This window comes from Chenopodium quinoa, unplaced genomic scaffold, assembly GCF_001683475.1.
Source record: "Chenopodium quinoa cultivar QQ74 unplaced genomic scaffold, ASM168347v1, whole genome shotgun sequence".
Classification (NCBI taxonomy): domain Eukaryota; kingdom Viridiplantae; phylum Streptophyta; class Magnoliopsida; order Caryophyllales; family Amaranthaceae; genus Chenopodium; species Chenopodium quinoa.
The window spans coordinates 130,594-200,272 of record NW_018744828.1 but is presented as its reverse complement, the minus strand read 5'-3'; the positions used below and the strand labels follow the sequence as shown (position 1 = coordinate 200,272).

Below are 69,679 nucleotides of genomic sequence, written 5' to 3'. Positions count from 1 at the left end.
TTAAACTAACCACCGTTTGTGTTGACTTGTGTTTGTAAATAAGTCTTAATGAACTAACCAATGACTAAAGGAATTTTCTTAATTATTTAAATAATTAATTAATTAGGATTAATAAAGTCTAAATTACACTCGACCTAGCAAGACTATAGGCTTACCTTTGCGAAAGGAATATCGAAAACAAGTTAAAATTGCGTTCTAATTTCAACGCGGGAGGTTTAACTTGTGACACAAAGCACTAGCTTCCATCACCACGCGCGATAGATATATTGCTTAGCGACGGGATTGATGCAACGCCGATATTCCCATCGCTGCGCGATGGTTTGGTTTCCTTTTCGAGTCTTCACGTCGAGTCTAATTCACTTAATTAACTAACGAAAATTTCACCAAATGCCCTGAGTTATTTTTTTATTCACCAAATACCCATGCAAATTTTCAAATTCACCGTATACACTTGAGTTTCACAAAAATGTCACCAAATGCCCTTAATGACTAAGGGTGGTTTATTCATTAGTCATTAAGGTTAATTAGGCCATGTGGCATGCTGCAATTGGTTCTCTTTTAATTAATTAATCAATTAATATAATTAATTACTTAATTAATATTAAAAAAAATAAAAATTAAACCCACCCCCAGCCAAAGCACTGCCAGCGGCCCACCACCGGCCACCACTGCCACCACGGCCAGATCCCACCCCTCCCCCAGCGCCGGTGGTCCATAATCGCAGGCGAGGCCAGCCCCCTCACCCTCCGACACCCCTTCCCCTACCCCCAGCCCCTTCTCCCTCCGTTTCCCCTCCCCTTAAACCCCCCCCCCCACCTCGAAAAACCCCCCCTCCTTCACGGATGGCGTCCAAACCCAACGCTGGCGAACCTTTTTCGCCCCACTCCCTACCATCCTGTAGGGAATAATTTCAAGCCTTTAAATCCCACTAGCTTGAACCCCACTGTGATCATACACTAAAGTACGGTGGCGTCCAAAAGGGAAGAAGATAGAGCAAAAGAGTCGTCAACAAGTTTTTAAGGAACTTGTAAACCGTTCACGAGGTGAAGGTTACACCCCTTAACGATCCAAGAGATCGTCAACTCCATAAGGTCATGAACCAAATAAGGGTCCGGGGATGAAGGTACAAATCCAACCTAAAAGAGATTGAACCTGCCCTAATAATAGGCCTCTACTTTATTCTGCTCGTATTCATGTGCGCTTTCTGACTAACATACAATCAATAGGATTAACCTTAAACCTGTTTAATCTATGTTGGTTGAATTTAATGCACAAACAAATCTATTATTGGCGATCACTTGAATTATAATCACAATTAACCCTAACAAGATTATTAATTATCTTATTAAGCGTGATTGCAAGTACAAATTTCCTTTAAACATGCAATAAAAGGTGATCAAGCAATAAAGAATAAATGACCAACATCATTAGTAATAATAATAATCAATCATAACCATAATCATGTTAAAGCATAGCAAGATCCTAGGCATGATACTAACAAGAATAAATATTAGGAAGAATATAAGAAGCATCGTACTTTTAATCATACTTAATATTAAAGTTACCCTAGACATGATACTAGGAATCAAAATAACAATCTAAGCATGATTTCTACATCATAATATTAATTAAACCATTAAAGTACTTACTTCGATGCCTCGTACCTCTTTCTAATAACAAAATACACACGTTAGTAACTTCAAGGAAAATAATAATAATCAAAACAATTAAATTAAATAATTGAAAGAGAGATTTGGGACCAAACCCTCAGAAATTAAAACCTTTCACGTCTAGGGCGAAGGCAACTTCGAATATGGCTAGGTGTTTCTAGATCTTGCGAATGCGGAATTTTGTATTAAAGAGCAAAGTTTAGAAAGAATTATTGAAGAATTATTGAAAATTGATGAATGAATAAAGAGAATTAATTAAAAGCCTTGATGAATGATGAGAATTGATGTAGATGATGAAGGAAGTTGGTGAATAAAGAGAGTTGATGAAAAATCAGGAAAATTGGTGAATGATGATTGTAGATGATGAAAACGGAGTTTTTAATACGATATTTATAGAGAAAATCAGCCAAAAAAGATAATTTAACAAAACAGAGTCTGAAGATCGCAAAACAACCTTGGCGCCAGACCTGGCTAATTGGCGTCAGGACAAGTGGCTAGCGCCTGGCGCTAATCCTGGTTCCAGGCGCCAAGGCCTGGGGTTGGACGCCAAAGTGGTTTTCAACGCGTTTTCGAAAATCTGATAAATTTCCTGTACTGGAAGATAAAACAATATAATTTCATCGAAAATGCTATTTGATCTTGATTAAAACTCTGAAGAGTCCTAATTGAATTAGGAATGAAAAGAATCTTCTAGAATGTTCTAGAAGACTAAAACCATTCCTAATTGCATTAGGAATGATAAATTATATTAGGCCCTCCCCTAGATCATTGGGCCGTACTTAAAGCTCAAACCGGGCCCAGTTTAGTAAATTGGCCATAATTTCCTCAATATTCATCGGAATTGGGCTTATAATATATCGTTGGAAAGGTCTTTGCAAGCCCCATCCAACTACACCACTATTGGACCCATATCATGGACCAACCAAACTGGATTGGCTGTTTTCTTAAAATAAAGTTTTCCAAAACAGGGAGAAGAGAAAAGAAATAAAACTTTCCGCAATACTAGACCTTTCCACACTTCGTTTCATTCGATTATGATTCGACGTGAAAGGCACTCATCACCGGGTTTGGTTTTGGGGAGACACAAATGGGTGTCTACACATCCCCACCCCCCTTTCCCCTCTAAACCACCACCCAAAAAAACCGAAAAACCCCCAAATCGAAAAAACCCCAAATCGAAATCTAGGGTTTCGATTTGAGGGTTTTTCGGTTTTTTTTTGTGGTGGTTTAGGGGAAAGGGGGTGGGGCAAAAAAGGTTCGCCGGCGCGCTGGGGAGGGGGTTTGGACGCCGGTCGTGAAGGAGGGGGGCTTTTCGAGGTGGGGTAGGGGTTTAAGGGGAGGGTAAACAGAGGGAGAAGGGGCTGGGGGTAGGGGGAGGGGGAGTCGGATGGTGGGGGGCTGGCCTTGCCGGCGATTATGGACCACCGGCATAGGGGGAGGGGTGGGATCTGGCGTGGTGGGCCATTGGGGAGGGGTGGGTCTTGGGTGGTGGGGTTTTTTTTATTTTTTTTTATTTTTTAAAGTTTTTTTTAATAATTAATTATATTAACTAACATTACAACAACCAATTAGAGGCTGCCACATGGCATATTAGTCATTAATGACTAACAGTTTTAACCGCCGATAGTCATTAAGGGCATTTGGTGACATGTTTCTTAAACTCATGAGTGTTTGGTGAATTTAAAAGTTTTGATGGGTATTTGGTTAATAAAAGTATAACTCAGGGGCATTTGGTGAAATTTCCGATTAATTAATAATTGAGGTTTTAATTTGGTCTTTGTTTAAGTCAAGTTACAACTAGAGTTCTTGAGCTTATTACAAGGATCCTAGTACAGTGTACTATATACACCCTTCTAATAACAACAATTATAAGTTCATCAATAAAGTGTTTGATGGTGAGAACTACAGTTCCTGGAAGAGATCAATGATTATAGGTTTATCTACCAAAAAATAAAATGAGTTTTGTGGATGGAAGTCTGCCTAAACCCCTATCTACTAATGCTACCTACAAGGCTTGGGTTAGGTGCAATGATCTTGTGATTGGATGGATTTTGGGGGTGTTAGGTCCAGTTATAAAGAAATTTGTATTTCTCTACAAGACTGCTAGCTAGAGATATGTGGAGTGATCTTGAAGAACGTTATGGACATGTTTCTTCTGCTCAACTTTATGCCTTGCAAGAAGAGATTACTGAAGTTAAGCAACATTTAGATGAGATTGCTGAATACTTTGCTAGATTGAAGGTCTTATAGGATGAATTGGATGACATAAGTCCTTTTACAATTTGTGAGTACAACAATTGTAGGTGCAATCTTACAACTAAGTTTCTTAAGATTCAAATGATCAGATATTGTTGCGTTTTCTATAAGAACAGAAACATAAACAAATTAGTGATCCGAGTTGTTCCACTCATGATGCTATGGCTTTTGAAGCTGATAGGAGAAGGTTGTCTGACAATAGAGGCAAGTTTAACTCATGGTTTAATGGAGGTTACAACCAGAATAATGGAGGATATGCACAGACTTATGGAGGATATGGTTAGAATAATAGAGGTTATGGTCAGAACAACAATTTTTCAAGCCAAAATAGGAGTAATTTTGTCAATAACCAGCTCAATGGAAGGCTGAACACTGGTGTGAAGAGGAAATTGAATATGTTCTCTATACTCATTTCAAGATGAATGGTCACACTATTGACAGATGCTGTCAACTATATGGTTTCCCTTCTAGTTTCAAAGGGGGAGCTTAGAGTGGTTTACCTCATAAACGTTTTGCTGATATGGCTCAACGTTTTGATGACATCTCTAAGCAGGATACTATATATTATAGCTACTTTCACCAGGGATCAATATTATGGAATCATGATTATGATGGGTGATGATAGATAAATTGAAGATGTTAAAGCATCCACACGGTCTTAACCACATGCTCGGCAAGATGAGAAAGGAAACAGTGCCTATTTTGCAGGTAATTTAAGCTTTGCTTATTCTCTTATTCCAATGTTGGTTGGATTATTGATAGTGATGCCACACATCACAGTTTTCATGATTTGAAGATGTTTGAGTCATATAATTTGCTGCACAGTGATGAAAATATTATCACAATAGTTGATGGTAGCCAAGTAAAAATCACTCACATGTGCACAGTTAAGCTAAGTACAAGAGTATAACCCTTCAAGATGTGCTTTATGTGCCTGATTTTCAGTTTAACTTAGTATCTATGCATAAGTTAGCTGAGGATATGAAATGCAATGTGGTTTTCACTACTGATACATGCATGATATAGGATCCTTCTTTGAAAAGGGAGATTGTTCTTAGTAAGTTGAAGTCTGAATTTTATTGTGTTGTGGATAACAACAATGTCCCATCTTCTTTTCATCTTGATGATCATCTAGCTAATGCTGCTTGTAGTAATGCCTCTTCTTTAGCTTGTATTGTAGAGATAATGTCAATCTTTGGCATCTTACGCTAGGCCATATGCCTTGTAGCCAAATAAAACATGTTATGCCTTCTGTAAGCCAAAAGGGCACACCAGACAATATTTTTCAAAATTGTCCAAAGGCAAAACAGTGTAGGTTACCTTTTCCTAATAGTGAAATAAAGACTTTGATACCTTTTCAAATGATTCATGCAGATATTTGGGGTCCATACAAGCATAAATCACATAATGGTTTTACTATGTTTCTTACAATAGTAGATGACTTCAGTATACTCACTTGGGTGTATTTGATCAAGCGTAAGACTGATGTTGTAGAATTTTGGAAGATTTTGTGAAATTTGTTGAAACATAGTTTGATTATTCAGTAAAATGCATTAGTACTGATAATGCACAAGAATTGTGTGAGGGTAAAATAATTGATTTGTATATCAATAAGCTAAGGGCATTGATTATCAAACTAGTTGCAGTGGGACTCCATAACAAAATGGAGTTGTGGAAAGAAAACACATACACCTCCTAGAGACTGTCAAATCTCTTTATTTTCAGTCTAGATTACTTGAAAGATATTGGGGAATGTGTGTTATGTGCTACTTATTTGATTAACATGATGCCTCTTCCTGTTCTTCACAATATTTCACCCATATTCTTTACAATAAGCCTCCTTCACTTGAGCATCTCAGAGCTTTTGGATGTTTATTTTTCACTTCTACATCCAAAGTTCATAGATCAAAATTTGATCCTATAGCAGATCCTTGCATTTTTATTGGTTAAAGCCCTACACAAAAAGCATATAAAGTCCTGCATTTATGTGACTACTCAATCATTGTCAATAAAGATGTTGTTTTTCATGAACAACAATTTCCTCTCCATGTTATTGCTGCAAGCTCAGGACAACCCTTTTAATTTTTTGTTCCATCCCAAAATAATTCTCACATCTTCATAGATCCTTTCATTGAAGATTATCCATCCATTTCTTACAACATTCCTCAAAATTTTCCTCAAAATACAACCAACTCACATTCTGATAATTCTCTTTCTGCTCCTTCCTCTTCTTCCTCTAATTCTTTTTCTTTTAATGTTGATTATCTTTCTACTTATGTTCATACATCTCACAGTTCTTCTCCTTCCACTTCTACTAGCTCTTAGGCAGTAGAGTTCAGGATTTATCTGTTATCCTCCCCTCTACTGACATACCTTTACTACCTAAACCTAGAAAGCCACCCTCATGGATGATAGACTATATGTGTAACACTGCTATTATTGATATTGCTAAGCCTAGTACTACTCATTGGTGTAATTAGGTTTGTTTTTCCAAGACATCTAAAGTCCACAAAGCTTTTGTACCTTCTTGTTCTTCCTTTATTGAACCAAGAAGCTATACTGAAGCAAAATTTGATCCAAATTGGATCTTAGCCATGAACAAGGAGTTATGTGCCCTAATTTATAATCATACTTGGGATATTGTTTATCTTCCTGCTGGTAAAAAGCCTATTGGGTTTAAATGGGTTTATAAGATCAAGCTAAGGGGAGAAGGTACTATTGAAAGGTTTAAGGCTATGTTAGTTGCTAAAGGTTACACTCAGAAATATGGGGTGGATTATGAGGAGACCTTTTCTCCTATGGTGAAGATGCCAACTGTGAGAGTTGTGATTGCTTTGGCTACCTACAGAGGTTGGGATTTGTTCTGGCCAACTAGATGTTAACAATGCTTTTCTTCATGGAGATCTCCATGAAGAAGTTTATATAAACATCACTGAGGAGCTGAATTTTGTTCTTGGAAATGTCTGCAAACTAACTAAGTCCCTATATGGCCTGAAGCAAGCATCTAAGCAATGGTTTGCCAAATTGTATATTGAGCTTAAGAACCAAGGTTTTATCCAAAGTAAAAATGATGCATCTCTCTTCTTCAAGAAATCTTAGTTTTCTCTCTGTAAAACTTCTACTTCTCCATTAATGCATTTAAGTTTTAGGCCCTGAGCTGAACTTCTACGGATGCAACAATAATGGCGGAAAATATAGGTGTCCTGTTCTTCGTGTTTGCTTGATTCTTCTTTGCTTATGTTCCTTAGGTTTTCTTCACTACACACTTTAACAACACTAGTGAAACAAACTAGGATGGCTAGAGGTCTCGCCTTGCCCTCGCCTTTTTGGCTCAATGGTGGATTCTAGCCACCACATCCCTACAAACGTGATCACAATAAATTAAACTTAGTTTAAGATAAGACAAAGAGAAATTGAATCTTTAACTAAGCTTTTAACCTCCTTGTCTACGATCCTTAGTTTGTGGAAGATATCAACCACGATTGTCTTGCAATTGGCTTAGATGCCCCACCAAATTACTTGTTACTTTTCGTGCAATTCTAACCTTAATGTGATGACTTTGTCCCTTCTTCTATAACGAATACATATCACACACCATTGATCCATTCTATTGCAGCTCTGTCCAAACCCACAATTAAACACTTTCCCCATTCACTGTTCTTGAACTCCATAACATATACTTCCCACTTCCATTATATTTTGTGATTCAATTCACACAAGGCTTGAATCTCTTGTTTGATACATTTGGTACATTTATTTGTTTTGGTATAGCATTGTGATCAATGCATTAGTTTTATGTTAAGGGATTCAAATCAAAGTAGCGATTTGTTAAATATTCCTTGAATTTGGTTGATTGGGCGAGCAAAATAAATCTACTTAGTCATATGTTGTGATGGGTCATATGATACTCATTGGCATGCATGCTCAAGCTGGTGAGTTCACTGGGTCTAACCAAGTGACCAAAAGTGCGTGCAACTAATTTGATGAATCGATTGCGATTATGCTTTCCTTTAGGGTTATTCCTATCTAGATGTATATCAGTTATATATATATTAAGTTCTTAGCTATCTGAGATCTTAGAAATTAAAGAACATTTTATACTGATATTCTAAAATTTGAGATAATTTAAGGTTACTATAACGATCATTCTAAATTTAATTATCATTTAAATCTAATTCTTTAATTTGAATTCCTTAAGCTAGAGCAATTAAACTTTTCCTCTCTCTTACCCCTATGGACGTAGCCAACGCAAAGTTTAATTTGGTGAAACCACACAAATTTTATGTGTGTTCTTTACTGATTTCCATTTCTTTTCCGCATATTTAATTTGTTATATCAATTAAAATTTATATAAATTCAATTAACTTATGTTATTACTTATTTCTTTTATTTTCATTTAGTTTTGAGAGAAATTAATTACCAAATTTCGGTGTATCAAACACTTATTACTTAAAACTAGCCTTTTGGCGGCCCGTGCAATGCACGACTTGCTTATAGAAAATTGCATGAGATGAGTGAGGAAATACCAATAAATAATTATGAGTGTAATATGTAACTGAAAACATAATTAAAGAAATAAAAATTTTGGGACTTTAATTTGAAATGAGACTTAATAGAAAGAAGATGGAGGGACTAAAATCAAAGAGAGAAAATAAAAGGTTGAAATAAAGAGGGGAGATGAAGATGAATTATTTAACAAAAGAGTTAAGAAAAATTGTATAATAAAAAATAAAAAAGGTAAAACAACATGTGGCACATTGGATTGAAGAATAAGATAGGAAAGTGTAATAGAATGATGATATATATCGTTTTTGGTTTGCTTTCTTAAATACTAAGTATAGATTGTCCGTGAATAAAAAATTTGAGCATTTTTATAAGAATTTCTAACTATATTCCAAATAAGTATTATCAATATTAATTAACGAATATGTTTATTATACTCTATCAGAGTTTGTGTGTGTGTATATATATATATATATATATATATATATATATATATATATATATATATATATATATATATATATATATATATATATATTTTTTTTTTTTTTTTTTTTTTTTTTTTTTTTTTTTTGGGGAACAAACAAGATGAAACGGAGCACGAAACACCGTTGGTACATAATAAATAATTAACTATATTTTCATCATCTTTCGTCATTCATTGAGTCATGTGCACAATTCCAATCTTTAATTTCTAAACCTTAAACTAAACGATATATAACACAAGCATCATCAACTCACTAAAATACAAAGTCTCACCGAGACATTTGTTGCCAAACAACTCCTCGGATCGATAGTCAAACTAAGTTAACATTTCTTAATTACACCTTAATTATTTATTAACCTTTAAATTGCCACTTCTTCAAAGGAATCAAATTAATTAATTCAATTATAGACACTTGCATGTACATTTTCTTCAATAGTGCAAAACTATTTAAACAAACGTGTTAAGATGATTAATAGTTATAACTAAACAACAAAGATGATTACATTTATAGTTTAATTGTATTACTATTTGCAACGTCATTAATAATAGTTTATTATTGAGTTTAATTGCTTAAAGTTAGTTATCACTGTGTTTAACGTGGCGCTTTTTGTTAGAAAAGACTAAAGAGCAAGTATACTTCCTACCCACCCCTACTTTTGAACACATTTAGACCGTGCGTGCTCTAGTTTATCAAATTTTTGGAGGGACAATTTTACATAAGATGAATTTAATAAGTTTTCAATGTTTTGATAATTTGATACAAGAAAAAACACCTTTAATATTTTAATTTTATATATAAAAGTATATGTTTTTGGCCATATTCCATCATTTATTTTCCACAATTTATTATGTTATTATGACTTTTTTCGTTAGATATAGGAGAAAATTAGGACGTGTTCGGCACTAGATTTTAAGTAATGTTTAGTGGTTTGATTTATTCAAATTATTACTTAATAAAAATTATGAGTGTTTGGTAATGTAGTGATGGAAGTAGTATTTAATGGTTGGAGTAGCTTTTGTGAAAAATTAATATTATTTGCTTTTGTTAAAGCAATTGTTGGAATTTTTCTTCCATATTTGTTTAATTTTACCGTCAACAGTTAGTTTTCCAAATACTCATACTTAATTGTTTATTTTCGCGGCTAATAGATACACATACAGATAACTACTATCACAGATGTTACCAAACACACTCTTAATCATTCTTTAACAAGATTAACTAAAAAGGTTGAAATAACTATAGTACACAAAGTACGAACATATCAAATCTTCCTTTTAATATAAAAATCAAGCCTTGAAATGAAAAAATCAAAATAAAACAATCAAAAACAAAAAAAATTAAAAAAAACTTGCTTTAGACCATTATTCTCTTTACAAAAAACTATATACTAGTAGTTATGACTGAAAAATCAAATTTAGAACTTTTTTTCCTTTTTTCTTATCTTTGTTCCTTTTTATCTGTTTCATATTGTTGAAAAATTCAATAAATACATGAAACATGCTGAATGCATCTAATTAATAATTCTAATTTTCTAACTAGTCCTATAGCTTTTAGAAAGTTGGAATAGAGCCCACTCCCCCATCAACCTTCGTTTGCTTGCAGGGGAATTCAACTTAATCCTTTATTTGTTTCTTTGATTTCCATTTAAAAAAAAAAAAAAAAAAAAACCAATCCATTGAATCATAAACTTATTACTTAAGCTTACACACGTTATACTATTACAATATAAATTTAAAAGCTTCCCCTCAATATATATATATATATATATATATATATATATATATATAATTAATTAATTAATTAATCAATTAATATAATTAATTACTTAATTAATATTAAAAAAATAAAAATTAAACCCACCCCCAGCCAAAACACTGCCAGCGGCCCACCACCGGCCACCACTGCCACCACGGCCAGATCCCACCCCTCCCCCAGCGCCGGTGGTCCATAATCGCAGGCGAGGCCAGCCCCCTCACCCTCCGACACCCCTTCCCCTACCCCCAGCCCCTTCTCCCTCCGTTTCCCCTCCCCTTAAACCCCCCCCCCACCTCGAAAAACCCCCCTCCTTCACGGATGGCGTCCAAACCCAACGCTGGCGAACCTTTTTCGCCCCACTCCCTACCATCCTGTAGGGAATAATTTCAAGCCTTTACATCCCACTAGCTTGAACCCCACTGTGATCATACACTAAAGTACGGTGGCGTCCAAAAGGGAAGAAGATAGAGCAAAAGAGTCGTCAACAAGTTTTTAAGGAACTTGTAAACCGTTCACGAGGTGAAGGTTACACCCCTTAACGATCCAAGAGATCGTCAACTCCATAAGGTCATGAACCAAATTAGGGTCCGGGGATGAAGGTACAAATCCAACCTAAAAGAGATTGAACCTGCCCTAATAATAGGCCTCTACTTTATTCTGCTCGTATTCATGTGCGCTTTCTGACTAACATACAATCAATAGGATTAACCTTAAACCTGTTTAATCTATGTTGGTTGAATTTAATGCACAAACAAATCTATTATTGGCGATCACTTGAATTATAATCACAATTAACCCTAACAAGATTATTAATTATCTTATTAAGCGTGATTGCAAGTACAAATTCCCTTTAAACATGCAATAAAAGGTGATCAAGCAATAAAGAATAAATGACCAACATCATTAGTAATAATAATAATCAATCATAACCATAATCATGTTAAAGCATAGCAAGATCCTAGGCATGATACTAACAAGAATAAATATTAGGAAGAATATAGGAAGCATCGTAATTTTAATCATACTTAATATTAAAGTTACCCTAGACATGATACTAGGAATCAAAATAACAATCTAAGCATGATTTCTACATCATAATATTAATTAAACCATTAAAGTACTTACTTCGATGCCTCGTACCTCTTTCTAATAACAAAATACACACGTTAGTAACTTCAAGGAAAATAATAATAATCAAAACAATTAAATTAAATAATTGAAAGAGAGATTTGGGACCAAACCCTCAGAAATTAAAACCTTTCACGTCTAGGGCGAAGGCAACTTCGAATATGGCTAGGTGTTTCTAGATCTTGCGAATGCGGAATTTTGTATTAAAGAGCAAAGTTTAGAAAGAATTATTGAAGAATTATTGAAAATTGATGAATGAATAAAGAGAATTAATTAAAAGCCTTGATGAATGATGAGAATTGATGTAGATGATGAAGGAAGTTGGTGAATAAAGAGAGTTGATGAAAAATCAGGAAAATTGGTGAATGATGATTGTAGATGATGAAAACGGAGTTTTTAATACGATATTTATAGAGAAAATCAGCCAAAAAAGATAATTTAACAAAACAGAGTCTGAAGATCGCAAAACAACCTTGGCGCCAGACCTGGCTAATTGGCGTCAGGACAAGTGGCTAGCGCCTGGCGCTAATCCTGGTTCCAGGCGCCAAGGCCTGGGGTTGGACGCCAAAGTGGTTTTCAACGCGTTTTCGAAAATCTGATAAATTTCCTGTACTGGAAGATAAAACAATATAATTTCATCGAAAATGCTATTTGATCTTGATTAAAACTCTGAAGAGTCCTAATTGAATTAGGAATGAAAAGAATCTTCTAGAATGTTCTAGAAGACTAAAACCATTCCTAATTGCATTAGGAATGATAAATTATATTAGGCCCTCCCCTAGATCATTGGGCCGTACTTAAAGCTCAAACCGGGCCCAGTTTAGTAAATTGGCCATAATTTCCTCAATATTCATCGGAATTGGGCTTATAATATATCGTTGGAAAGGTCTTTGCAAGCCCCATCCAACTACACCACTATTGGACCCATATCATGGACCAACCAAACTGGATTGGCTGTTTTCTTAAAATAAAGTTTTCCAAAACAGGGAGAAGAGAAAAGAAATAAAACTTTCCGCAATACTAGACCTTTCCACACTTCGTTTCATTCGATTATGATTCGACGTGAAAGGCACTCATCACCGGGTTTGGTTTTGGGGAGACACAAATGGGTGTCTACACATCCCCACCCCCCTTTCCCCTCTAAACCACCACCCAAAAAAACCGAAAAACCCCCAAATCGAAAAAACCCCAAATCGAAATCTAGGGTTTCGATTTGAGGGTTTTTCGGTTTTTTTTTTGTGGTGGTTTAGGGGAAAAGGGGGTGGGGCAAAAAAGGTTCGCCGGCGCGCTGGGGAGGGGGTTTGGACGCCGGTCGTGAAGGAGGGGGGCTTTTCGAGGTGGGGTAGGGGTTTAAGGGGAGGGTAAACAGAGGGAGAAGGGGCTGGGGGTAGGGGGAGGGGGAGTCGGATGGTGGGGGCTGGCCTTGCCGGCGATTATGGACCACCGGCATAGGGGGAGGGGTGGGATCTGGCGTGGTGGGCCATTGGGGAGGGTGGGTCTTGGGTGGTGGGGTTTTTTTTATTTTTTTTTATTTTTTAAAGTTTTTTTTAATAATTAATTATATTAACTAACATTACAACAACCAATTAGAGGCTGCCACATGGCATATTAGTCATTAATGACTAACAGTTTTAACCGCCGATAGTCATTAAGGGCATTTGGTGACATGTTTCTTAAACTCATGAGTGTTTGGTGAATTTAAAAGTTTTGATGGGTATTTGGTTAATAAAAGTATAACTCAGGGGCATTTGGTGAAATTTCCGATTAATTAATAATTGAGGTTTTAATTTGGTCTTTGTTTAAGTCAAGTTACAACTAGAGTTCTTGAGCTTATTACAAGGATCCTAGTACAGTGTACTATATACACCCTTCTAATAACAACAATTATAAGTTCATCAATAAAGTGTTTGATGGTGAGAACTACAGTTCCTGGAAGAGATCAATGATTATAGGTTTATCTACCAAAAAATAAAATGAGTTTTGTGGATGGAAGTCTGCCTAAACCCCTATCTACTAATGCTACCTACAAGGCTTGGGTTAGGTGCAATGATCTTGTGATTGGATGGATTTTGGGGGTGTTAGGTCCAGTTATAAAGAAATTTGTATTTCTCTACAAGACTGCTAGCTAGAGATATGTGGAGTGATCTTGAAGAACGTTATGGACATGTTTCTTCTGCTCAACTTTATGCCTTGCAAGAAGAGATTACTGAAGTTAAGTAACATTTAGATGAGATTGCTGAATACTTTGCTAGATTGAAGGTCTTATAGGATGAATTGGATGACATAAGTCCTTTTACAATTTGTGAGTACAACAATTGTAGGTTCAATCTTACAACTAAGTTTCTTAAGATTCAAATGATCAGATATTGTTGCGTTTTCTATAAGAACAGAAACATAAACAAATTAGTGATCCGAGTTGTTCCACTCATGATGCTATGGCTTTTGAAGCTGATAGGAGAAGGTTGTCTGACAATAGAGGCAAGTTTAACTCATGGTTTAATGGAGGTTACAACCAGAATAATGGAGGATATGCACAGACTTATGGAGGATATGGTTAGAATAATAGAGGTTATGGTCAGAACAACAATTTTTCAAGCCAAAATAGGAGTAATTTTGTCAATAACCAGCTCAATGGAAGGCTGAACACTGGTGTGAAGAGGAAATTGAATATGTTCTCTATACTCATTTCAAGATGAATGGTCACACTATTGACAGATGCTGTCAACTATATGGTTTCCCTTCTAGTTTCAAAGGGGGAGCTTAGAGTGGTTTACCTCATAAACGTTTTGCTGATATGGCTCAACGTTTTGATGACATCTCTAAGCAGGATACTATATATTATAGCTACTTTCACCAGGGATCAATATTATGGAATCATGATTATGATGGGTGATGATAGATAAATTGAAGATGTTAAAGCATCCACACGGTCTTAACCACATGCTCGGCAAGATGAGAAAGGAAACAGTGCCTATTTTGCAGGTAATTTAAGCTTTGCTTATTCTCTTATTCCAATGTTGGTTGGATTATTGATAGTGATGCCACACATCACAGTTTTCATGATTTGAAGATGTTTGAGTCATATAATTTGCTGCACAGTGATGAAAATATTATCACAATAGTTGATGGTAGCCAAGTAAAAATCACTCACATGTGCACAGTTAAGCTAAGTACAAGAGTATAACCCTTCAAGATGTGCTTTATGTGCCTGATTTTCAGTTTAACTTAGTATCTATGCATAAGTTAGCTGAGGATATGAAATGCAATGTGGTTTTCACTACTGATACATGCATGATATAGGATCCTTCTTTGAAAAGGGAGATTGTTCTTAGTAAGTTGAAGTCTGAATTTTATTGTGTTGTGGATAACAACAATGTCCCATCTTCTTTTCATCTTGATGATCATCTAGCTAATGCTGCTTGTAGTAATGCCTCTTCTTTAGCTTGTATTGTAGAGATAATGTCAATCTTTGGCATCTTACGCTAGGCCATATGCCTTGTAGCCAAATAAAACATGTTATGCCTTCTGTAAGCCAAAAGGGCACACCAGACAATATTTTTCAAAATTGTCCAAAGGCAAAACAGTGTAGGTTACCTTTTCCTAATAGTGAAATAAAGACTTTGATACCTTTTCAAATGATTCATGCAGATATTTGGGGTCCATACAAGCATAAATCACATAATGGTTTTACTATGTTTCTTACAATAGTAGATGACTTCAGTATACTCACTTGGGTGTATTTGATCAAGCGTAAGACTGATGTTGTAGAATTTTGGAAGATTTTGTGAAATTTGTTGAAACATAGTTTGATTATTCAGTAAAATGCATTAGTACTGATAATGCACAAGAATTGTGTGAGGGTAAAATAATTGATTTGTATATCAATAAGCTAAGGGCATTGATTATCAAACTAGTTGCAGTGGGACTCCATAACAAAATGGAGTTGTGGAAAGAAAACACATACACCTCCTAGAGACTGTCAAATCTCTTTATTTTCAGTCTAGATTACTTGAAAGATATTGGGGAATGTGTGTTATGTGCTACTTATTTGATTAACATGATGCCTCTTCCTGTTCTTCACAATATTTCACCCATATTCTTTACAATAAGCCTCCTTCACTTGAGCATCTCAGAGCTTTTGGATGTTTATTTTTCACTTCTACATCCAAAGTTCATAGATCAAAATTTGATCCTATAGCAGATCCTTGCATTTTTATTGGTTAAAGCCCTACACAAAAAGCATATAAAGTCCTGCATTTATGTGACTACTCAATCATTGTCAATAAAGATGTTGTTTTTCATGAACAACAATTTCCTCTCCATGTTATTGCTGCAAGCTCAGGACAACCCTTTTAATTTTTTGTTCCATCCCAAAATAATTCTCACATCTTCATAGATCCTTTCATTGAAGATTATCCATCCATTTCTTACAACATTCCTCAAAATTTTCCTCAAAATACAACCAACTCACATTCTGATAATTCTCTTTCTGCTCCTTCCTCTTCTTCCTCTAATTCTTTTTCTTTTAATGTTGATTATCTTTCTACTTATGTTCATACATCTCACAGTTCTTCTCCTTCCACTTCTACTAGCTCTTAGGCAGTAGAGTTCAGGATTTATCTGTTATCCTCCCCTCTACTGACATACCTTTACTACCTAAACCTAGAAAGCCACCCTCATGGATGATAGACTATATGTGTAACACTGCTATTATTGATATTGCTAAGCCTAGTACTACTCATTGGTGTAATTAGGTTTGTTTTTCCAAGACATCTAAAGTCCACAAAGCTTTTGTACCTTCTTGTTCTTCCTTTATTGAACCAAGAAGCTATACTGAAGCAAAATTTGATCCAAATTGGATCTTAGCCATGAACAAGGAGTTATGTGCCCTAATTTATAATCATACTTGGGATATTGTTTATCTTCCTGCTGGTAAAAAGCCTATTGGGTTTAAATGGGTTTATAAGATCAAGCTAAGGGGAGAAGGTACTATTGAAAGGTTTAAGGCTATGTTAGTTGCTAAAGGTTACACTCAGAAATATGGGGTGGATTATGAGGAGACCTTTTCTCCTATGGTGAAGATGCCAACTGTGAGAGTTGTGATTGCTTTGGCTACCTACAGAGGTTGGGATTTGTTCTGGCCAACTAGATGTTAACAATGCTTTTCTTCATGGAGATCTCCATGAAGAAGTTTATATAAACATCACTGAGGAGCTGAATTTTGTTCTTGGAAATGTCTGCAAACTAACTAAGTCCCTATATGGCCTGAAGCAAGCATCTAAGCAATGGTTTGCCAAATTGTATATTGAGCTTAAGAACCAAGGTTTTATCCAAAGTAAAAATGATGCATCTCTCTTCTTCAAGAAATCTTAGTTTTCTCTCTGTAAAACTTCTACTTCTCCATTAATGCATTTAAGTTTTAGGCCCTGAGCTGAACTTCTACGGATGCAACAATAATGGCGGAAAATATAGGTGTCCTGTTCTTCGTGTTTGCTTGATTCTTCTTTGCTTATGTTCCTTAGGTTTTCTTCACTACACACTTTAACAACACTAGTGAAACAAACTAGGATGGCTAGAGGTCTCGCCTTGCCCTCGCCCTTTTGGCTCAATGGTGGATTCTAGCCACCACATCCCTACAAACGTGATCACAATAAATTAAACTTAGTTTAAGATAAGACAAAGAGAAATTGAATCTTTAACTAAGCTTTTAACCTCCTTGTCTACGATCCTTAGTTTGTGGAAGATATCAACCACGATTGTCTTGCAATTGGCTTAGATGCCCCACCAAATTACTTGTTACTTTTCGTGCAATTCTAACCTTAATGTGATGACTTTGTCCCTTCTTCTATAACGACTACATATCACACACCATTGATCCATTCTATTGCAGCTCTGTCCAAACCCACAATTAAACACTTTCCCCATTCACTGTTCTTGAACTCCATAACATATACTTCCCACTTCCATTATATTTTGTGATTCAATTCACACAAGGCTTGAATCTCTTGTTTGATACATTTGGTACATTTATTTGTTTTGGTATAGCATTGTGATCAATGCATTAGTTTTATGTTAAGGGATTCAAATCAAAGTAGCGATTTGTTAAATATTCCTTGAATTTGGTTGATTGGGCGAGCAAAATAAATCTACTTAGTCATATGTTGTGATGGGTCTAACCAAGTGACCAAAAGTGCGTGCAACTAATTTGATGAATCGATTGCGATTATGCTTTCCTTTAGGGTTATTCCTATCTAGATGTATATCAGTTATATATACATATTAAGTTCTTAGCTATCTGAGATCTTAGAAATTAAAGAACATTTTATACTGATATTCTAAAATTTGAGATAATTTAAGGTTACTATAACGATCATTCTAAATTTAATTATCATTTAAATCTAATTCTTTAATTTGAATTCCTTAAGCTAGAGCAATTAAACTTTTCCTCTCTCTTACCCCTATGGACGTAGCCAACGCAAAGTTTAGTTTGGTGAAACCACACAAATTTTATGTGTGTTCTTTACTGATTTCCATTTCTTTTCCGCATATTTAATTTGTTATATCATTTAAAATTTATATAAATTCAATTAACTTATGTTATTACTTATTTCTTTTATTTTCATTTAGTTTTGAGAGAAATTAATTACCAAATTTCGGTGTATCAAACACTTATTACTTAAAACTAGCCTTTTGGCGGCCCGTGCAATGCACGACTTGCTTATAGAAAATTGCATGAGATGAGTGAGGAAATACCAATAAATAATTATGAGTGTAATATGTAACTGAAAACATAATTAAAGAAATAAAAATTTTGGGACTTTAATTTGAAATGAGACTTAATAGAAAGAAGATGGAGGGACTAAAATCAAAGAGAGAAAATAAAAGGTTGAAATAAAGAGGGGAGATGAAGATGAATTATTTAACAAAAGAGTTAAGAAAAATTGTATAATAAAAAATAAAAAAGGTAAAACAACATGTGGCACATTGGATTGAAGAATAAGATAGGAAAGTGTAATAGAATGATGATATATATCGTTTTTGGTTTGCTTTCTTAAATACTAAGTATAGATTGTCCGTGAATAAAAATTTTGAGCATTTTTATAAGAATTTCTAACTATATTCCAAATAAGTATTATCAATATTAATTAACGAATATGTTTATTATACTCCATTAGAGTGTGTGTGTATATATATATATATATATATATATATATATATATATATATATATATATATATATATATATATATATATATATATATATATTTTTTATTTTTTTTTGGGGAACAAACAAGATGAAACGGAGCACGAAACACCGTTGGTACATAATAAATAATTAACTATATTTTCATCATCTTTCGTCATTCATTGAGTCATGTGCACAATTCCAATCTTTAATTTCTAAACCTTAAACTAAACGATATATAACACAAGCATCATCAACTCACTAAAATACAAAGTCTCACCGAGACATTTGTTGCCAAACAACTCCTCGGATCGATAGTCAAACTAAGTTAACATTTCTTAATTACACCTTAATTATTTATTAACCTTTAAATTGCCACTTCTTCAAAGGAATCAAATTAATTAATTCAATTATAGACACTTGCATGTACATTTTCTTCAATAGTGCAAAACTATTTAAACAAACGTGTTAAGATGATTAATAGTTATAACTAAACAACAAAGATGATTACATTTATAGTTTAATTGTATTACTATTTGCAACGTCATTAATAATAGTTTATTATTGAGTTTAATTGCTTAAAGTTAGTTATCACTGTGTTTAACGTGGCGCTTTTTGTTAGAAAAGACTAAAGAGCAAGTATACTTCCTACCCACCCCTACTTTTGAACACATTTAGACCGTGCGTGCTCTAGTTTATCAAATTTTTGGGGGGACAATTTTACATAAGATGAATTTAATAAGTTTTCAATGTTTTGATAATTTGATACAAGAAAAAACACCTTTAATATTTTAATTTTATATATAAAAGTATATGTTTTTGGCCATATTCCATCATTTAATTTCCACAATTTATTATGTTATTATGACATTTTTCGTTAGATATAGGAGAAAATTAGGACGTGTTAGGTACTAGATTTTAAGTAATGTTTAGTGGTTTGACTTATTCAAATCATTACTTAATAAAAATTATGAGTGTTTGGTAATGTAGTGATGGAAGTAGTATTTAATGGTTGGAGTAGTTTTTGTGAAAAATTAATATTATTAGCTTTTGTTAAAGCAATTGTTGGAATTTTTCTTCCATATTTGTTTAATTTTACCGTCAACAGTTAGTTTTCCAAATACTCATACTTAATTGTTTATTTTCGCGGCTAATAGATACACATACAGATAACTACTATCACAGATGTTACCAAACACACTCTTAATCATTCTTTAACAAGATTAACTAGAAAGGTTGAAATAACTATAGTACACAAAGTACGAACATATCAAATCTTCCTTTTAATATAAAAATCAAGCCTTGAAATGAAAAAATCAAAATAAAACAATCAAAAACAAAAAAATTAAAAAAACTTGCTTTAGACCATTATTCTCTTTACAAAAAACTATATACTAGTAGTTATGACTGAAAAATCAAATTTAGAACTTTTTTTCCTTTTTTCTTATCTTTGTTCCTTTTTATCTGTTTCATATTGTTGAAAAATTCAATAAATACATGAAACATGCTGAATGCATCTAATTAATAATTCTAATTTTCTAACTAGTCCTATAGCTTTTAGAAAGTTGGAATAGAGCCCACTCCCCCATCAACCTTCGTTTGCTTGCAGGGGAATTCAACTTAATCCTTTATTTGTTTCTTTGATTTCCATTTAAAAAAAAAAAAAAAACCAATCCATTGAATCATAAACTTATTACTTAAGCTTACACACGTTATACTATTACAATATTAATTTAAAAGCTTCCCCTCAATATATATATATATATATATATATATATATATATATATATATATATATATATATATATATATACTTCCTCCGTTTTTTTTATTATTGCACCATAAGAGTTGGATACAAATATTTTGGTAGTGAAAAAAAGTAAAAGAGAGAAGTTAAAAATACAAAATTGCCGATGTGACATATTGATAAATTAAAAAGTAAGTGTGAAAAAGCAAGGGTATGTTGGGTATTTGTAGTGTGAACACAAATAATTTTTTTTCCTAAAGAGAAAATGGTGCAATATTTGTGAAACTTCTTAAAAAGGCAAGTGGTGCAATAATAAAAGAACGGAGGAAGTATATAATTTGCATGCTCTTCTTTGACCATTTTTTTGTAATTTTATATTTCTTCCATTTCCTTACTTGCAAGTTGCAACACAGGCTTTAAACACAGAGTTTTAGGAGTTGATTAGCTAGTGAAGATAAACGAACAATTTTTCAAAAATAATTATAGCACTAGGATTAGAGAAGGATTAGGTATCATATGCAAAAATTGTTTTGATTAATTTAGTCATTTACATTACATATATAATCTCAATCTTAAAGTGCATACCACAAGACTGTATTGCAAGTATTTTAAAATGGAGGAAATATATAAGAAATAATAAAATCAGGTGGAACTTTGTTAAATTTATCCTTCTATATACTATTTGAACGTTGATAAATTTTTGTTATATTTCCTTATAAAGAGTTAAAGGTGTATTAATGTAGTTTCAAGTACCGGCCCTAAACTAACCTTGGACACACTATAGCCCTGTTCTCTTGAGCTTCTTGGTAGAACATGTTATTATTATTATTATTATTATTATTATTATTATTATTATTATTATTATTATTATTATTATTAGGCAAAAGCTAATGAGCGCCCCCGGGGCGTTAGATCAGAGAATTAAAGTGCAAATATTAGAGTAAAATTAACATTAATTACACCGAACGGCGCGTGATTTTGTCATGAATTCATAACTTAATACCATTTCAACCAATATAATGTATCCTTATCTAACGCCCCGGGCGCTCGTTAGCAAGATCCTATTAGGCAAGAACTTATTATTATTATTATTATTATTATTATTATTATTATTATTATTATTATTATTATTATATCTCAAAAACATACAAAGTTATACAACCTATAGAAAATTAGTGGGAAGCCGAGTTACAATTTGGGCCCCCACTCCTCTAGTTATAGAAAAGTCAATCCTAGTAAAGATATGAGCTGCAGCACGCGCCCCAATATCCAGGGGCGGAGCCACGGGGGGGAGGGGGGGCTGGTGGAGGCCCGGCCCCCGTGGCCCAAACACCAATTTCCATAATTGTTGGAGCTGGCCCCCCTTACAATATTAGTATTCAAATTAAATGTGAACAAAATATTGTTGTTGTTAGTCCTAGTTCAGTGGTTGTGGACTTTGTGAGATTTTCATTTTACTGCAGTGGCCCTAAGTTCGATTCCTCCTACTTACTTTTTTTTGCACATTTTTTTATACCTTTCTTTGATTCATTAGTTTCCCCTATATTTCTTTTGATCCTACTTATTTCTTTTTGCACCATTTTTTTATATGTACATTTCTTTGATTCATTAGTTTTCCCTATATTTCTTTTGATCCTAACATCTTTCATATAATTAGTTTTTCCAACTCAAAAAATATATAAAGGGATTAGTAAAAATACGATCAGAAGTAACTTATAAAGTTATAATAGTGCACAAACATAAATAATGAATTGAAATAATAATTAATAATACAATACTATTAAATAATAAAAAGTATAAATTTCGGCCCCCTTAAGTTTAAAAACCTAGCTTCGCCCCTGCCAATATCCTGAGTCTTCGAGAACTTCTGGATCCGCTTCAGCAATCCAACAACATCCTTTTCTAACTTCCCAAGAGAAGAGAAAGAGAAAGGAAGGAAGCCATATCCAATTGCTCAACAACTGGATTTGTACTTGATCCGCTTCCGATTGGCCGCGTCAGTCACTACCCGTTCAGAAACAAAGTCAGAAAGCCCAGACTGTGTCAACGGAGAAGAACCTGTCAAGTCAACACAGACATCGCAACCACGATCCCATGAATAAAGTAACACATCTGCAGGTCCGAGAGCCCCGTCGTTCCCTCCAGATAACCCAATGTCCACCTCCTTTCTAGCTGAAATCCCTGACCGACAGCAAACATCAACAAGGGTATCCCGAACAACATTATGCCGATGTTTAATGCCCACAATACCAGCACAAGACACCGCGTGATCACCGAAAATATCCCCAGTATAAACCATTAATATTATTATTATTATTATTATTATTATTATTATTATTATTATTATTATTATTATTATTATTATTATTATTTTATTATTATTATTATTTCTCAAAAACAAAATTCATACAACCTACAATAAATTAGTGGGAAGCCGAGATACAATCTGGGCCTCACTCCTCGAGCTATAGTAAAGCCTACCCTAGTGAAAATATGAGCTGCCGCACGAGCCCCAATGTCTTGCGTCGTCGAGAACCTCTGAACCCCCTTCAGCAACGCTACAACTTCCTTCTCTAATTCCCCAAGAGAAGAAAAGGAGAAGGGAATGAAACCATATCCGTTCGCCCGATAACGAGATTCATACTTAACCCGCTTCCGCTGAGCCGCATCAACCACAACCTGTTCAGGAACAAAATCAGCTAACCCTGTCTGTGTCAAAGGAGAAGACCCTGTGAAGTCGACACATACGTCATGACCACGATCCCATGAATAAAGTAACACATCGGCAGATCTGAGGGCTCCATCATTCCCTCTAGACAATCCTATGTCAACCTTCTTTCTTGCCGAAATCCTTGATCAGTAGAAAATATCAACAAGGGTATCCCGAACAACATTATGCCGATGTTTAATACCCACAATAACAACACACGACACCGCATGGTCGCCGAAAATATCCCCAGTAAAAACCCGAGAACAAGCAAAGCACGGCATTGAGATAGAGAACAATGGAACATCCAACCAGTAGCACAACACACATCGATATGTCTTTGCGTTCATCGTCTGACCCAACCCAGAAATAGGGACATCCCAAGCCAAGCAGAAGTGTGAACTTCTTGCTGTGATTTCCACAATGCTAATTGACGAGGAGATAAAGAGAAGGTGGATTCTGCAGATGCGGTAACCTTTGTAAAATATATATCTGCCAATTTCTTCATGAGTTTAGGAGCAGCGACCTCACTAGGATTATTATTATTATTATTATTATTATTATTATTATTATTATTATTATTATTATTATTATTATTATTACTATTATTATTATTATTATTATTATTATTATTATTATTATTACTACTACTACATCTCAAAAATAGAAAAAGTCATACAACCTACAAAAAATTTGTGAGAATCCGAGATACAATCTGGGTCCTTACTATAGCAAATCCTATCCTAATGAAGATATGAGCAACAGCACATGCCCCAATGTCCCGAGTCTTCGACAACTTGATCCGCTTCAGCAATACAACTGTCTCCTTCTCTAATTCCCCAAGTCAAGAGAAAGGAAAGAAGTCATATCCAATTGCCCAACAACTGGATTCGTATTTGACCCGCTTTTCGATGAGCCACACAAGCCATAATCCGTCTGGGAACAAAGTCAGATAGCCTAGAATGTGTCAAAGGAGAAAAATCTCTCACGTCAACACAGACATCGCGACCACGATCCCAAGAATAAAGTAATACATCTGTAGGTAGGGCCACGTCATGCCCTCCAAACAACCCAATGTCAATATCCTTCCTTGCTGAAATCCCTAACTAATAGCATACATCAACAAGGATATATCAGACAACTTATGCCGACGTTTAATTCCCATAATACCAGCACACGACACTGCGTGATCACCGAAAATAATCCCAGTAAAAACCCTTTAAAATAAAGCAAAGCACATACAACGTCGTGATAAAGAACAATTGAACACCCAACCGATAGCACATCACACATCGATAAAGTCTTATCATTTATCATCTGACCCAACCCTGAAATAGGGACTTCCCAAAACCAAGAAAAGGTGTGATCTCTCTCTTGTGATTTCCATAATGCTGATTGCTGAGGAGATAAAGAAAAGGCGAATTATGCATAAGTAGTGACCTTTGTGAAATATATATCTGCCAATTTCTTCATGAGTTTAGGGCAGCAATCTCACTAGGATTACTCAAACTTCCATACTCTACCATTCCCTCTACTAAAAATTAAGGTTTTTACGACCGCCTCTAATGGTCACAGAAAATAGAAAAAACGGTCGCAATTAGTAATTGCGACCGTCAACAGTCGTAAAAGGGTGGTCGTTATTTACTTGGTCGCAAAAAAAAATTATTACGACTGTTTGACGTCGCAGATTTATTGCGACCGTTTTCAACGACCGCAATGGATACGGTCGTAAATATTAATAATTGCAACCAGTAAAAGATGCGGTCGCAATTTTGGAATTTAAATTAGTGACCGGCTTTTGGCCTTCGCTAAAATTTAAAAAAAAAAAAAAAGAAGAAAATACACACCACCGTACCCCTACTGTTCACAACCACGCCCCCAGCCAACTCCATCCAGACTTCCTGTACTTCACAACCTACCCCACCACCACTGCCCACCCTAAACAAACATATTAAAAGGCAAATAGGTGTCCGTGTACTATTTATAAGCGCAATTTATATTATTCTGATATTCTCAACTTTACTCGCTTACATTTTAAATACTCATTTTATTTCACTTGTGTAAAACTCTGTGCCTAAGCCAAACTCTGTGCCTAAGCCAATAATATACGGTACTTAAATAAACACGAGGAAGTAACTTAGGAATAACTCGAAATATTATTTTACGGAAGCTAGAAGGATAAGTGCATGAATGCATCATTTCCCCAAAGACCGGAAAATTGTTAAGGTAAAGCCTAAAAAGCAAATCAGTTGAAAAGTGACAAATAAAGTACTGCTAGTTGCTACTGCCTATATATCCTCCCAACTCGGTTACTCTCTAGCAAGCTTATCGCTTATACTTCATGTATGATGATGGGAGTCATGGGACCATTGCAAGTTTGCAACTAGTGAATTAGCTTAGGCTTCATGAAACACAAATTCTGTTGGGCCAATTTTACCTACCTTTACTATTCACTAACCCTTTTCATTTTAACTGCTACCTCTATCTCTTAAAGTGTTCGTATACTTCAACTTTTACGAAAAAAACCATTATAAAGAACTTATAGAGATGAAGGGAGTATTTTTCAATAATGTTGATTTCATAGTTATAATTTTTTTTGTGAAGACCTATACTTACAAATTAATGTCGAGTAAACCTTTAGACTTGTAAATTTTACTATTTTTCTTAGAAGACATTAGGAAAATTTGTAATGGAGAGTCCTTTTTTTGTTATTTTCTTGAAAGCCGGTAATGAAGGGTCCTATTTAATTCCACAACATTTGGATCTTGGTATCTACTGATAATTAATTATCTTGATCATCATTTGTAATCTTTGCAAATAATATGAAACGAAAATAGTATATTTTGCTTAAAAGGCAAAGAGAAGAACCATGACCGTACCTTAAGTCCTCAACCCTTATAATTTTTAAGTCCGTAATTGCGAGTCAAACATTTTGAAGATGAGTGGGAAGGGTAAGGAGTCCTCACCCTAAAAGGGCATGTTCTCTTCAGCTTCAGTTCAGTTCAGTTTAGCTTCAATCAATTCAGTTCTGTTCATTTTCTAATTTTTTTCTCTTATAAAATATTCAATTAAGTTCAGTTTAGCTCTAATCAATTCGGTTTAATTCAGTAAATCCAAACAAGCCCAAAGTATCTATGCTACAACTGTACAATGAAAAAAAAAAGTTATCAACTTACCACACTAGTACAAGATAAAAAGTGGAGTTAAAAAAACACTAGTACTATGTAGATAGAACTAAAGAGGAATAAATGAAAGAAAAGGAATTCAAGTTTGAAACGATGATCATCTCTTTATAGTTTCACCGACAAACCCCCTAACTCATAATAAGAGCAAACCATCTTCATCCTTTTTTTCAATTTTTCTAAGTGTGAACACATTTTTAGTCGGCAACTGTTTTATCAATTTGCTTCATTTTTATTATATCACATGTTCAATTTACATGAAACCAATTACAAAGTATATTATTAATTTGAATTCTTCTTTCCGTTGATTTATTTCTTATATAATTTATAACAAAATAAATTATATAAATATCATTAAAAAGGTTCTGATAAAGCAGGACCAGGTTCAGAGTAACAACTCTGTTCATCTTGCGGCACTACCAATCCGTGCGTGGGTGTTACCATATATAATCCCACTCTTTTCTCAAATACATATTCTTCTGAAAAACTACAAATAATTAATTAAATTATAGAGAAATTAAATTATCTATTTCCTTACTAAATTTGGATAGTTTCTTTATTTGGTCTTTTTTATTTTATTATTTGGAAAAATACTAAAATAAAAGTGGTGGAAACAAATTGCTTGGTATATAAGTAGGTAACAACAAGTAACGTGGTTGTTACTTATACATGTGTGTATCAAAGGTGGCGAACCAAAGGGAGTACGAGGGCTTTCAATCAAGCGGTGGTGGTGATGAAGAGAGAGCTAACACCGTAGGCAGCGGAGAACAAGTGGCGGCCGAGGCGGAAGCACCCGTGTTTCGGACTAATTGGGAGACTTCGGCTATGGTTATGGCTTTGACCGACGTAGTTTCCGGCCGTGGTGGATATACTACTATGAGTACTAGTAGCGGTGTTGGTGGTAGTGGTGGTGGGTGGAGTGAGTCATTTTACGGATACCCGGTTACGACACCGTGGGTGGGGCAAAAGCGAGGGAGGGAAGATAGCAAAAGCGGTGGCGCTAGCGGTAGCGGTGGTGGTGAGTTAGGGGATATACCTTTGATATATGGAGAGACATCATCTAGTGCAAGTGGTGGTAAGTACATATCAATATATCATATCTATCTATTTTGTCATTTTTCTAATACCACTATTATTGATTATATAATTTATATATCCTAGTTTGAATTTAGAACATGGTATATGTAAGTTGTTAGATACGCATATTACATGTGCTCTTGCCTCTTGCATAAAATCATGTTCAACCATAAAGTTATGTCCTTTTTTTTGGACTTGTTAAATAAACACATTTAAAATTCTATATTCCTAATTCTTATTCTTTGTAAATGATACATATACTATAGTGGCGGCCCGTAAAGTGCAAATAATACAGCTAAAAAGATTTAATTTGTAACGTTGTTATTTCTTTAAAATGTGATGAATTATAATGACTCGTTAATAGTAGATTACGTTAAAGCGATTATTGTATCGAATAACTATTTTAAAGCAAATAAAGATTGATTTTAGTAAGAGAAGATTTTTCCTAAGTTAGATAACTTGTCAAACATTGCATATTAGCATTGCACATACGTAGTGCATAAAATGTGAGCTAGCTCGAATATACTTTTTAATAGAATAGTATTAATTTTCAAAATAATTATTCTATTACTTTGTAAGATATAGGAGTATAATATAAAATTGAAATGACAATGAATGAAGTTAGTGATCATATGATTAAGGTTTATTAATTAGGTGATTTATATGTAGGTCATATATTATGTGATAAGTTAGATTTTGTTTTCTTACAATTATTTTATTATTCTTTATTTCTTTTATTTTAGGTTGGATAAGTTTTATCCAAATCATCGAGGAGTTAACCTTCTTATCTAAATGATGACCAAGTCTACTTGTTAATTCAACTAGCAATACGTAGTAAATTATTATGTCGTGTTGTTATTTTCTTCCTTTTTATTTAATTCATGATTATCAATACAATGTTTTATTGTTTTATACTTGATATTATTGCATGTCGAGGAAAAAATAAATTAACTTCTGAGAAAAGTAAGAAATAATTTGTGCGTTGATTACTCGTGCATGTGTTTTTTTTTTCCCCTTGACCATCTTCAATTCATGAATTTGTATAAGAAAAAATAAATTCAGTAGTTCAAGTTTCCAACTAGAAATGTATTTGCTAGATTCATGAATCAACAAATTTAAGTGCATGCACTTGATATACATATATGCATACGAATTTCGATCAGATTGAACTTGCGTGTTGAGTACCATCTGTAAGACTTTACCTACTAATTAATATGTATATTTTAAGGCGTGTAATGTCATGGATCAAAGCATTTTTATATTTTTCGAAAATCGAAATTCTATAATAATACACAAGATAACAGTCCTTACGTAATAGGAAGTATAAGAACAAAGAAGCAACAATGTTTACGTACCTAACGGATGCCACTGGTCATGACCTCGTTCTTTGTCTATGATTATTATTGTAGAATAATCCTTTCAACTATAGCTAGGTGTCGTTAAGTGAATACTTTTTTGTTATAGATTAAAGAATTATTGTGAATAATGTAGAATAATATAAGCTCCTAATTATTATGATAAGATGTTTATTGCATGTGTTTCTTGATTTTTATGTATGGGTAAGAATTCGTTGTTTAAGATCCAAAGATTAAACTATTTCAAGTAATGTGATACTAATGGGGTATTCCTTTTTTTTGTCGCTTTTACTTTTCGACATCTAACTATTCTGAACGTTAAAAAAACTTACTGTATAAAAAACATAAATAAGTTGAATAAAGTATAAGTCACATTAAATAAAATACTTCGTACTCTATAATAATTTTTTATTAATATACCTATTATTTATATCCTGTCAAACTGTTAGATCAAATATTTTTTATCTACACATATTAACTATTTGTACTTTTCTTATGATGACTTATTCCATATAAATACAGAGTTTCTATTTTTATACTTAGTTTGCCAACAAGTATTTATAAAGAATTTGAGTTGTAAGCTTGTAAGTTGTAACTTAATCTTGGTTTTATAAGTAGGTACTAAATTTGCTATGCTCTTTGCTATATGCAGTTAAAGAAGAAATGCACACACCAAGTTCCATGCAACAAATACAATCTCATTCTCATTCAAGCTCCACAATGATGAGTACCACTGCCACACTAACCTCAGTAGAACAACCACCGCGAACAACCACTAACACCACCCCCTCGACCTACGAAGAAGCCCAAGGAGGAGAAAGGAAACGTCGATACAGGGGAGTTCGACAAAGACCTTGGGGTAAATGGGCTGCCGAAATACGTGATCCACACAAAGCAGCTCGGGTTTGGCTCGGCACATTCGACACCGCCGAGTCTGCCGCTCGTGCCTACGACGAGGCAGCCCTCCGCTTCCGTGGCAACCGCGCCAAACTCAACTTCCCCGAATTTGTCCAATCTGTCCCCACACCCGCTCGTCCAACTCCGGCAACCACCGCCACCATATCACCGGCGCAGGCGCCGGCGCCGGAATCTTATTTTCCGGGGAGCAGGATGTCTCAAACAATCCATTTCCAACCACCACCACAACAACCGCAACAGAGTACCATCGACGTGGCACGAGACTACTGGGAATATTCTCAACTATTGCAAAGCTCCGGTGACTTCAACTTTCCTGGCCTAGAGCACATACTTTACCCTTCAATTTCCCGCCAATTAATGGGTCCTCCTTCACTTTCCTTCTCCTCGCCGCCATTATCATCATTGTTGTCATCATCGTCTTATAGTCAGGCCAATTTTCAATTTCCTCAAAATTTCACCGGTGATCAAACAACAATTTTCCGGCCACCGTCACAAGGTGGTAGTAGTGACGGCACCGCCGATAATTCGGGTGGTTATTGGTCTCAACCCGGTCCTTACCACCCTCCGTCCTCCTCTAGCTAAAATTTAAATTCTTTGGTTATATTAATACTTTTATAATTTTCTGTTTTTAGGGGCAAAATAATATTTTCAATTTTTTTTTTTCTTTTACAATAGTTGATTTGTATTACTTCACAAATGTTTCAAAATCACCACGTCATTGATATATTGTTATGGTAGGTGATGTAGGTGCATAAATAGTAGATGTGGTGGTGATTTTGAATTTCTTTTTTATAATTAAGCTCTTAGATACTTGGGATAGATAGCTAGGCTTTGATCACAATCAAGAAATACTTTGAAAGTTCAATGTAAATTTGGTTGATGTTGTAAACAAAAGCAAAGTTATTGATATAAAGAATATTTAGTTTCAGAGTTTATACAAGTTGCATCCTAATTTCTGTATTTTTTATTTATTACTTTGATTTAGGGAATTTTTTTTAATTAGGATACAACATTTTGTAAGTTCATTACACATGAAAAAGTTTGGATGATGCATTATCCTCTATTTTAAGCCTAGCTAATTGTTTATTGCATGAATAATGATCTAATTACAATTATTAATATGAATTTATCTTTATAATTGATATAAATAGACGTTAAAATTATCATTGAAGGCACCTAGTGAGTAGTGACATAACAAGATACTAATTAAAGAAATAAAGACAATTCTAGTGATGCTAGTTTTTGTATCAATTATTTATATTAATTTGATTACAATGACAAGTTAGTGTCATCAATAATGGTTGTAACTTTGTAATTGAGTAGTAGATCATGTCAATTAGTGTTAAATGAAATTTCATAATTTTAATTAATACTCTGTAAATAATAGTGTTATGAATTTGGACTATTACTAAACTCAAATAGTTTTCAACAATTTTAAGTCCTTAAAAGTCCAAAATCATTAATAATATTATATATATCTTAAAAACAGAAATTTTGAATTCTCATTTTTAGAAACACATGATAACATTAAGGCAACAAGCTTGAAGAGCATCAAACATAACTATTCTTATGCTTTGTATAAAAGATAAAGAGTATATAGCAGAATATTTAAAAAGGGCGATAAAATAAGAATATAAAAAGACACCCAAACAAAATTAGAGACATAGAATGAGAGACTTTTTACTTAGAAAGGACAAAGTAAGACGTCAAAATATCAATAGATTTTTGATAGTAACATTTGTAAAATTGAATAATCTCTAAACCCCCACAAATGATGATTGGATAAAGGAAGAGAGTTTGATGTGTTACTCATGGAATGCTACTACTTTGCCTTTTCGAGAATCTAGGATTTTTTGATATTATTCTTATTGCTTTTTTATTTATGGGATTTTTTTATAATTAATTTATATCCACAATTATTTAAATACAAAGTATTTTTTTAAAACTTTTTTTTGGTTTCTTTTTAGTATGAGATCTCAAGTTGTAGTCTTTATTACTTACAAGTGTGCGTTCAAAGGTTGAATGTTGATTTTCCGTACTAGTGGGCGCTTCAATTGAAAACTACTTACTTTGACTAAAATTTGTTTTGCTCTTTCGAATGTTGACCACTGTATTATATCTTTCGGCTAGTTTTGCTTACACATTGAATTAGGGTAAACATACCTTGTATGAGTAGCAATTTTCGAATGAGCTATGGTACCTTTGAGGACTTTCAAAGGGTTGAAATGTTAAGTTGTTGAATTAGGTTGACTTGTTAATACATTTTGCTAAAATAGCTCAAACAATTGTCACCTTAATTGATTTTACACTATTAATAAAGATAAATTAAAAGCACCCGTAATTAGACTATCTAACAAGTGTGCCATTTGCATTGCCTGGGAAAATTTTATGTTGACGAGTAGGATTTAGGTATAAATTGTCCAAATCTATGAATAATTAGACTAATTCAATTAGGTTTAAGATAGTATAGGTTAGAGTCCGATTTATTGAGATTTCAATCGAGTTTGGCATAATCCTTCCTGATAATTACTTGAGAATTCTCAACTGAATACTTAAATTGGGTCACATCAATCAATTTGACTTGATCTCTAACAACTATAGAGGAGACATATCAAATTATAGCAATTATGAATTTAATTTGTTTCCAATTCGATCTCTAATAAACTATTAGGTAGAGCTCCTCAACCAATGTTAGAATATGCATGGAATCAATTAGCCCCCTTCAAACAACCATCACAGTATAGTGTTTTAATATGTGGCCTTTCGGGTTTTTATTTCATTGACCTATATTCATACTATTTTGTTACTAGTTTTGGGAGTACTACATAAGCTATAAATCCACTATTCCACAATTTGTACAATTTTCAAGATTAATAAACACTATCTAGTCACCTATTCATGGATGTAGCTAACTTATTATTAGTAAACTACATAATATATGTCACTATGTCTTGTTTGCTGATATTGTTAATAATCTTTTATGTGTCTTTTATAACAATAATCTTTATCTTTAATAATTATTGATGAAGGCTAAGGAGATCAATCCAACTACGTGGGCCAAGAACAAATAGATGTCCACTAGAAATCAAAGAGGCCAAGATTAGCTATTTACCTAATAATTAATATCCTTTTTAGGCATAGATTTGGACAAGTGGAAGTAAAGGATTACTTTAAGCTTTGTTTATTTTTAAGTAATTAAATAGAGACATAAGCCTAACGCTAATAATAATAATACTTACCAAATTAAAGAAACAATACAAAAATTGGTCTAACCTTATTACCTAAGGTTCTATGAGAAATGACCTAAACCAAACCTATAATTAGAATTTGTACAGATGAAGTGAACCATGCATGGCTAAAACTAACCTACCTTTGAGTTGGCAACTTCTCTTTCGATGCATGATTCTTTATAGTCCCTACACATTGATTGTGTGTAAAGTCTATCCGTTTTTGAGGGAATTTCTTGGCCTTATTGGATATTAAAAATAATAATAATAAAAAAGGAAAGATCTTCCATTTTAATTTCTATTCTAGAAGGTTAAATGAACAAGGTAAAAAACCAAGATATGTATTATACATTAAACAAACATGATTACTAATAAATGTTGATCCACTTGGTAACGAGATTCTTACTTTAAATTTTAGAAGTCTGGAATTCGATTCCTGGACCTTGAGATAAGGCCTGGGGGTAAGGATGACAATATTAAAAGGGACACTATCATGTAAATATATTGAGGCTCTTCACAACAAATTACTCTATAAATTCATGATCAATATTATAAATTTTTCTCCTTTTCGTAAAAAGAATGCCACATATAGGACTTGAATATCAATATTATGTACTCCATACTTCATATTTCGTATAATTTATTGTTGTCTATCAAATGAATTATTGTTTTGTATTCCGTATTTGTATACTCTTTTTTTTTTTTTTTTTTTCCCCCTGAGCTTGTAAGCCTAGAGTTTAATAATTTTTTTTTGGGAAATTCTCAATGGTACTCATGTACTTCTTTTTTTTCTCAATGGTAAACACTAACTTTTCTAATTATCTATGGTAATCAATAATTAACTAATCTAATTCAATGGTGACCTGAGTTAAGCATTTTAAGTATAATTAACCATGGTTTATGCTTAAATGGGAGGAAAAAGATGAATTGACTAAAATATCCCCATTTATTTTAGCCAACCAAATGTGTCTTGTCAAAGGGTCTGATTAAAACTTTTGAACTTCATCATCTTCATTCGAGTTCTTGATTGCTGCCTCTGAAAATCGAATCTGACTAAAAATTCTTGCTCCAAAACTCTCATAAAATCTAGTTTATATTGTCTAGGATAATTTAGTAGCAATTAAATTAGGGTTTTTCGGAAGGTTTGTGAATTGTTAAGGGGTATCTGGGTTGTGCGACTGACGCATAATTTGGGTGCATTTGGAGGCGAATTTGTAGCAAAAAAGGTTGCGATTGTCAGAAAGGTTCGATCTTTGTTCGAATTATACCATTTGAGGTGCGATCTTAAGTCAGGTATGTATTTTTTTCGCTATAATTTGGTACATGCTCTGTTTTTGTAAATGTGTAGGGTTTTAGTGTATTACTACTACTGTTGTTGGTTTATTGTTGTTTATTTTGGCAAAATTAATGTTATGTTGTGTATGGAGTTAATTATTGGGGTTTTATTGTTAGAATTAGTTGAATATTGAACTTGATGTTGTAGGTTATATGCTTATACATGCTACTTATATTTGCTGCAGAATGGGTGATAATATAAAGTTACAATTTCAATACCTTGGTAAAGATGTGACTGTTGTTGTTGAGGACATTGATAAGGCCAATTTGATTGACCTAATTATAGAGTACTGGGAGAAAGCAGCTAGGGACAATATAGAAACTCCAGAACACCCTACATTTAACTATATGTTTAAAATGAAGCATGTTAGTCTTTTAAGTGATGCTGACTTAATGAAAATGTTTAGTAATGTGCCTGAGAAGAAGGAGATATACATATGGGTAGGAACAGTAGGTAAGGATAGTAAGGTGGTCCAAGCTGCTAGGTCACTGATGTCAGGGAAGACACAAAGTGGTGTAGTTGTTGAACCTGAAGTGGCTGTTAGGAAATGTAAAACAACACCTAGGAAAGGAAAGTCTAGTGTAACTGAGTTAGTGGAGGCTGAGGTTGTTTCTAGAGAAGACTTTGAGAGCCATATAATTGTTATAGGTAAACTTCCAATGGATGACTTTGAGTTGGAGCAAAATGACCATGCTATTAATCAATGCATAGATGAAAAATGGGGTGACTATATGGATTCACCTCATAGAGAGAATGATACTCAAATAGTTACTGAAAGTGTGAGAGGAGCTGGGAGAGGTAGGGAAGCTGGGAGAGGGAAAGGGAGGGGCAATGCTAGAGGCAGAGGCAGGGGAGCTGGTAGAGGGAGAGGGAGAGGAGTTGTGACTGAGACAGGTAGAGGAAATGGGAGAGGGAAAGGGAGAGGAACAGCAAGAGGGAGAGGGAGAGGGAGAGCTGGGGTTAACACAGCAGACTACTAGTTTAACATTTCTCCCACTCCATGGGATCCAAACCAACCCATTGAGCAACCCATTGAGGAACCTGCATCACAAATATCATCTCAGTTGTTTACAAAACAAACACAACCACCTCACCCATCAACCCAATCACTTTTGCAACCTATTCAAAACATAGGACATTTTGCTAAGAGTAGTAAAACTTTGAGTGAAAGAGAGTCTGCTGAATCTTCCAAAGTGTCAGTTTTCTATAAGAGGAGAATTCCTAGAACTACTTCTAAGAGACATGGAATTGTTAGTAGTAGTAGTAGTGCAAGTGGAAGTGAGCAAAATGCATCTTCTGGGGTTTTGAGCACTAGAAGGAGTTTGACTGTTAGCCTTAGGGATGATGATGACCAGGCTTTGAGTTTGCAAGATGATGAAGTAGAAGATGAAGGGTACATCCCCACTGAGGTTGAAGATGAAGACACTGATGAGAGTGTGGATACAGAAGAAGATAATGAGGGAGATGATTATGGTCCTTTGATTGAGGATGGATTTGATCCATTTGAGGAACCTGTTTTTGAGTGTGAAAATGACATGGACAACTATTTTGCAAAGTTATACAACAATGGGGAAGTATATCAGGATGAGGGATTTGGTAAAATTGTTTTGAAGCCATGGCAATTGTTCACAGATAAGCAGCATTTGAGAGATGTTGTAAGGGACTACTGTATACAATGTGGATTTGCTGTGATTGTTGATTATGCAAGCAACTTTAGGTATTCAGTTTCATGCTCAGATGAGAGCTGTAATTGGAGATTACATGCATCCCTCCTTCCAGATGGTACATCATGGGCTATTAAGTCCATAGATAATTCAGAGCACACTTGTCAGGGAGTTGAGCTCATAAATTCAATGGTGAATTGCAAATGGGCTAAGAGAGTCTTATTAGATGACATCAGAGCAAACAATGACATCCCTGCAAAGTCATTGAATGAGATCTTGTTCCAAAGGTATGGGGTGAATATGGCTCAGTCCAGTTTGTACAGAGTAAGAACACAAGCACTTGAGGAGATCCATGGCAGGCATGATGTGTCATACAAACATCTGCCTATGTATTGTGATGTGATCAAGGAGTTAAACCAAGGGTCTTTGGCATTTTGTGCATGGAATGATGCAAATCATCCTGAAAAACCTTTGGCTTTTAGTAGCATTTTCATTGCATTCAAAGCCTCATTAGATGGGCTTAAAGCTGGTTGCAGAAGTCTTATAGGGGTGGATGGAGCACATCTTAAAGGGCACTATGGTGGAGTGTTGCTTTCTGCTGTTGCTCTGGATGGTAACAATGAGATCTTCCCAATTGCTTGGGCAATTGTGGGAGGAGAGGATGCTGAAACATGGAAGTTCTTTTTTTGGCACCTGAAGAATGCTCTGCAAGACAGTGGAAGAGGAGATGAGTGGTGTATAATCTCAAACAGACAGAAGGTAATGGTTTGTGTCTATTAGTGTCCAATTCATGCACCTTGTTCATACACACTAACTTAAGTATATTGTATGTTATTGTCAGGGAATTGAGGCTGCAATTCAAGACATATGGCCTAAGGTTGGGAGGAGGTATTGCTGCAAACATTTGCTGAAAAACTTCAAACCACAATTCCCTGGTTTGCTAATGTTGTCACTGTTCTGGTTGGCTTGTGGGGCATTTAACCCTTTCACTTTTAGAAAGGCTATGGAGAAGATAAAAAAGGCTAACCCATTGGCTTTGGAGTGGTTTGCTAAACTTGGACCACAGTCAGTCTGGTCTAAACATGCATTTAATCTAGCCATAAAGTCAGATGTGAACAAATCAAACTTTGTTGAGAGTTTCAACTCAACTTTAGCCTTGATAGGTGTAAGCCTGTTATGACATTGCTAGAAGGTAGTACCTTCTTACTTGCTTTAATTTATAGATTTTACTTGTATGCATTTATTATGGCTCATCCCATGTTCTTGATTTTACAGGTGTGAGGAGACTAACCATGGTGAGGATGGCTACTAGAAGAGAGGCATGTGAAAAATGGAGAGGTGATATCTATCCAAACATAGTCAGAAGACTCCAAGTCATTAGCCAAGAATCAAGATCATGCAAGTGTTTGGTAAGTGGAGAAGGTGAATATGAGGTGTTGGATGGGAGATCAGTGCTACCAGTAAATTTGAGAACAGGGACATGTGTTTGTAATGCCTGGCAGTTGACTGGCTTGCCATGCAAGCATGCCATGAGGGCCATCTTACACTCAAATGATGACCCTCATAAGTATGTCAGTGACTGGTACTCGATCACCAAGTACAAGCTGACTTATGGCAACACCATCAAGGCAATCCCTGATGTAGAGCAATGGCCACAAAGTCAGTATCCTGAGATTCTCCCACCCAAGATGAAGAGAGGAATAGGCAGACCAGCAAGAAACAGAAGGAGAGAAAAGGGGGAGCAAGCCAAGGGCAAAAGATCTAAAACAGTCAGGTGCAGCAAATGCCAAACCTTTGGCCACAATGCACAGACCTGTCAAGGTGGAATGACAGGAAAAGAAAAGGCTGGTTTGCAAGCAACAGCAGCAGAATCACAGAAAAAGAAAGCTCCAGCATCCACTTCTCAACCATTAAGGACATCTCCTAGAGCAAAGACTCAAGGTGTTTCTCTCAGCCAACCAGATCCAGCCCCTGCATCTTCTTCTCAACCAGTAAGAAGATCCCCAAGAGCAAAGAAGGCTAGGACTGGTCTGTTTGCATCCCAGCCTGTTCCTTAGTTTAAGCATGCACACCCATTTTAGTTGATGGTTTTGTTTTGGAAACATTTAGATAATGATATCAGCTTATGTATGCTGACTTGTTTTATGGACAACATTAGTTAATGATGCAATTGTTGTATGACAGTTGATGTTTTTGGATAACGTTAGTTAATATGCTGATTTTGGTTTATTTATGTCACTTTGAATGTGTAATTTCAATGTGTTATATGTTATATGCATGTGTTATATGCATGCAATATCTGTAATTTCAATGTTGTTGATACAGAACAAATAGAATGCAAAATAAGGGAAATTCATATACTTTTATTCAATTAAAAAGTAGTACATAATTAGGGAATACATAAACACCTACTTAACTGAAGCTAAGGCTACCACAATTCTCCCTAATTACATCTTCTTAATTTCGATTTGCAACAATAACTAGCATAATAAAGTACATAATCAGACCAATTTTAACAATTCCCTTAATATACTTCACTAATCCATCCACCTTTTCATTCAAAGCAACAATGGGACTCTGTTCAACCTCTAATTTCTCCCCCGACCTAATAACATCTTCCTCCTTCAGCCACGCAAAAAAATCGCAAGACCTGCACTTGTAAAACACCTTCGTGGGTTTTTGGCCGTTTCCGAAACCATGACAGCAGCAGCCTGGGGTGGTTTGCAGTAGCAATGGACATGCTTCACCCAATCAAGCTTCTCGTCAATTGTGACACCCCTAACAGAAGAAGAACGAGAGAATTTCATTGAGAAATTTAGCTTAATTGCAAATAATTGAAATACTGGGGAAATATGAATTGGGGATTTCCGTTTCTAGGGTTTATAAAGAAAAAAATTAGGGATTTTGGATTAGGAGGGAAAAGGGCAATCTGATTTGGAGGGATAACTGATTTTTAAGGGTAGATTAGACTTTTTGACTTAAGTTAACTACAGTTAGGCTAATATTAAAGGATTAATGTCAAAAAGTTACCATTGAATTAGATTAGTTTATAATTGATTACCATAGATAATTAGAAAAGTTAGTGTTTACCATTGGGAAAAAAAAAAAGAAGTACATGAGTACCATTGAGAATTTCCCTTTTTTTTTCTTTATTCTTTTTGACTTTTTCTATGGGGGTGTGGAAGAAGACTACCTAACAAATGTCATAGTTGCCATTTCCTTAAAAAAAAAACACCATGTGGCAAATACTAAACAAAGGCTTTGTAATTGCTTAAAAAATTCAACCTAAGACTTACATGCACACTGTTAATACATTCCAGACGCTCTATAACTAAAGTGGGGCACTAATAATTACCGAGCACATGCCGAAGTTTGATAAGCGGATCCAAATATAATTTGGCTCACATGTCATACCAACATGCCTCCTTAATAATCCGTTAATTGTTTTGTCAATTTAATTGAATTAAATTGAGTAGGATGGCACATAAGCCAGACTGTCATGCTTGTGTTAGACTTGTGTCAAATTTCGAAAATAATGTCCATACACGGTGAATGACCCACGACCGTGTTTCTAGTGTCGTACACTCTACTAGAATGATTGTCTCACCGGTAATAGTATGGCCTCGACAAGGTTTATCTGGGATAGGAAGCGCGGTGGCAAAAAAAGCTTGTACTTTTTTTAAAAGTCAGTCCAGTTTGATCACACCACCCAAATACAGCAGATTAGTTAATCTATGGCACTCTTCTGGCTGTGGCTGCTGTTACACAGAAGCTACAAAGTTAAGATAAAATTAATAATAATGCTTCGACCACAAACATAAACACGGAAAGTACAAAGCATAGAGTTCGCAGACCAATTACAAAATTTCATCCAACAAATTCGTATTTACAAAAGAATTACCAGCAAGGCCGATATGATCCCAGTTAAGGCAACAGACCATGTCAAAGCTATATCTTTCTAGATCTCACACACGATTCTATTTACTACTGCTTCGGATATAATGTCAAAAAAATTGATGCAATAAGATACAACTTGGAGGATGAAATCCCTAGGCTGAGACTGAGGGGCAGGGGCAGGGGCAGGGGCTGTAAGAGACACCAACCAAATGGGGGTCAGATTGTTAAATCCCAGAGATCAAATGTACAAAACTATATCAACTTCCATCAATCACGATTTCATATTAGAAGCGCAGCATTATCCTTCATGCGCATGTCTTGCTGAGACATCAGGTGCAATTTCCCAGCTCTCACTTCTACCCCAACTAGAGTGCCGGATATCTGCACGAATCGGAGCAGTATGATAATCCGAGCGGACCGAACCCACATAAGATTCACCCTCTGAACTATCATGAAGTACATGATTTCCTCCGCTACGTATAGTATCCTCTATATCTTCAACATTACGGCGCTGTGAAATCTTAAGCAGATCTCCCCCAAAGTCCAAGTCATCTTCTACCTTGGTACGCTGGTCACCTGTATCATCCACAGGTTCATTTTCTGGAGTGGTACGCAGAGGTGGCGGTCGTGGTACCTCTTCCTCAACAAAAGCCCGAAACTTGTTTCTTGATGGTTTGATCTTTGAGAATAACACTTCAGCAAAATTATTGAAACACCCTCTATTGTAGACATTGAGCCTGCTGTCAGTTCTATAACGGAAGTTCTCATATGTCGTCTGATGGAGATATGAATTAAAGTACATCAGGTGACAAGAAGCAGTGACCATTTGATAGGGGGGGAAAAACAAACAAATGAAGTACCAATATAGCAAGATAATATATGCATCATAAACAAAATCGAAAAATACGGACGGCATAGCTGTTCCACAAGATAAATCACAAAAAACCAAACAGACAAATTTCTCGCATTTGAACTATATATTTTCAAGATCAGCAAATCACTAATAAAGACTCCAAGTCGAGTAAATCTCCAACATTAGATCCCTCAATTTTTTTTTAATCTAATATATAATTTAAGAGTTTTTTTTTTTCAAACTTTCATTCACATCACTCCAAATTCCCATCCTTGCAATTCTAGCCCTCCTATTTTTTAATTTTTTTTTTTTTTTTTTTTGGAAAAAAATAACCAATAACCACCATTGTTACTCATAACTACCCATATCACTCAATTAAAATTTAGCCCCCTATTAAAAAAAAAAAAAAAAAAAAAAAAGAAAAACAATAACCACCCTTTAATAACTATCACTATCACTTCTACTATTTTTTTTTTCTCATAATATTATATACTACATATATCCCGTGCATGAGCACGGGTATTCGTTTGACTCAAAATTGCTATTAAAAATATCAATTATAACGGAGTATAATTTTAATATATACTTCGTATGTAAATAAAGATCATAATAAATCAGGAGAGAAAGAAAGTTATGTGCTATGGGGACATATGAAGTACCACATGTTAATCATTATCTAGTTTGTTCCAACCATTTTACCAAGAACCTCATTCGGTGGAATTTTTGAATAAAGAATTGAACAGAAAACATCCTTCTCCCTCAACCTAATCAAGTTTAAGCTTCTTTGTAGTTCAAAAGTTGACTATTCACTCTAAATTCAGAACCGTCAAAGTTGCTACAATCAACTTATTTCTATGCAAATGAATCCACTTCAGGAGATCAAACTCATTAACTAGAAAATGATCATAACGATCAAGTAAATAGCAGGACGACACTAATCACGACTAAAAGGCAAGGAGTCCTATCACCTAGCATCTTCTAATTATTCTTGCTCAAATATAACTCAAAACACCAGTTAAAAGTGGTTCCTTTTATGCTTATTAGCTTCTTTAACAAAAATGAAACTCGTGTTTTTAAAAAGAAGGCCACTTCAACACTCACCCCCCACACCCCAAAAAAATATTGGACTTAGGGCCTATTCTCATTGACTGAACTTAGCTGAGCTGAGCTGAACTGAAATGAAATGAATATTTTATAAGAGAAAACCCAAAAATGTCTAGTAAACCAATAACAAATTGTTGTCATACAATTTAGAGCAACATCTAAGTTTTAGGTATCCAAAAAAATGTTCATAGAGTTAAGGACTTCAAAGCAACTGAATAACATTGGCAAAGAGATAAGGAACCAAGATGAGACAACACAATGTATATCTTTCCCAAAATCCATGCACGTGTATAGGTGAAGAAAAAGTGCTTCTTGTACAATCTAAAACTTCACCTACATAAGGAACAATAGCAGCAAGAATATATTTTCTCATAATCATCTCTAAACATTACCATGCAACTAGTACGACTGAGCTTAGTTGGTTACACAAGGGGCTTGGTGATGAATAAGCAGCACTTCAAACAGACAACATTAAGAGTCAACATGATAGAATATAAAAGCAACGAATGGGTAGAACATTCAAATATATTAAGAAAAATAATAATTTGGGTGGGGAGAGGGTGGATGAAAAGAAACACAAATGTATTGCTCCAAAAAAAAAATTACTCTGCTAACATAACGGACCTGATTTGTGCTGATAAGGCACAAATGGAAGCCAGTGAGTCCACCGACGAACCATAAAGATATGAAACAATAAGCCATAAGGACTACTGATGCTGGAGAATCTTTCATCGCTTTCCAAACAGTATAATGGTTGTCATTCATCAGAACCTTCATATAGAAGGCTGAAATGGAAAACACATAAATGCACAGTAGAGTAGCTGACGACACAAAGAGAAAGAAAAACCGGTAGTTGCGCTGCAAGAAAAACAAATATGTCAAAGTAGGTAACCAAATTAGGATGTATAAGGTTAATCGCATAGCACAGTATACCAAGTTAAGACAGTAGAAATAAATTACCAAACCAATACATTGGCCAACCCAAGGGCAATGGTGGTCAAAACGCTCCACACAGTTGTTGCATATCGAGCAATGAGAGCAACGCGGGGGTCGATAAAGCATACATGTGTCGCAATACTTTACCCTCACTGGAATTCCATTAACCATAACTTCTTTTGTCCGAGGAAACTGAAGGCCTGGTGTTTGTCTTCCACCAGTCTCGACAACAGAAGAGTCATAGCGGAATTCTTCCTCTGGTGGATGTAAATTACGTGGTACAATCCCTGGATCCCTCGTAGAAGTACGCAACAGAAGAAGTAATACCTTTTATAAAAAGTGACAAATATAACATAAGTAACGCATCAATAAATAGAAGAAACAGAAATAATAGGCCATAAATAAATTGAAGGGAAATACGGACTGTGCATCACACATTCATGAGACAGGCAAAAGCTTTGCAAAAAATTTATAATATATATATATAGAGGAAGGCTCTCGTGAGAATTTTTCTTATGTGAGAACACTATCTATATTCTAAATTTTTACTCGTATATTCCAAATTTTAAATCTGATGTTCTAAAATTTTACTTAGGTGTTCTAAATTAAATCAAATGTTCTAATTTTGTACTCACATGTTCTAAACCATAAATTAGTTAAGTTTGGTCATAAATTTTAAATAACTTGTTCCAAAATTTTAACTTATATGTTCTAAATTTTAAAACATGTGTTCTAAAATTTATAATTATATGTTCCATATTCTAAAGCGTATGTTCTATTATTTTACATGTATGTTATAAATTCTTTATTCGCACTTTCTATATTTTATATCAGTTTGTACTAAATTTTTATTCACATGTTCATAATCTTAAATCATATGTTCTAACTTTTACTCATATGTTTAAAATTTTCAAAGCAAATTTTATAAAATTTTAATCACTTGTTCTAATTCTTAAATCTGATGTTCTAAACATATTACTCACACAAATGTTCTAAATTATTACTCATATGTTTAGGATTTTAATTTGAGTCACATGTTCTAAATTTTTGCTCACATGTTCTAAATTTTAAATCAGTTCTCACATAAGTATGAATTCTCACATATGGACCTATTCTCACCGGATCCCTCCCCTATATATATATATATATAATAAAAAAAAAAAAAAATATATATATATATATATATATATATATATATAAAAACATGCTTTTGATGGTAAGCAATCATGAAGACTTAGGCAACATGTAAAAGTTATATATGCAAACATTAAACATAAAAGGCAAAAATAAGGTCCATCAAAAGTCTTACACATATTGTAAAAATAATGGCTACCACCATGATTGCATATCCAGCATTATATGAAGCAAATTGGTGACGGAGGTGCCATGCTACAAATATACAAAAGACGACACTTGGAACAGTGATCAGCAATACGGTGATAAGTAGTGATTTAGCATCTGGCCCTAGGATTACTCGTCCATCGCAAAGAAATATCTGCAAATGTCGGTAGAAAATTAAAACACTAAATACAACTAGCTAAAGCTAGAAAAAAACAGGAAGTCAGGAATCACAAGTAACCATAGAAGTAATAGAACATACTTTTGTTAACTCCCGAAGGGGTTAAGAAGAAGGAAAAATAAACAAATTAGATTATCAGTGCAAGAAAAGCAGGTTAATGACCCAACAAAATCCCTCTGGAAGACAGGCAACCCGCAAACATGCTTAGATTTTATGAGGGGCCACTACAAAAACAGATAAAATCAAACAAAAATATAGCCATTTCCAAGCTAGGAATTTTATTTCAATCTATTAGTTATCTGTTAGTAGTCAGATTAGAGCTAGGGGTTCTGCTACATTATATTCACTTGTTATCAATTATAGCATGTAATGCGAGCTCACATTGTAAAATATACCTCTTGGCCAAACTCCCAAGCATCTTTTACAATTTCTATATTTGGTATTTTATAGAATATTTCTTATTTAGTCACAAAGAATGTTAATACGTAGGCACCAAATTGGCGAGAAAACATAAAGCGGCTCAACTATCAACCATTAAGTGCACTCCATTCAACTAACATGTTACTCTGCTGGACAAAAGTAACATCCTTTGTATAGGACCTTTGTATACTTCAATGTGTGATTGAGTATCAGCCATCGCATGCTTATACTATTTTACTGACTGGTGCATTTCTTAAAATCAAATTTTTGAATATGATTGGGCTAAATTGTAGAGCTGGGAACATAATAAATTCAGCATAAGAAATATATCTCTAAATCAAAGCAACTAAGTATGTTCACTGTCACAAATAGATATAGGTCAAATTATGCGTATAATTCCTAGTGGCCAGTAGATATCGGAACAGTGTTGAATTAATTAAGCAAGGAAGCAATAATGGAGTCTTTCAGAAAACATCTTTCTTATCATCCTGAAGAATAATCAAGAACTCAAGTGTACACAAAGAAAATTGATTCAAGCATAAGTCCTACTAGGTCCTATTCTCTTCAACTGACTAATCCTAAAATAAAATTTATTTATACCCACTCAACTAATTAAGAATATTTTGCTGATTAAAACTGACTCTTACTGGCTCTCTAGTAGTCTAAAATTTTTGTTTGTATTGTTAAAACTAATTCATGCTGAGTGCTGATCAAGCTGCAGTTTTTATAATTGAAACTGATAATTGCAAATTAAAATTGATTCGCTGATTCAAACACATTTAAAAGATATAAAAATTTAAGCTACAGGGAATAGAGCCTTATAGCTAAACAGTCCAAATATGAGCAAGTAAGGGCAAATATTAAGAGTCAGTCATTAAATCAGTGCAACCACCAATTTTTCCAATACAGGCAGTACGTGCATGGCCAGACATGAAAAGAGAAACTTCAAGCACAACTCATGATATGGTCAGTTAATCAGTTCCTCTTCAATAGGGAAGCTATTGGCAGAAATCAGAATCCATCTCGCAATGTTATCCGGCATTTCATAATTTAGACATCTCGGCAATATCTTCTAATTAATAATATTGCTCCAACTCAAACTCTAACTAAACTAATTAAGCAATAGGCTGCAACTGAATCAATTTACCCGAGAAATCTTGAAATAAATTTAAGCACATTTAGTAAACAAATCTAGATATAACTAGAGAAAAATATTGCATTTCAGACCAAGTTAAGTGCCGATATAACCAAGAGGAAACAGGTAAGCTATAAAGAACCCTAAGAAAATTAACACATTTTGTTTTTTCACTATTATAATCGTTTTCTAGAATAAAAAATTAAAAACACATCAGTATACTACGCACTTTTTAAACGCTTCTATCATAGGCTATTCCAAACTAGTTTAACGGCCAAGATATAGTTCAGGTGAGACTCATTTGCGTTAACGCACTTAACGGTATAGGAAGGGAGAACGCAGAAAATGATAAATGATCAGCAAAAGAGAGTAAAAGGCTAGAAGGAAGGGGGGGAGGCAATCTAAAAGAATAGCATAATTGCAACCACACAGAATCATATGCAAACTGTAGAGGGAAAAAACAGCGTAATCTAATTTTTAGAACGCAAAACGTAGGTTTGTCTCCCTACCTTCCATTCCCCCCAAAAAAAAAAAGGGAATAAATCCAAACAAAACTCAAATTACAGCTCTTTTACTTGATGCACGTCCATCTTTGATCTAACTTATGTGCAATATGGATCCTGAAAACTTCTAGAAAAAGTGTTATTTCAGAAATCTATCATGAGATCCTTGGTTAAAGACGCTTTAGGTATTAATAAAATAAAGATACAGTAAAATTTTGACACATTTAATCCAATATAGAAGCAAGAATAGCTCAACAAAGTCCTTGTATCCCCAACACAAGTTTCATCATCAACAGTCTCCAATTCCAACTCAAAACACCGTTGCACCAATTCACCAAAAGGTTAGAAAACTTCTAGCTTTACATGGAAAAAGCAAAAGGGAAAATGCAAAACATAAAGAGTGGGGATGGGCATAGTGATATGAAACAGGAAAATTGTAGATTTTAATGATACAGGTATGTCAAGGACAAGAAGAAATATAACAGTATCAAACAAGTAAAATTATGGGAAGGAAGTTTGAGGGTAAAGAACGACAAATATCCTATGCATCAAGACTTCAGGCATAAAATGAACGTCTAAATCTGTAAATGAAATATGGGTCACTATAAGGAAGATTTTGTATCTAATATATGCTATATTAATCCGACACGGCTAATATCACGAAGTGTCCGTGTCGGACACTTCCATTAAGAGAGGAAAAAAGAGAAGAAACATGAAAGAAAAACATGTCTTATTTGAAAACCACCATTAATATAGAGAAGATGGAGAGAAGATTGCCATTTATTAGGAGCATTTACCGAGGAGAGAATTATAATTAAAAAAAAATAGGGGTAGACATAATGAAAAATTTAAAGCTTTTGTAATATATAATTTATTTATATAAATTAAAGTGACGTATTGACATGTCCCCGTACCCGAGTCCAAATATCGGACAGAGTCCCCGTGTCCTAAAATTTTGAAGCTTGCCGGATTGGACACTTGGACATGTATCCGTGTCTAACACCCGTTCCTAAGTCCATGTAACATAGAATATATGTGAATATAAAATATCAGTAAAGGACAAGGAGTCCTCTAGAAATCCAATCAATGAAAACAGCATGTGTCACACTTTGCATTCTTTCTTATCCAAACAAAACATCAAGTGTCACTAAAATACAATACAACCCAAAAACGAGGAGATGTTACTATTTATGAAGGAAAGTTATAATTCAGATGCAACAATTAGTAACAAATTCTTACCCTAGATATAAAGGAAGAAAATGTACGCAGCCAAATTAGGTCATTCAATATAGGTCTTAACAGTTACAAGTAGCCACCCTTTGCAATGAGAAAGGGACCTGAAGAAAAGCCAAGGACCAAACTTCCTTATAGACGTTAAGTACTAAGAGGCTCCTCATTAATAGCTTACTAAAAGCTCTTCATAGTAATTAATCCAAGGGAAGGAGATTTCCTTGGTATATTAGTTTATGTATAGTTGTATACAATGCTACAATTGCAGGTTGCTTGTTCTGCATTCACCTTGACCTTAAGCGCTATAACCCTCACAAGACTCCAGTGATGCAGACAGCACTAGTAAAGGAGGAAGTAGAAAGGATAATAACAGTTTCTGTATCAAAAGCAACAATGGTCGCAACCAACAGAAGTGCACTTTATTTTGATAATCAATACAGGGTAAGTGTGGTAAAGGACATGGCATAATTTTTTTAATTTGGTCATATCGCTTATTAACAGTGTGAATTTCTAAAATTACCTTAATTGGCTTTTGGATCTACATGAAACATTATGTAGTTGTCCTTCAAGGGTCAGGATACTCAGGAAATTGGCTGGGGAAAGTGGAAAACTAAAGAACTGACACATTGGCCAATACATTGCATATTTAACCAATTAAAACTCACACTACAATTTGAAAAAGAAAAAAAAAAAAAAAAAAAAAAAACAGACACGCAGAGTACTACATAAAGATGGCCATATGCATATAAATTGAAAATGCTGCTGAAATTCACTAATAAAGTAGCCAAGGAATAGTAATAAAACAAAAGAAAAACAACAAACAGCACACGTCTGTAATACTGTAATACAGTTTAGCCAAATCAAGCACTTCACCTCACCTGCATAAATTTTTCTTTCCTCTACATAAAAAAGTTCAAATAAAGCACACATACATGACCACACTGACGAGTAGCCAGTCCCATTTTCAATATTATAAACAAAAATATAATAGTTGACTAGTTTTATGTAAATTTAAAAAGGAAAGAAAAAATATCCTTTACTTTAGCAATTAGCACTCCCAAAATCAAAGAAAGAATGACAAACAGCAAAGGTAAACAATTTTGTAAAAATATAGCCAATAAATACAATTTGCATTCTCATTTCAACACATCAACACCTGTTTCTTATACAGTTATACGCAATTCCTTTTAAAACCCAAGGATGTTAAAACAGGATATAAGACTTAAATGGCAGCCTATAGCAACCACAGAAGAAACAGATTAAGCAGCATATTGAAGTTTTTTGAACACCTTCAGAAAGCAATACTCCCCTCTACCCTAACGAAATAAGGTGGAAAATAAGGAATTGGGGAGAACATAACGTAACATCTTTTATACAAACAAAAACAAAAAAAATTACTAATACTATCTTTCATTAAATAGTTCCCTGAGAAACACAGCAATAAAGATGGTGAACAAACCATTTTATGAATTGATCACAATAAACTTTTTGCAAGAGTTCAAATAAACTAATAAAGGCTACTAATGCATAGACCTTGATTAGACCCAACAACAGCAGAATCCATGGAGGTAGTATTCTTTAGGTTCTTATTTTATTTTATTTTTTTCTTAAGATTAGGATCTCCAAGTGATGTCTTTCCTTTTATTATTTCATTTCAGACAGAACCGTCAAATTCATTAGATTTCATATGGATCACTTTAACAAAAAAAAAATGCTATCTTTGTTTTTATTATTTTCAATCCTCCATCATCTCTATAGAAAGTCTATATTTGACTATGACTTTGCCTGATCAGAAATGACTGTAGTCATTGTACTCTGTATCATTTTCTTTTCTGTGGCTACAATTCAATATCGAGGAATATATACCATTAATATCCTCTCCCTTAGCTCATTTTTGCACCCGATTTTAGTCTCTAGGTTCAAGATCAAATTCTAGGGTAGCCATGCAAAATGAAGTCTAATCCATCAAAGATCACAGAGATACATGAGGCTCTTACTTTTCTGTTACAGTACAAAAAAACAGTCCAACAAGGTTATAAATATAGATGAAAAGGATACAGATACTTACAAACCAAATTCCAACAATAAGGGCTGAAAAGGTAATATTTGGCATCTATCACCAAATGAGATTCTTAACTCAAATCTTTATTCAAAGAAAATCCAATAAAAATTCAAATACATCTGAAAGCAAATAACCTCCGCTTAAGGAAAAAAGTAAATTATCCGTGTGAACCACCTCGTTCATCAAGGGCATGTAAGAGTATAAGCAGGAAACTAGCACAATAGAGTAAAAGATTTATAAAACTAGTTTCTCATACTAGTCTCTCTTCCACTAGATCAACAGACAGTTAAAAAGTCTACAAATAGAAGATTTGAAAAAAATTAGTTGCCAATTTTCCAAAAGCACGCTACTTCACTATGGATGGACAACTATGCAAATACCAAAATAAGTCAATTATTTCCATGCTGAAGGGTAAACACACACAATATAAAGCAACATTGCTCAATAGACGCAATTTAACAAACCCATTCAATCAAATGGACCAACAAATATCCGACACTAATATATAGCTCCAAAGCAACACATATCACATTTTTAATGCTAAAGCAATTTCAATATGCTAGCTAATTCATCACCAATACTATTTATCAACCCAATCCTGAATCTTCAACAAGATTCTACCACCCGAGAAATCTACCTATACTGTCAAAACTAGTAATTCCCAAATGAACCAATTAAGAAGATATTCAGCAACACTAGAACCCCAAATTCAAAAGCCCCAACTCCAAAATTACAACCCTAACCAGCACTGTAACCATGTGTTCATATCCAATTTCTCATGTAAGAGAAAAACCCACCATACTTCACACTAAAAAGTACAACAAGCCCACTAATTGTTACCATTAACATACCATTCAAAGCAATATACATCCAAATTCAAATTCAAATTCAAATTCATGCCCAATTTACATCGAAAAAATAAAAAATCAGCAAAATTCTAACAAAATGCCCAAAAACAAAAAATTACAACAAACCCACTAATTTCTACCATTAACATGAAAATTAAAGCATAGAAAATCCAACAAAAATAAAAAATTGAAACATAAAATCAAATATGAAGAGCTAAAACCTAACAAAACGCTTTAAAAAAAATGCAGAATTCTTACATTGTTGCCTTTCCAAAGTTGATAAACGCGCTTCTCCATAAGAAAAATCAGAAATTATCAAAGAAACCCCTCTTTCTCTTTCTCTTTCTCTTTCTCTTCTTCTCTCTGCTACAGCTTGAAAGTTGAAATTACACCCATATCAAAACAAAATCAACACAATTTTCCCTCTCTTTCCCAGAACAATAGGAGAGAGAAAGAGAGGAAAAATGGTGATCGGAGAGAGAAAATGGCGGCGTCGAGAAATTGAAAAAGGTGGGTGTTGTTGTTGGTTGTTGTAATGGAGGGTAATGGTGGTAATTTTGCAAATGAATACAGAAACACACCAAAACAAACAAACCCCAAGAAATTTACACTATATTTTTGTATTCTACCAATGCTTACTTTTCGTCATTAATTCATCAATTTTTGTATTTTTTTACCTTTTATTTTTGTTTTTTTTTAATAGAAGAAGCATCGGTTTCTTAATTCTTATACGGTTTGCCTCATAATCTCTTTGTTGTTTTTGGGTGTGAGGTGTGGCTCATCTCATATTCACATTAGGGGTTTTAAGGTCTGACCGATGTCTCGAGTTATTGTATGAACGTCATATTTTTCTCATTGATTTGTACAAGAATTATAGATGAAAGAGAGTCGTCGAATACATGGTAATTGATGGATTGTAATTATGAAAGAAAGTGAGATTTATAGTTTTAAAGTTAATAGCCGATTAATTACAATCTGTAATAATTGGCAATAATCACACGTGATATCAATTTACATACTGTGACGAGATAAATTGGCTTTCACCAAAATTCCACATAAGCTAACTTTCACATAAAGATTAGTGGAATGTCAATACTAATTTTAAAAAGTTTTGCATCGACCTGGCAAATTAGTTTCGGATTGGTACTAATTTTTAGCTTTTTGAGATTTCATTGATGGGGTAGTGTTATAAATGTTATCTCTAAATTTAGCTTATTTATAAATCATGATTATTATAACGTAATAAAGATGATTGTAATTATCTAATTTGCTCATAAATTGGCAATTATGACTTGATTGATGTATGGCAATTTCTACTAATGTTATTGAATTTTTTTTTATCCTAAATTGCAGGTATATTTTACATTATGTGGAGCTAAATATATGAGACAATTTTTATTTAATTTATTACTCCGTATTAAATTTTGTTTGATTTATGTCATTTTTCATACAAAAAAAATGTCAAATAAGCCAATTTTTAGTTTTGATAATATTGATATGTTTATTGAATGTATTTTACTTGGGTTTGTGTCACTTTAATATTTCCATATAAATTTTCTATATAATATGGCAACAATTTTAATTATATTAATCTTGTATAATTCTTTAACTAATTTATGTATCAAAGAGAGTAGGGCATAACTGTATTTTCGATCACATAAACATCACACCTAAGGATGTCAATGGGGCGGGGTGGATGTTGGCCTTCCCATCCCCATCCCCACCTAATATTTTCATCCCCATCCCCGCGGCGGGTCCAATTTTCATCCTCATCCCCGCCGCACCGGGTACAACTCCAATACCATCCCCGCCCCACCCCCCACTTGGATATCCATCCCCACCTAATCCCCACCAAAGACCCGCCTAATCCCCACCCAAGATCTACCTAATATCTGTATCTCAAATACACAATCTTACATAGGTAATACAAATTATAAAATAAAACATTCTATAAACATTTTTGTGTTATAATATAACTGTCGTACAGAGTTATAATTAATATTGTATTTCATGTAATTATTTTATAAATAGAATAAAAGTATGTAACTTTGCTTTAAAAGATATATAGATGTGAGTATGAGGTGGGGATGGGGCGGGTACGAAGTGGGGCGGGTGGGGCGGGGCGGGTATAACTTAAAATCCACCCCCACCCCCATCACCCATAGCGGGTATGGTTTTTATCCCCATCCCCGCCCCACCACCCGCCAAACCGAGACCCATCTCCGCCCCATTGGAGCGAGAATGGGGCGGGTCTCCTACTTGACCCGCCCCACTGACATCCCTAATCACATCCCTAACTTTACTCACTGCTAGCAAGTCACCCCCTTATTCTTGTCAGTTGCATTCCACCTACCCACCCTTCCCCTCGGCTTGAGAAAGAAACTGGCCAATAAAATTCTTGTCATAATGGCAATTACAAGTGTACGTGCATTCATTGATTTAGAATCCATTACTTTCAAATAGGGTCCATAAACTAAACTTTGACAACTTAACAAAAATTCATCAAGAAACTGACATCGCCATTCAGGACGACGACAACAACAACAATACAACTACAACTTGCAATTGCATAATAGACCCCTTTTTTAACTGGAAGCTACAACACTCCACAAGTGCCACTAAGAGGCTATCAACAAAGGTATCTCTAAGAGGCTAGTTGTTTTCATCTTAATTACTATATAATCCCTCCGTTTTTAAATACTTGCTCCATTTTTTCATGCGCTGAGTTTTAGGATAAATTGGAGAAAGTAATAAAATATGAAGGTAGTGGGGTTGTTGGAAGAATATATAATTGTAAAAAATCAAAAGTAGAGGGGAGAATTGAAGGAAAGGGAATATGAAATTAATATTGTTAGGTTCACTTGGTAGGGAAAATTAATTAAATGTTATAAAAGCTTTTCAAATAAGGAAATGTAGCAAGTATTTCAAAACGGCCGGAAAAAGAAAGTGGAGTAAGTATTTTAAAACGCATTTCTTTTTAGCAAGTTTTTTTCAACCAAATTAGCTTAGTTGGATATTCTTGCTCCAATGATCAAGCCAGTAACTAGGAACTATTTAAAACTAGATGAAGCCCGTGCGATGCACGGTTTGTTTGAAATTTTAATTATTTTTTTTTATTTATGTGCTACTTTGTTATATATTTAGATAAAATTCATATTGTCAAAAGATAATATTTTATATTTAATTAATTTAAGCTTAAAAATCTCATTCGCCAATTTTGCTTACATGACATTTGAATTATTTAATTTTAAAAGAAATTAATAATCTCTTATTTTATTGGGTACAACTGAAATTATAATCCTACATGGCGCGTTAAGAAAATTAAATCCTACATGGCTCTCTAATAACTCGGGAAAAAACTCCCCTTTAAATATATATATTACGGAGTAGATTGCAAGCAAGTCACTAGTTATAACCATTGGACTAGTTCTTAAAGAGAAAACTTGTAACTCATTTTCACAATTTTAAGGATTGGTTTCGCATGTAGTAATCAAATGGAACTCTGTACATTTTTATTTGAGTACTGAAATAGATATATTCATTTTAGTCTGAAGTAATATGGCCCACATAAGTACAATGGGCTCATGGCCGAAGAGGTCAAATACTTGGCCCAATATGGTCATTCTCTTGCCACAAAAAGAGGACTAATGCCCACTATTTCTCCTTTACATACCCCAAATCATACATTGTTTGAGCATTAACTTGGACATCAAAATCTCCATAGGATTTTCGTTTAATTCGACAACTTCGCCGTTGTTAATGTCGGTGTGGGTTCACAGGAGGAAGATGAAGATGGTGGTCGCTAGTTGGCTCATGGGAAGATGAAGGTGGTAGTGGGATTTAGGGGTGTCCATAATTCGGATAAAAACCGAAATCCAAACCGAATTATCAATTCGGATCGGATCCAAACTTTAAATCGGATCGGATCGGATTGAGATTTTTTGGAAATTAAGATTTTCGGATTGGATCAGATTGACCCTAGTTGGATCCAATCCAAACCGAAAACCGAATTGTAAAATTAAGCTTGTATAAATATGGATTTCTGTATATTTTGAAGTTTAACTCAAATACTTAATACTACATAAAATAAATTAGAGAGACTTTGTATTAATTAATTAATGACTTGACGTTGAACTATGTATTTTAATCATGATTTTAAAGACTTTTATTTATAGTAAGCTTTATTTTTATAATTGTATTAGGCGCTTAAAAAAATAATGTATTATAATTCGGATTTTCGGATCGGATCCAAATAACCGAATTTTAATTCGGATTGGATCAAGAGAGAAATTCGAATCGGATCGGATTGGAAAATTGAAAACCGAATTATATTTCGGATTGGATCGGATTTGGACTAAATCCAAACCGAAAACCGAACGGACACCCCTAGTCGAATTGCAGGTAAAAGATGAAGGTTGTGGTCAATTTCTGGTTATGGATCGAAGGAGAAATGAGATGTAGGAAGAAGATAGCAGTGGTTTTGATGGTGTTCGCAGGAGGAAGAAGGAGATCAAGGAAGAAGAAAGGGGATAGATTTACAAATTTGCCCTTCACTTTATTGCAAAAATGACAATTTTAACCCTATCAAGCAGATCAACTGGGTCTGCCTACTATCAAAGGCACTACAAGAAACAACCAAGTCACAGCAGATGAATAACAATTGTTCCCGTATCAACATTAAGATAAAAGAGTTACTCTGTAAAGAACATATGCAGTCGTACTTTCCTGAAAAAAAATACTTCTGCTTAAATTTTTTATGGCCAAGATTGGCAGATGATATTGTACAACAATAAATACAATACAACTATGACAAAGGAAAAGCGCCTATATGTTTTAAACTCTAAAAAATGAGACGGGGAAAAATTACACAAATATGAAGCTGAAAGAACGCTACAAAATGCTATAATCCGAAATTGCATATTTTACAGCTCTACCTATCTCAGACATCTTTAGCTCAAATTCTAGTAATTTTACTACCGGCCACGACTAGATGGTGGCCTACGACTTGATCCTCTTTCGAATGCAGAGTAACGGTTTCCTCCTTGTTGGGAACTATTACCATATCCTCTACCACCCCCTCTACCAGAATTGTGAGACTGGGGGCGCCCACCCCACTGATTATAGCCACCAACACCGTAGCTTTGCCCACTCTGGTGATGGTAGGCTCCAGGTACAACAGGAGCTGCAGGCCCAGCAGGAGAGTACTGAGACCCATTTTGATGAGGTCCAGGGGGATAATATCCCTGAACGGGAGCTGAAAGATTAACTCTTGCACCATGGTGGGGGCGGGAAGCAGGTGAACTGTATGGCCGACTGTGATGGATTTGTGCAACACCAGGAGGTCGCTGATGTCCAGGGCCCGGATAGGCTGCTCTAAGAGGTGGTATTATCCCACTGTGTTCCTGACCATAGTAACTGTTAACTGGATGTGGGTTGACAGGTCCATATGCAGCAGAGGCAGTTGCATAAGCTGGAGCTCTGGCATATCCACTCTGATCTGCCCTCACTGATAAACTATTAATCACCAGACGATGAGCTGCCTCACCGAGCTGACGACCAGATATGCTCCCAGGGGGGTTTGACCTGCCCAGAACAGACAGATATATGAAGGCCTAATCTAAACATTATGGATCCAAATTTTCCACCTTCTGACTAAATTATTAAGTGGGAGATTAAAAAGTATACCTTTGACTGTCCGTATGCCGCCCTACATTTTCCATATGCCTTCTTCCATTATCCATATGCCTTCTACCATTATCCATATGCCTTCTTCCATTATCCATATGCCTTCTTCCATTATCCTCATGCCATAAGACAGGTTCTTTCAAATCTCCCATTGAGACAATCTGCCATAAAATTTATATGAGCCACAGAAAGATGGACATTTAGCAGTCAAAAAAAAGGCAGAGGGAAGCTGTTAGCCAGCGTGCAAACAAGAGATTGCAAGTCACACATGTGGGGATTTAATGAAACACAGATCATTGTACCTGAGTGCAGAAAAAAGGAACCCATGGCTTGTCAAAAACATGGAAATATCATTATCCACCCCAGACCCCGAAGTAAAATCTAGGGAAGATATAACCATACAATCAACAACACTAACTAAAAAGGAATAGATGCAGACTACCAGCAACAAGAACAGTGAATGGTAAATTTAGCAACCTATACAAAATCAATACCTATAGAAAAGCAGAAAATTGAAAGAACCATAACAGGATTCATGATTACAATGTACACAGTCAAGATGTAAAATTAAAGACTGGCAAGCACCTGAGGAAGGTCCAAGCGGGACTCTAAACACAACCCACTTTTAATACAATACAAATTTCAAGTTGCTCATCAGAAGTCAAAACCAAGAGAAGCCAGGTTGATCCGGATAATAGTAATTTTGTTGAAGCTAGAGATTCACTCCCCTTCACACTGACCTGAACTTGGGTAAATGCTCACTCTTCAAGTTTAAATGAAGGCATAATCTTTCACTAACACTAAATATTGCCACAATTGTTTCATACCCAACTTGTAAATCAAAGATACACTGAGGAGATGGAGTTTTTAAGCCTCCACAATGTCTCAGACATAGAAATGCTAAAAGCATGTAAAAAACGTAATTCAAAGGGCAAGCAGGCTGATGTAACATTATGGTTGCTTGGAATATCTGAAGTTACTAATGTGGACAGAACTGTTCTTCACAAGAACTTTTCAGGGCCCAAAGAAAGCCCAATGAAAAGAAGGGGAACCATTCACTCAGGTGCAGAGCATAACACTGCGAATTTACTAATGATATTTAACAGTTCAAAAAGAAATCACTAATTTAAAAGAAACATATACTATATTGAAGTAAATGTACTGGCAGCAGCAATTTAGATTCAATATATGAGAACTTATTACCTTCGTTGGAAATTTCACCCCTGGTGGTGGCCGTGCTATGTGTTTGTGATACTCTGGGAGTTTGTATATTGCACAACTACAGAGAAACCATAATATTAGAATGTCAAAGATACAGCATGGTCATAAATAACCACAGGTTCACACTACAAAAGTGGAGGTTATATCTTACATGACTTGATTGTCTACAATGTCTTCCATTCCAGAAACCGGGGATCTGAAAATAGGAGGGCAAGGGTCTCCAGCACAAAGGCAAACGTAACCATTCATCCCCCCACTGCAAGTAGCCCTAAACCACATCAGAAAATGTACGAATTGATCTCAAAACTCACTGATGGCACAAACAGACATGATTTAAATTGAAGTAGAAAGCAGGAAAAAGGTTTCCAATGTGGAAAATGCCTAAGTAGATTACTTGATCTAGAGCAAATCACAGCAACCATGAATCTCCATTCCCCAAAAGACTAAAGCCTTCCCTAGACTATATTAACCTGCTGAATGTGGATCATAAAAGACATGGATTGATGCAAAGATGCATCACTGCATCCCCACTCAAGAGAGAACATAACAAGCCCAAGAAAAGAAGCACCCTCACCCCAATAACAGGGGAAACTGTTGGCGGAAAACTTTTCCACATCATCTAGGTCGTATACCCAGACGCTGTACCCTAAATTTATTCCGAGATTTACTAATATGTTTCAAGACTGAAACCATTATCTGACTCAGACATGTGACAAGTACGACAGAAATTTAGCAAGGTAGGTGGAGGAACCGAGTAATGCAGCCTCAAAGACTTGGTTAACATAAGCTACTATGCACATCACACATCAAAAAAACTTGTTGGAAAAATCTAGCAAGGTAGGTGGAGGAACCGAGTAATGCAGCCTCAAAGACTTGGTTAACATAAGCTACTATGCACATCACACATCAAAAAAACTTGTTGGAAAAATCTTTTGAGAAGACCAAGTTGTTTGTCATTCTTCTTCCGTACAATAATTCCTATAAAGTGATTGTGCACCATGTATATGCTCAACCCCAAATGGATAAGACAACATGATATACAAAACATAGATGAGACCAGAATCATCATTATCACTAGTCCACTCAAAAAACTTTACTAGAGAATAATACATAAAAGCATATAGGAATTTAGACACAAACACAAGCACAAGGACACAAATACCTAATTAATATTCAAATAGCATCAACAGCCCCAGAAATACCTGGCCTTAGGGTCGATTTTTTCTTTGACTAGTACTCTTTCTCCCTCTTTCATTTGCTTACAGCGATCATCAAGTGAAAATATATAAGGGGACAATGGATGCGACACAGAAACAAACAGCATGTCCGACAAGATACTGTTCCTTCTCTTTTCTTCTGCCTACAGAAACACAGTAGATTATCAGGATTAGTACCTAGACCAGAACAACTAACATTGTCACGAGACCAGACATCACATTAGGTCATCAGTCACTCCGAAACACATACCGTTAAAGTATGTTCAACTTTTGCAATTTCGGTAAGAAGGCGGGATTGATCAATAAAAGGCAATTTAGCAATGCCCTGTAACATTCCCAAGCAAAAATTGTCAAATTTCAAGGCAATATTACATAGGAAGCCCAAAAAAATATGGCCAAGGCAAGAATAGAGACCTGCCAAGCAAAACGCTTCCCATTCATGTCCACTTCAAAATCTGAAAGAGGAACATATATGCGCGTAGTTAAACATAATCTAGTAGGCAGATTTACATTTGATGAAACACAGCTGTTAATCAACAACCATACTTATTTTCCCTTCATTTAAATTTCTAATTACCATTCATCTGCATCATCTAAAAGTAAAGAAATTATTTATTCAATTAAAAAGACCATGAATTTTCATCTCTAACCCAAAACCCTACAAAGGAAAGAAAGCATCCATCATGTTCCTTATCAACAAGTTCAGAGTCTAGACAACTAAAGAAAATAAAAACACAAACATATATATCTCCTGCAATACATAATATTAATGCCCCTTCAAATCTAACCCGCAACTTAGACAGGTTAGACCCCTTCCCCCCTTCCTTGTTACAAGGCTCAACAAAGCTGACCACCCACACACTCCGTGGAGGAAATAGAGCAAATTCAAATAGAACCTGTAGTATGCAGCACAACAATGATATATAATGTCGGCAAGCTATGAATACCCTTTACATTCATGAGATAAGTAACACCAAAAAAAAAAACAAAAAAAAAAAAAAAAAAAAAAAAAAAACCACAGCAACCTTTACTCTGTATTATTTAAATTGAACCTAATCTGTATTATTTAAATTGAACCTAATTAATTTTCATCAGTTGTCCTTAAATATTGAAACCATTCTTCATAAGATACATACCTGTTGGGTAGAAATCAATAATTGGGGAGTTAGGATCGCTCATCAACTTCCTATAAGTCTCAGGAAGTGCATGGGAACTGAAAGAAATCATCATTAGTACACTATACTCAGCAACTAGAAAAGAGAGAAACAGTAACAAAAACAACCTTGCAGCAGGGAAGACTCCCATAAGCTGATCAAATGGCTTGAAGGGAGAACCAAGCTCAAAACTGATATCTAGGTGTGCAACATCCTTAATATCAGAAGCAAAGGGAGCATAATGATATGGATAGAACCTGTAAAGTAAACATGAGATTAAAAAAAATAAAATTTAAAAAAATACATTAAACATGGGAAGAAAACAAACCAGGTGCTACAATTATATCTTCAAATTAATGCTTCAAAAATACACACCCCAATGTAGAAAATCCGCCAAAAATGCAGTCATGTAAACAAAATAGGCAATCATTGAAAAATATCTATGTGCTCCGGCCCTCCCAAAGAATCATATCATTGCCTCATTGTGCAAGTTAGTCATAGGGTAAGTTAATTTAAAATGAGCCATTTAACCTCATAATTCATTCGAAATGGCGTGGGACAAGATAAGGAGACAATAAGTTGAAACAAATTTGTCAATTACAAAATCATTGATGATTCAACTTCAAAATTCTGAGTGCATGCCAAGTAGGCAGTTCATATAAAAACACCATTCACTCAAATGTGACAAGAAATAAAAACACATTTCTAATGAATTGTGTTCTGTAAATTGATGATTGACATAGGAGGCAACAAGACGTTTAGGCAAAAAATCAAAAGACCTGAAATAGGTTCAAACTAACTCACCACTCCCATGAGCAGACTCCTTCATAATAATAATGCATGACCCAGCACAAGCCTTCTGTGTACTTCAAGACCTGAAACCAAAATATTAATCTAATAGTCCGGATAAACTGAAACAGTAAACAAAACACACTAGTAGAGAAAGACTTCTACATAACACCATATAAAAATTATCTGGTCACAGCCCATGTAAAGAACTAAAGAAGGCATCTTGATAAATATTCTCATCACCTTCACAAGTATATTATCTTTTTTAATCCATATAAAACCCTAGTGTATACTCAATTTACAAAAGAGTGTCAATGTTCCAACTTTGGCCATTAGGAACAAAACAGCATTATACACTCTTATCAATCAATCAAAGCCTTAATACCATACATTATACGTGTATATATTAAAAGTAACTGAGCAACAACTTCATGACATCCATAAAGAGCATCAACCTTCAATCCCACCCACTGACAGAACTAATTTTTATTCAACATTGTTTCGATTTCAATCTCCTGATACATAAACTAGGTGCTCATGTGCTTCAACAATGAGCCCATTAGTAATGATCAAGGTCCCAAATATTGCTCTAGTCTAGCTAGTTTACTTGTCACCGTAAGAAAGGTACGTCACAGATTCAGCTATTCCTACCAGCATAGAATCAAACAGTGACAACAACAAGACTCTGCAGCATAAAAAATGAGGGAAAGTAATTCAAGAGCCACAACTTATCCCATTATGATACAAAAGCCAAGGTGCCCAAGGATAGTCCACTATATAACATAGCATCCTCAAAAATCTTTCAAAGAACTAGAAATTTTGCAATACATGAAAAGTAAGAACAAATTCGGGTTTCAACTTTATTGCTAAAAGGCAAGTCTTAGCTTAAGGCAATTAACAAGCAAATATTGAGAATAATAAATGCAAGTAATCATTTATTCTACATCATCAACACCCAACAAAACCCCATTAGACAGCTCAAAAGAAGCTAATCCGAGTGTAAAAAACAAACAGTCATGACACCAAATGAAAATACAGATCATTATGCAAGAAATATGAGCTAGGAGGGCCCAAAACATAGGAAACAAACATATTCAAGAAAGCATCACCAAAGAACATATGTAACAATAAATCTCAAAAGAGCAAGCAGAGTATGCAACTTTTTTTTTTTTTTTTTTTTTTTTTGAAGAAAGCAGAGTATGCAACTTACAACATCCTTACGAATGCTTTCCATTTCCTCTAAAGATTTTGCACAGAACTTTTCTTCATAGTACCTTTCCTTCCATCCAGGCTCTCCTAATTTGATCTGATTCAAAATGAAACGGTGTAAAATAAGCCTCCAAAAGTGATACAAAAAATTCTTAAAACTTGATAATAACATTAGCAACTAGGAATGAGAACTCTGGAAATTGGTAGTTAGACTTAGAAAAAATTTAACATCAGTAATTATGTCTAACAGATACAAATAATATAAACCACAAATAGAAAGAATTTGACTGCCAAATGTAGCAACTAGCATAACATCAAGAGTATGAGATATCTATGGTACAATGAAGAAGAGAAGTATAAGAGAAAGAAAAATTAACTTAACTAAATTTATTGTTTAAAGGTACCAACCCCATTCCTTCTCATATCACCCGAAACAATTAAGATGACTACCTTGCGTACATCATAGCAAAATTTGCATACATCATATATATAACCCCAACTGGAAACTATAATGAATAAGGACATGAAGTACCAAGTTCCCACTACTATTTGCAAAGTACGTGTCCTTCCAAAATTCATATTAACATTAAGTAGAGCCGTTTCCAATCAACCACTTGTATATTCAGTAACCACTAGAAACTGCTATAAGTTAAAGAATAAAGCTAAATTAGTTGAGGTACATCAAATTATATAAAACTATCGTAACTTACAATATCAATCAGCAAACATTCACCTACTGCCATGGTACTGACTCCCTCAAGCCACTATAGTCCGTATGCACCAGAAGGTCCAAAATGAAAGGTGGAAATTCTAAAGAGTTAAAAGTTATGTGGCACATAAGCTATGCCTATTAATCCCCAAATTTAAGGTACGGAAATGATAGGGAATACAAGAACTAAAATAATACTGAGATTCTATAACTTGCATATTCCAGCTGACTATATTAATGGACTTTACACAATAATACTACTCGTACTTCAAATATACCAGTTACATAAAGCATCACAAGTAAACAATCCAACTTATATATTATTTCATTAATACCAGAACGAAAATGCTACGATTAAAATATCAATCAGACAGAAATAAAGGATGGAATCAAAATAAACCTTATCTTCCTCCCGGACATCTGAGTTAAAACAATCGGACTTCTCACGAATGGACTCTTTAAGCTTTGCTTTCAAATCTTCTTTATTTTCATGAGCCTTAAGAACAAAGAAAAAACAATTATTTCAGAGTAATATGAAGACAGTAACTTCTTCAAAAGTACAAGAGAAATTGTGTAAGTGGCTCAAAAGTAAAAAAACATACTTCCATTTCAAGACTATTTTCAGCCTGAACAATAGCAGCGCCAATTGTTGCTCCAGAAGTACGTGCCATTTTCTGAGGCTTACTTTCTGAACTCCCGCCTAGTCCCTTTTGAAAGGGGGAAGGTGATGGAGCTGAAGCAAGGCGAGAACCGTGAAATCGTGACACGGGGACTAAGGACTCAGGCACAACTTGTGGTTGCATATCATCTCCTCTTTTGGCATTAGCTTTGTCTCTTTTTATCCTCTCTGCTTGACGCTGAACAATCAAGAAAAGCATATTGAGTACTTATAAACTGCTCATTACATATTTCCACCTCCTCTAAAACTTACTATTAAAACCGCACAACCTTTAATCCAACAAGCATTATTAATTACAACCAATATCAAAGTGCTTGGGAATTAAGGCAACATCTGTGGTACAGATTGTTGGAACAAATATAACACCTATTTCCAATCTCCAAACATGAAGGGAAACACGGCAGCCTAATAATATCAGCATCTACAATAAATTGATAGCTCGTTCAACCACAACAACCCACTATTCTGCATATAGGAAATAACTAACCTGGTGCAACCGAGCCCTCTTCTGAAAGATCTGATCTTCATATGATCCAATAGCTTGAATGAATTGCTCAACTTTACTTAAGTCAGGCTGCACATACACAGAGTAAACTTTATCCTACCAGCTATCCATGCAAGAAGCTTAAAAAAAAAGGACTACCGCCACTATTAACGGGCCTACATATAAAAGCACCCAATCATCTTAATACCTTGCTTCCATTGGTCAGATACCCGCCAATTGCACTAAATTCCTTCTTATACACAGCCACCAGCAAGTTTATTGCACCCTGATAAACAGCGAGATAAATGATGAATAAGAGACAGTAAATAAGGTCTGCGCTTACATTTTTGCATCAGTGAAACCACCAACTTCCTCTCATACCAATAAACAAACAAAGGAAAAACAGTCTACTTAAAATGCATATACAAAACTGTCTCAAATGGACCTGATTTAGGGTCATTTTGCACAAGATTCTTTTATTTCTAAATTTGGTGTTTTAATACTAGAGTGTTTAACTTCTAAAAATGCTAACTCCAGCGCCTAAAAGGGCAACATGAGCATGATTACAAGATAACAGTCAGCTAAAAAAATGATAACTTATGCACGGGTGCACAATAATCTTATTGTAGCCCCACGCCTGATCCAAGTAAGACCAAATGAGATGGATTTAACACACTCTCTTCACCACCACACTCTATAGCAATATCGACCAAACTATAGCTGCCAAGAACATAAATTAGATACAACTCTTACAAGGCTAATCATATTGGCAGGTTTAGAATATATATGCTATTGACTAATACAAATTCTTCATGAGAACATAGCAACAGAAGGGCAAAAAAATATACGAACCTCACGGATTTCCAGGGTGGGCATGTGAGGTAAAAAGTCATTGCCAACAAAAAAGCAGATGAAGATGAAGTCATCTACAATGCGCTCAAAATCAATCTTACAAGGAGGATTGGGAATCCTCATCTCATGCTCCAGATACTCCCTGAGAGTCCACACATTCAGGAACTGCAACAAAAGGCTCAAAGTTATGGAAGAAAAGTATCAAAATATGAAAACACACGAAAATTATTTGTTTTCCTACTTCCGTGATGAAAAACAGTTCTAATATAATATAAAATTAATGGCAAACCTGAAAAGGTTTTTTGGAAACAGCATCATCACCACCTTTCTCATCAAATTCACCAGCCTTCCTCTTTGCCTTGCCTTCGCAATTTGCTGCTAAATGGCCAACCTGACCACATAGGAAGCACTTATCTTGCTGCCCGGCAACAAATACAACCTGCATTAACAATCAAAATAATTCATTTTAAAATTACCACAAAATCAATGAAAAATCAACAAAAACTACTACAGAAGGAAAAGAGAAGCAAAAGAACAGCATACCTCTCTTAAAATCGAAAAATGAACTTCATGGGTCGCCAGTGCCAACATGATCAAATCTGCATCCTGTCAAAAATATTTATCATTATAAAAAGAGCACATGAAAGGTTTATTTTGGGTGTAACTGCAGAAAATGAAGTGATAATACCAATCCATATAGACAATGGCGTGTATTTGGATCATAACCAGGAAGATTCCTTTGAAGGCGTATGTATGACATAATTTTGTGCTCCCCTTCCCCAGGAACATTTGCATCAGATAATATAACCTTCAATATTCGACCATGGAGAATTAGAACCCTGCACACCCATCAAATGCTCCAAAACAACCAAATGCCTGAATTTAATGCAAAAGCCTTAAACTTTAAAGCAATACCTTGACAGATTTCCACCCTGGATCATTATTTATTCTCAGGTGAACATAATATTGTAATGCAATAGACAATACAGCCATAAACTCTGTTCCAGGAGTAATAATATTTGTATCGAAGGTTTGTGACTCCTCTTTTGGAGGAAGCTTTCTTCCCTCTTGTTCGAATTCTTGCCGTAAACGTTCTTCTTCAGCAGCCTAAATGAAACCAAAAAAATACAAGTTGATGATTCATGAAGAACGAAGATCTAGAAGTATCAATTATAATGAATCACATACAGCTTCGGCTGCATCTTTAGCAGCCCTGAAACGCCTTGAACGCTGCTGATTCATCTTGGCTCTAGGAGCAACACCATCTGAAAGCAGTTATTGTGGTATTAGTATAATTCTAATGCAGATATCCCATGCACAAGGGTTTGAAATAATTGGTAAAAGATCAATAAACCCACCAATCGCCATGTATAGCAGCTTTCTAGGACGAACCATGTTAAAAAGCCTATCAATGTAGTTGAACATATTTTGAAACACCTCCTCAAATGTTGCTGGAGAAGGCTGAATAAAAATGAAGAAAAAGGATCAGACATACTGAAAATGCACAAAAATTATTAGATTTTTCAATGTAATATAGAAATCTCAAGCCTAATTGATCAAAACATTGATGTCCCCAAATAGACGGAAGACCCACTCAGCGAATATATAAAGGACATAAGAAAGGATGATGGCCAGACACGAAAAATATAATATTCAACCTGAAAATTAAAAATTCCTCTCACAAAGAGGTTTATAAATGGCGAAAAAAGGCTAGCAACAAGAAAACAGGAAAATAAGGAAACTTCTGGCCTTTTCCTGAGACTTAATTAGATTCATTGTGCCCAAATAGGCGGAAGACCCACTCAGCGAATATCTAAAGGACATAAGAAGGTATGATGGCCAGACACGAAAAATATAACATTCAACCTGAAAATTAAAAATTCCACTCACAAAGAGGTTTGTAAATGGCGAAAAAAGGCTAGCAACAAGAACACAGGAAAATAAGGAAACTTCTGGCCTTTTCCTGATACTTAATTAGATTCATTGTGCAGTGTTTTAACTTTAAAATCCAGCAAATTTTGCTTTACCTCTTTTACATCATAAGCAAGCTTCTACTTCTAATAATTATCTAATAATTAAATATAATGAGAAAACAAACCTACGAGTCTATAACCTACAAGTCTATGATGACTTTATGATACAGTCATACCAAACCATTTGAAAAAATGGCACCTCCTCCCACTTGATCAAAAATATATCAAGAAGAAAGAGGCAAAATACAAATACCAAAAGTACAAGAAAATTCCATTTTTTCTATTACATACAAGCTAATCCTCCACTTAAATTTGGTGGTTTACTAATGACAAAGTAGCAATGGCTTTGAATTGATGATTGTGAATAAAATCCTCAAACCTCAAGGCATCAGTATTTAAGTTCAAGAGATTGACAATTGCAAACTGCTTATAATCAATCCTCCACTTCTGGTGATTTACTGATCGACTATTGCAACCTGCTAATTAAGCATGCCTTAATGATCATCTCAAAAATCATTTAAGTTCCAGAGACTTAGCCAATAAGCCACCACACAATATGATGGCCTATGTTGCACGGGGACGCCTTATGGCGGATGTCCCCCATTCCCCAAGACGTCACGGGTACGGATACGCCTTGGGGACGGGTTGACTTTTTGGGGACATTTCTGGGGACGCGAGTGAGGCTGAACGTCGTCCCCAAGTGAAATTTTGGGCATTTTAAATACTTGTTTTGAGTTTGTCAACCCATAAATTCACAGTTTCACACTACAAAACTCTCGGCAGTGGAGTTTGGCAGAGGCGGCCTTCAAAAATCCCCCTCTCTTTTTCCCCAATTTTGAAACCCTAATTTCCCAATTCAATCACTACCCTTGCTACACTCTTCATAATGCATAATTAGATTCTGTTATTAAAATTGTGGGATATAAATTGTAAAACTTGAGAGTAATAATGGCAAAATAAGGGCAACAATGATGGAGCTTTCGAGGTGGGCAATGCAACGGAAGAAGTATTGGTGGACACTTTTATTTTGTTTTAATGCTTTTGATTTCATGATTTTTTTATTTTTACTTTTATGTTTCTGATTTCATGATTTGTTCTTATTTTAAATGTTGTGTACTTGTGTTATATTAAACTAAATTGTTTGTATTATCAATTTATTTTGTTGCATTAAAAATTTTACAATGCTCCATTTTTTATACTTAAAAATTATATTTTAAAATATCGTCGTCCCCAAAGCCGTCCCCGTACTCTGGAATTTTTAGATTTGCCGTTTTCCGTTTCCATCCCCGTACCTGTATTTGCCCCCGTACCCGTATTGGTGCAACATAAATGATGGCCACTTGATGAGTTGATGGCAGAGATAGAAAATTGTCCTTTTGGTCTCAATACTCTGAACTCCTTCATCATGCCTATCTCCTATTGACTCGCAATCTGGTGATCTAGGTTGTTCCCCTCTCGACAATGAAACATATCCCCTATTGTTTCACAATCTCACTGTCTCGCGTACCTACCCTCTACCAGGAATAATCAAGTCACTACGAAGCTGATGCATACATCATACTAGTAGTAGGCAAACCTCCTAACCACTTGAAATATAATATGGAACCTATCTGGCATCATTACAAGCCCAAGTGATCACACTCTAAGCATAAAAACTAACTGTAAAAAATATACATATGGACTTATGATACCCTACCCCTGAATTAAAGGAGAGGCGAATTGGCATTGGCAAAATATTCCCCGGGAATCAAAAGCATGAATCACAAACCCGCCATCCCATATGCCAAAGTACAACGTTTGTTCTGGGTCCACATTGCTTATTCCATATGAGAGGTATTGACATCTTATATCTTCATAGGGCACCATACATTTCACGTAATCAAGCCATCAAAAATCCATCCCAGTAGCATATCATCCCAGTCATAAAATCTTTAATCTCCAGCACCGTGCAACCTAGCCCTACCCAAACTACTTCCCGGAAATCAAAAGTGCACAACATTTCAATTAATCAAACCACCCATTTCCTCTCCATAGCAAACCACCCATTTCCTTTACTCTGATTCCAGCAAAATGCAACCTAGACCTACTCAAACTACTTCCCGGAAATCAAAAGCGCTACGCATTTCAATTAAACAAACCACTCATATCCTCTCCATAACAAATTACCTCAATTAACCTTAAATCTCCAGCACCATGCAACTTAGCACCACGCAAACTATTTCCCGGAAATCAAAAGCACCACACATTTCAAGTTACTAAGCGATCCATACCAACTTCAATAGCAAACTACCGCAATCCTAAGATTACAATCTCCATCATAAAAATCTAATCTCAGCTAAAACTAACAAATTCAGCTCTCCTGAACTAAACAATCATAAATTTACAGAAAATCAAACCCAAAATAAAAATTTTTTAAAAAAAAAAAAACAATAATCAACTCCAAATAACATAACATTAAGAAAAAATAAATAAAAACCAATTACCCGATCCTCAGGATGAAAGCAGGGATGAATGATTCCATTCATATCAAGATAAAGATTATCATACTCGAGATTAGGATTAGGTTTACTGGTATCAACTGGAATCTTAATTCCATCGATTTCAACTTCTTCTTCCTCGATTACATCCACAACAATTAACGGATATTTCTCTGCTAACCACCGGTAAAACGCTGGAACTCCCATTGCAGCAGAAGTTCAATGTCGTAAACCCTAGATTGGGAGAGAGGATAAACCCTAATTTAATAAAATTAGGGGAAATTGGTTTAGGTTAGAGAGAGAAAGAAGATTTTTACGACGGCAAAAAAAAAGGTAGGTTAAAGAGAGAGATATTTAGCTGGACGATTTTGCCCTCCTGTGCGCGCCCTCTACACGTGTGCAATTGTACGACTCTGATTAACTGGATATTTTTTTGATGCATTGTTCTATCCGTTTGATCTTTAATTGTTTGCCGCCAATGGTTTTTTAATTTTTTGGGTACTCTCTTTTGTTTTTTTACTTGT

The 69,679-nt window shown here is 34.8% G+C and overlaps 3 protein-coding genes across 4 annotated transcripts; 1 reads left to right on the top strand and 2 right to left on the bottom strand.

Annotated features, from left to right (window-relative positions):
- Positions 1-26,517: 26,517 nt before the first annotated feature.
- LOC110704250 (ethylene-responsive transcription factor ABR1-like) lies at positions 26,518-30,794 on the top strand. Its single transcript, XM_021882040.1, has 2 exons — positions 26,518-27,697; positions 29,707-30,794. Exons 1-2 carry the CDS (start codon positions 27,292-27,294, stop codon positions 30,552-30,554), a joined length of 1,254 nt encoding a protein of 417 aa, XP_021737732.1. The 5' UTR covers positions 26,518-27,291; the 3' UTR covers positions 30,555-30,794.
- A 9,225-nt stretch (positions 30,795-40,019) lies between these two features.
- LOC110704249 (protein S-acyltransferase 8-like) lies at positions 40,020-51,639 on the bottom strand. The gene is made up of 5 exons (XM_021882039.1): positions 50,965-51,639; positions 44,299-44,484; positions 43,014-43,316; positions 42,678-42,911; positions 40,020-40,871 (listed from the first exon to the last, which is right to left on the bottom strand). Exons 1-5 carry the CDS (start codon positions 51,001-51,003, stop codon positions 40,395-40,397), a joined length of 1,239 nt encoding a protein of 412 aa, XP_021737731.1. The 5' UTR covers positions 51,004-51,639; the 3' UTR covers positions 40,020-40,394.
- A 3,717-nt stretch (positions 51,640-55,356) lies between these two features.
- On the bottom strand, positions 55,357-69,460 carry LOC110704248 (5'-3' exoribonuclease 3-like). Of its 2 annotated transcripts, none has more exons than XM_021882037.1 (23): positions 69,162-69,460; positions 66,064-66,166; positions 65,894-65,970; positions 65,621-65,812; positions 65,394-65,513; positions 65,249-65,311; positions 64,995-65,144; positions 64,706-64,870; positions 64,062-64,139; positions 63,857-63,943; positions 63,293-63,547; positions 63,091-63,186; positions 61,983-62,078; positions 60,788-60,858; positions 60,112-60,240; positions 59,966-60,042; positions 59,244-59,284; positions 59,080-59,154; positions 58,815-58,972; positions 57,764-57,880; positions 57,595-57,670; positions 56,392-56,552; positions 55,357-56,289 (listed from the first exon to the last, which is right to left on the bottom strand). In XM_021882037.1, exons 1-23 carry the CDS (start codon positions 69,360-69,362, stop codon positions 55,680-55,682), a joined length of 3,198 nt encoding a protein of 1,065 aa, XP_021737729.1. In that variant the 5' UTR covers positions 69,363-69,460; the 3' UTR covers positions 55,357-55,679. The 2 variants fall into 2 exon arrangements, with proteins under 2 accessions (XP_021737729.1, XP_021737730.1); XM_021882038.1 differs by having other exon boundaries at positions 57,764-57,868.
- Between the last annotated feature and the right edge of the window lie 219 nt (positions 69,461-69,679).

Bases quoted from the DNA above. Each gene is read 5' to 3' on its own strand.
- LOC110704250 (XM_021882040.1), top strand. From the start codon at position 27,292: ATGTGTGTATCAAAGGTGGCGAACCAAAGGGAGTACGAGGGCTTTCAA. The intron at 27,698-29,706 runs GTAAGTACATAT...TGCTATATGCAG, and splicing joins ATCATCTAGTGCAAGTGGTG to TTAAAGAAGAAATGCACACA.
- LOC110704249 (XM_021882039.1), bottom strand. From the start codon at position 51,003: ATGGAGAAGCGCGTTTATCAACTTTGGAAAGGCAACAAT. The intron at 44,485-50,964 runs GTAAGAATTCTG...CGACATTTGCAG, and splicing joins AACTTTGGAAAGGCAACAAT to ATATTTCTTTGCGATGGACG. The intron at 42,912-43,013 runs GTAATTTATTTC...TTTTTCTTGCAG, and splicing joins TTGGCCAATGTATTGGTTTG to CGCAACTACCGGTTTTTCTT.
- LOC110704248 (XM_021882037.1), bottom strand. From the start codon at position 69,362: ATGGGAGTTCCAGCGTTTTACCGGTGGTTAGCAGAGAAATATCCGTTA. The intron at 63,187-63,292 runs GTATGTTTTTTT...TTTGTTCTTAAG, and splicing joins AAAATAGTCTTGAAATGGAA to GCTCATGAAAATAAAGAAGA. The intron at 62,079-63,090 runs GTTTATTTTGAT...ATTTTGAATCAG, and splicing joins ATGTCCGGGAGGAAGATAAG to ATCAAATTAGGAGAGCCTGG.